Source organism: Bufo bufo, chromosome 2 (assembly GCF_905171765.1).
Source record: "Bufo bufo chromosome 2, aBufBuf1.1, whole genome shotgun sequence".
NCBI lineage: Eukaryota > Metazoa > Chordata > Amphibia > Anura > Bufonidae > Bufo > Bufo bufo.
In genome coordinates, this window is record NC_053390.1 from 418,549,845 (window position 1) to 418,615,182 (window position 65,338).

At 45.4% G+C, this 65,338-nt stretch overlaps 1 protein-coding gene across 1 annotated transcript; it reads left to right on the plus strand.

Annotated features, from left to right (window-relative positions):
* Positions 1-20,338: 20,338 nt before the first annotated feature.
* LOC120989312 lies at positions 20,339-48,809 on the plus strand. The gene is made up of 5 exons (XM_040417336.1): positions 20,339-20,467; positions 33,688-33,864; positions 36,509-36,608; positions 41,229-41,359; positions 47,778-48,809. Exons 1-5 carry the CDS (start codon positions 20,417-20,419, stop codon positions 48,051-48,053), a joined length of 735 nt encoding a protein of 244 aa, XP_040273270.1. The 5' UTR covers positions 20,339-20,416; the 3' UTR covers positions 48,054-48,809.
* The last annotated feature ends 16,529 nt before the right edge of the window (positions 48,810-65,338 follow it).

Below are 65,338 nucleotides of genomic sequence, written 5' to 3' on the forward strand. Positions count from 1 at the left end.
TCTCTCCCCTAGCAGCCGTGAGGCCTGTCACTGCCTCACAATACTTATTTTGTTTTTTTCAGTAGTATGATTAAGTGGTGAAAATTATTAGTGCCCCCCCATTTTTGACTGAGGTATCTTATGTGCCCCCCCTATATATTGTTCCTAGAGTCGCCACTGCTGGTAGAAGAGGAGGAGGAGTTGGAGGAGCAGGAGGATGATGATGACGATGGCACTGGCCACGACAACGGATCATCTCAGTGGGTGGTGGAGCCGGAAAGAACTGGCTGCTCTGGCACGCTGGCTAGAATGGTGACCTCTATGCTAGCTTGCTTATGCACTGACAGGCATATCATTGACATCAAGCAGTCTAATGATTGCTGGAAAACCATGTTTTTAGACCCTCACTATCAAAGCATAATGGGGTAATGTTTTCCTCCCGAAATCACAAGATAGAGTCCTAGCTTCCAGATCCACTGTCTTTTGTGGGTTAGTGGTCACCGCCATCATAGCTGCATTAATCAACATCTATATAAAGTAATGATGTTTGTCAAATATTTGCCAAATTATGAGTAATACTGCACATAAGGTTTTATTTTCCTATTGCTCCCAATTCACCCGCTTTCAGCACTCAAAGCTGTGTTGAAATATATAGTCAGGAGTGCTGTGCTGTACTAACATAATGGAGAGGACTCCTGTGCGCATGCAGAGCATTCCCAACAATGTATTTCAGTGCAGCTTTGAGCAGTGGGGGGACGGGGCCAGTAGCAAAATAAAAAATACTGATCTGGGCTCCTTATCTGCAGTACTACTCATATATTACTGCAGTTAATATTCCAAAATGAGGATGACAGATTCCCTTTGAAGGACAACATCTAAGTTCTGCAGGTGTGTTATATTCAAAATGCCCACTTGGTGGCAGTATTGCCTCAGAAAACAAAATAACTAAATGTGTCTTGTTATTATAGTTGGCAAATGGTTGCTTTTAACCCCCCAGGTTCCAAAGGGCTAGAAACAGTATGATAAGTAGCTGACCCAGGTCCAAATAATTCAAAATAAAATTCTCCCCACTGTAAATGGCAGAGTAGTCGGTCCAAAACAGGGGGCAAGACTCTGTTGTGGATCAGTTGCAGAGTTGTGGGGCAACAAGGAACCCCAATGTTGGTAGTGACCACAGGCCCTTCCACAGGAGCAGGATCCAGGGGCCTAAGCTGAAGAGAGCTAAGGCTCCAATCACAGGCAGCAACTCCCCACTAGACAGCCTTGTTACCAGAAGCCTGCTGTGCACCAAAGTCCCCAGTCATGCAGACCTGTCAAGGATGTATACAGGTAACAAGCCATAGACTTTCCCCACCTAGATCCCTGAAAGCAGTCGCAGGAAGGTCTTTGACTCTGCATCACAGAACTAAGCATAAGGCTCCATTCACACATCCGCAATTCCATTCCGCATTTTGGGGAACGGAATTGCGGACCCATACATTTCTATGGGGCCGCACGTCGACCTGGAATTGCGGACCCGCACTTCCGGGTCCGCAATTCCGATCCTGAAAAAAATAGAACATGTCCTATTCTTGTCCGCAATAGCGGACAAGAATAGGCATATTCTCTTAGTGCCGGCAATGTGCGGTCCGCAAAAGGCGGAACGCACATTGCCGCTGTCCGTGTTTTGCGGATCCGCGGATCCGTGGATCTGCAAAACACACAAGGATGTGTGAATGGACCCTAAGGGAGGAGGAAGGGATCAGGAGGGGGTCCAAGCAAGGCAGGTAGGCCTTCAGATCCACAGCAGTTACAGTACCAGCAGTACTAAAACAGCAGCCCCTGGAGCAGACAAAGGTATGGCTCCCAAAGATTTGCAGAAATGGCAATGTTGAGTAGATCACAGATAGCAGGGATTTTGAGTGGATTTCTCCTTAGCTCAGCAGGAGCCCACCACCAGAAGCCCAGTTTTTGTTTATTTTTGTTTTCATTGGTACATAGGGCAGCATTAGTGGAGAAGGATCTTCTACAGTATGGGGGCACAATTATTATTACTGTATGGGGGCAACAATTTGGTACTATTACTGTGTGGGGCACTTAGAGAAACACTGTTAGTGGGGCTAAAGGGGGCCCATCTATTGTTTAAGAGTGTACTATAACTGTGTGGCGCACCAAGTGGAGGGAGGCATTATTTGTTCTATGGATAGTGACTTTGCATAAAGGTCGAGAAAAGGTAGGGAGGGTGCTAAAAAATCAAAATGTCTGGCAATTAAATTCTATACAGTTGAGCCTTTGTTGGGATATATCATCATGATTGTCTGGCCCAGATGGTGAAGAAAAGGGAAAGAGAAAATTTACAGTCGGGAAAATAAATATTTGATACAATGGCAATTTTGCAAGTTTTCCCACCTACAAAGAATGGAGAGGTCTGTAATTTTTATTGTAGTTACACTTCAACTGTGAGAGACAGAATCTAAAATAAATTCCAGAAAATCACAAAATATATGATTTTTAAATAATTAACCAACCAGTAAGAATTCTGGCTCTCACCGACCTGTTAGATTTTCTTTAAGAAGCCCTCCTACTCTGCACTCATAAGGCTACTTTCACACCAGTGTTTTTGCTGGATCCGTTATGGATCAGCAAAAATGCTTCCGTTCTGATAATACAACTGCCTGCATCTGTTATGAACGGATCCGGTTGTATTATCTTTTTTTTCATAAATCTCTTTTTATTGTTCAGATAGACAATAAACAATATGCAAATGCAAAATCATCAGACCGAGAGTATTGATCACAAGAGCTCCGCACGCAGGCGGTTTAAATATCAACATAGGATACAGTATATAGTCTATATCTCTGAAAGCACATATATAGCCCAAATATGCAATTCCATGCCCAATTTAGTGTCCTGATTATTTGGATAAATCGGACAGGAAGAAAACCAACGACTCTGATTCGGAGGTGGCATTTAACCTAGAAGGACTGAAGCTTTGTTACCATATTTATACTCCGACCCAATAAAGGGTTAGATGACTTAAAAGTGACCAGAAAGAGACATTAAACATAAAAAGACGTAAAACATAAATGTAGAAAATAATAATAATAATAATAATAATAATGGAGGTGCAGTGTACTCAAGTTGTGCGTAGTAGGTGTTTCTGGGTGTAGTAGTGCAATATACACTAACCTGGTACAGCTGACTCTCTGCAAGGGCAGGTATAGGTAGGAATAGTTCGTGACGCCAGTGCCAAGTAAACGGTGGCACGCCGTTTGCGGATGCAGGAATAATTTGAGGAAACGTGGTGTTAAAACAGAACTTCAACTTTAGTAGTTTGCAGGCAGAGACAATATTGGAAACGCAGTTCCTCAGCATACAGTCGATTTTGCAATTCGGTCGATGCAGGCAATTCAGTACAGCAGGGTAATTACAGAGTGTTAAACACAGGATTTGCAGCAAAGGAGATTGCACTCTAACTCTGTCTGATCCTGGAATGTAGCAATTCTTCACCAAGGCCCATTAACCCAAGTCTGGCTTTATATCCTTGATTATGGCTTAAATAAGTACCTCCTCTGTTTCTCTCAGTACCTCTGGCTTCTCTGATCTTTGCCTCTGTCTCTCTCAGCTTCCTCAGGCTCTAGAAACTTCTGAGCTCTGGTCTAGACTGACTTCTGCACTCCACACTAGATCAGGTTACACTGCCTTTCCCTTCCTTGACTGGGCCTTTTATAAACTAGGGCTCTCTAGCTCCCTCTAATGCCTAAGAGCTGGAATGACACCCCTAGCCGGCCTGTACTTGCAAGTTTCATAGCAACAGGGAAATACATGCATTACATTACATGACATTTTATAAAACTGACATATACCAACTTCTCCATAATTAAGGAGGGACGACAGCACACCAAGTGACACTTTGGTAGTGACGGGTATTACAACTCCCGTACACTACATACCCCACTGCTTTAAGCTGAGTACGACCTCGTACTCCATCCTGGGTCTCCCAACTGGAATCTCTACCTGAAATAGAAAAAGAGACATGCAGGCATACATACATGTAATTCATCTGCATTTATATTGACATCAGGTCCAATTGGCAAAAATGAAGTGTGGTGACAAGGGGCGTCGTTCTCTTCTCTCAGGATAGTGAATGGAACGGGGGCGCTGACCTGGCACAGCGTAACATCAGAACCAGGATAGTCCATGACAATGAATAAGTCCATGATAAAACAGTAGAAAACGGTATAAAAGTTCTTGGAGGCTCAAATAACAAACATGAGTCCGTACCCAGGTTATTTCTTATTAAATCACAGAGGCTCTCATGCGGTGGAGTCCATCTCTGGGCACAATACTTTTGTATGAAGTTGCACAATAAAATGACAGAATAACAACGGAACTACCCAGGGGTTTCCTGTGGGTGTAGCACAGGCAAGGGCTCACGTGGGGGAGTCCATTCTTGCGCACAAATGTCCAACAAGGTATTCCCAGTAACAACGGTTTGGGAGGAGACGCCACCAGAATAGTCAAAGTCTCCTAAACGGACTGGCGGGCGTCCCCTGGTCATCCGGGTAGACCTTCTCAGTACAGGGGTCTCCTCTTCCCTTAGCAACGAAGTAGAAGGGACAGGAGCAACAGGAGGGTCTCCATCAGCGAGACCCTGGTCAGGAACAACTGGAACAACTGGAACAACTGGAACAACAGGAACAACTGGAACAACAATATCCACAAGAGGGGAAACTGGATCCGGGGCATCTTGAACGGGCTCTTCTGGAGGTGAAGAAACAGCAGGGGCCGGAGCAGGCACCAGCAAATTCAACCACGGTGTCAGAAGCCAATGCATGGGATCAGCGTCATACCTTAGATTATTGACAGCCTGCATAGGATCCTCGGGCTGTATTGCTGACTCTGATACAGGATATTCGGATCCAGAACTCTCGGCACTAGGTTCTGGTGTCAGACAGAGCTTCAACCGGTTTCGATGTACAATTTGGGATCCCTTGTCTTCCCGGGTGATCTCATAAGTGTGAGTTCCAACATTTGGGATTGCAGTGACAACATAAGGACTTCGCTCCCATTTACTGTCCAATTTACTGGTACGACGGTTATTCTTTAACCATACCACGGCCCCTATGGTCAAGGGTTCTGCCTGGGCTGCCTGATCATAGTCTTTCTGCTGCCGGTCTCTAGCAAAGTCCATACGTTCCTGAACAATGGCCTTGGCTGCATCCAATCGCCTTTGATGTTCAGCAACCCAGTCGGTGTTAGGTAATGGGTTAATGCAGTCAGGCACATGTACATCCAATGAATGATCAGCAGGCAATGTCCCTTGGCGCCCAAACATCAGGTAAAAAGGGGTATACCCGGTGGAACAATGTATGGTATGATTGTACGTGAACATGAGCTGTGGCAACAGACTGGGCCAATCTCCTCTGTTTTCAGGAGGCACGGCCCTCAGCATCTCTATCAAGGTCTGATTCATTTTTTCACATAATCCGTTACCTTGAGGATGGTAGGCCGTTGTCCGGATCTTCTTACAGTTGTGTAAGCGGCACAGTTCATGGAACAGATGAGACTCAAAAGCAGGTCCTTGGTCGGTGAGGATCTTTTCTGGACATCCATAGGGCAGGAGGAAGTGCTTCCAGAACATTTCGGCTGTAGTCTTGGCTGTCTGGTCTCTCACAGGCACTGCTACAACAAACTTTGTGAAATGGTCAATAATAGTCATGGCATAAGCATACCCTGAGCGACTAGGCTCCAGTTTTACATGGTCGATGGCGACAAGTTCAAGAGGACGGGTACTTACAATGGGTCTCAGTGGTGCCCTCTGATCATGGTGCTCACTTCGTTTCAAGGCACAGGCTACACACTCTCGACACCACTTCTCCATGTCTTCTCTCATGCCCACCCAGTAAAACCGCTGGCGGATAGTAGCCTCAGTCTTTTGGACCCCAAAGTGACCAGATTGATTGTGGTACATCTCCAACACCATACCTGCATCTCGTCGGGGTATGAGAATCTGGTGTACTCTTTCGTTGGACACTGGGTCTAGGCTCCTCCGTAGCAACAGGCCCTTTTGTATGAAGAGTTGGTGGCGCTGTCTCCATAGTTTGATGAGCTCAGGATCTGCACTCTTACGCCGAATCCTCTCAGGGGCTCTGCCACTAGTAATGAAGTCCAACAGCTCACCCAGCACTCTACTTTCAGACTGCAGTCTCACCCACCTTTCTTCTTTAGGTTCAGGCCTATTGGAGGATGAAGGAACTGCAGCTCTGTTATTGGTAGCTCGAGCCTGATCCTGTTGAGCAAATTTGTTATAGAAAGCCGGCATCTCTACATCTTCCCAAGCATCTCGCACATCATCAGGAGCTGTCTCTGTGGGAAGCCTGGATAAAGCATCAGCGTTATCATTAGTACGTCCAGCACGATACTTTACAGAGAAATTATAGTTGGCAAGGCGAGAGGCCCATCTCTGCTCCAAGGCCCCCAATCTAGCTGTATTTAGATGTGCCAGAGGGTTATTGTCAGTGAATGCAATGAACGGGGTGGCGGCTAGATAATCCTTGAATTTTTCTGTCACCGCCCACACTAATGCCAGGAACTCTAGTTTAAAGGAACTATAATTCTGGTCATTTTTCTCAGCTCCTTTCAGGGAGCGGCTTGCATATGCTATCACTCTCTCTTTTCCCTCTTGGATTTGGGCTAACACAGCTCCCAGGCCTTGCTTGCTAGCGTCAGTATAGAGATGGAAGGGCTTGCTATAATCTGGATAACCTAACACTGGAGGCTCGGTCAGTTTCTTTTTTAGCAATTGGAACGCTATCTCCCTTTCCTCATTCCACTCGATGGGCACAGGAGTTCTAGGACTCTTTTTGGGTTGCCCCCTCAAGAGCTCCTGGATAGGATCAGCTATTTGAGCAAAATGGGGGATAAAACGTCTATAGTAGCCGGCAAAACCCAGGAAACTCCTCACCTCTTTGACAGTAGTAGGAACCGGCCAATTACGGACAGCTGCCAATTTATCAGGGTCAGGTTGCACTCCCTCTCCGCTTACTATATGCCCCAGGTATCTTACTGCAGGTTTGAGCAGGTGACACTTGGATGGCTTTACCTTCAAGCCATATTTGATAAGGATTTCAAATACTTCTGCCAAATGTTTCAGATGGTCCTCATATGTTTTTGAGTACACAATGACGTCATCTAGATACAGCAGCACTGTTTCGAAATTTTTGTGACCCAAACACCGCTCCATTAGTCTCTGGAAAGTTCCTGGGGCATTACATAGCCCGAACGGCATACAATTGAACTCAAACAGGCCCATGGGAGTAGTGAAAGCAGTCTTTTCCCTATCTGCAGGGGCCATGGGTACCTGCCAGTAGCCACTGGTCAAGTCCAACGTGGAGAAATAGGCAGAGGAGCCCAGAGCAGTTAGTGACTCCTCAATGCGGGGCAATGGGTATGCATCTTTGTGGGTTATTTGATTGATTTTCCTATAATCCACACAGAAACGGATACCACCGTCCTTCTTCTTTACAAGGACTAGGGGTGCCGCCCACGGACTACGGCTGTCCCGGATTACATTAGAGTCTTTCATCTCCTGGATCATTTCCTTTACAGTCTGATATGAAGTAGGCGGTAAAGGTCTGTATCTCTCCTTGATAGGAGGATGAGAGCCAGTAGGTATAGTGTGTTGTATGGCACTCACCTCTCCATAATCAGTGGCATGCTTACTGAAGGCCTGGTGGTGCTTTTTGACAAGCTGTATAATCCCTTCTTGTTGCCGTTGGGGGGTATTCTCGTCCCCGACATGGAGCTCTTCCCACCAGGGCACTTGTGGCTGGGTCACCGGCGAACATCCGCTGTCTGCAGCTGGTGGCTTTTCTGTCACTGGAAGACGAATGATGTCTTGGAAGGACACCTGGGACAGCTGGGCAACAGGGCAATGATTAGTAAGCGCAACAGGATGATTACTCAGATTAATCAGACGGACAGGTACTTTACCTTGGGAGACGTTCACCAGGCACTTGGCAGCTCTCACATAAGGGTAATCCTCCATCTGGATTGGTTCCACCAGGGCTGGATAATCTCGGCCTTCGACTCCCAGGACAGCACGACACCACAAAAGAGTTTGAGAATTAGGAGGCAAAGTCACAGGCCTAATATCACGGATCCTGGCAGTACAAATTTCTCCTTTCTCATTAGCAAACCTCTGCTGGGCACTTAACACAGTAATAGTCTTTTGAATCACCCTCCTGGATGCAGAGGAAGCAGTGGGCAAAGTCTGATGTAATACAGCAAGTATTTCTGAATAACAGTTTTTGAAGACATTGGTGCCTAGAATGACAGGATGTCCTCCTCTGTCACCGGCTTGTACTACGATCACTCCCTGTTGAGGCAGGGTTACTTCTCCCACCTGCAGGGTGGGTTCCCAGTATCCATGAACCTTTACTGGTTTGCCATTGCTGGCGATAATCTCCACCCAGGATTCAGGCGGCTGGGTCAATTGGTTGGTGTCCCAGAACCTTTCAAAGGCGGGCAGCTGAATAGTAGTGACTTGAGACCCAGTATCTAATAAGGCTTCAAAGGGGACCCCGTTGATCTCTATATTGATTTTAGGATGGGATCCTACATACCGTGGCATCCAATTTGGATCTTCTGGACCTAGTGTTCTACCTCCCGAGGGGTGGTCCTCAGCCTCAGGGGTTGCCCGTTTAACAGCCAGCACGTGGATTCGGTGTGTCCCTGCTTTTTGCAATATGTACATACGGGCCGCTTACGGTTTTTATTGCGTCTCCCAGGATCCCTGGCGTGAGTCTCTTGGTAAGGAGGTGGGAACGGCCTAGGAGGTGACAGGAATTCTTCTTCTAGCATTATGGGTTTTTCCCATTCCTCTAATTTTCTGCACACCTTCTCTAGACTTTTAGTGAGGTGATTTACTTGCTCTGTCAGCATGGCAATAGTATCGGTAGCTGACACTTGAACAGCTTGGCCGGCCTCAGCTCGGTTAGTGACAAGCGGTTTTGGTCTGCAGGCTGATGACTCAGGTGGGGTGCTCAACTCAGGAGGTACTGCGGACCCCAGAATTTTTATAGCCAGTTCTTTAAAGTCCAGAAAGGCACTGTTAGGGTGCTGGGCGGACAGCATCTTTAATTGGGTCCTTATTTGTTCACTAAACACCCCGGTTATAAATTGTTCCCTTAGGGTCTGGTCCCGGTTATCAGCCTCTTTGGGATCTATCTGAATTACAGCCCCTAAAGCCTCCTGAAGTGATAGGGCATAGTCACGGAGGGACTCACCGGGTTTCTGTCTCTTGCCAAAGAAGTGCATCTTTATCTCTGAGGCAGTCCTAGTTTCAAAAGTGGCTCTGAGGCGGGTGAAGATCTGTCCTAGAGTACTCCGCTCAGTAGCAGGCCATGATAACACTTCCCTGCGGGCAGCCCCCTCCAGTTGCGCCAGCATGATTTCCATTTGCTGGTCGGCATTTATAGGGTATAATCGGAATAGTGCCAGCAACTTTTCTTCAAAGTCCCGTAGGGTATGGGTCTCTCCCCTGTAGCGGGGGAACCATGGGGCCCCGAAATAGTAGGGCATGGTAAAGGGCATCATGCTGGGGGCCGCCGGATGACCAGGAGCCGCAAGCTCTCCTGGGGCCGGCTGTTCAGGCACTCCTGGCTCTGACATGGTAGTCTATTGAGAGGTGGCCGCTGGCGACTAAAGAGGCCGGTACACTCCCCTTCCCTCCGGTTACAGGTGCTTACCGGTATCGTCGGGCCTGCGCAGGCCAAGTCTCGCGAGGTTCCGGACGTCCTGAGCACCCGATGACGCAGGAGAAGCAGGGCCGCGGCGGTGCGATGATCAAGAGGGGCGGGACTCTCTGTGTCTTTGCAGGGATCCGCCCACGAATGTCCTCAGCGGCGCGGGAAACTTTACTCCAGGCAGCCGGTGGCCATCTTTAGCAAAACGCTGTCCATTCACTGACAGCAAGCAGGATTGTAAAAAGTCTATAAATCCACACTCCAATGCGGCGATTTTCTTCCTCTGTATAGCGCAATACTGCACAGCGCTTTTTAGAAGTTTTTGGTATACTTTGGGTATAATTTTCAGTCCACAAAGTCCACTTGAAATAAACAGGCAAATTGTCACTTTGGTCACAGGGCAACTGTATAAGGCACAAAGTTCACGCTTCTTGCACTATAAAGCGTGCGTATCCTGTTCGTGACGCCAAAAGAGAGGTGCAGTGTACTCAAGTTGTGCGTAGTAGGTGTTTCTGGGTGTAGTAGTGCAATATACACTAACCTGGTACAGCTGACTCTCTGCAAGGGCAGGTATAGGTAGGAATAGTTCGTGACGCCAGTGCCAAGTAAACGGTGGCACGCCGTTTGCGGATGCAGGAATAATTTGAGGAAACGTGGTGTTAAAACAGAACTTCAACTTTAGTAGTTTGCAGGCAGAGACAATATTGGAAACTCAGTTCCTCAGCATACAGTCGATTTTGCAATTCGGTCGATGCAGGCAATTCAGTACAGCAGGGTAATTACAGAGTGTTAAACACAGGATTTGCAGCAAAGGAGATTGCACTCTAACTCTGTCTGATCCTGGAATGTAGCAATTCTTCACCAAGGCCCATTAACCCAAGTCTGGCTTTATATCCTTGATTATGGCTTAAATAAGTACCTCCTCTGTTTCTCTCAGTACCTCTGGCTTCTCTGATCTTTGCCTCTGTCTCTCTCAGCTTCCTCAGGCTCTAGAAACTTCTGAGCTCTGGTCTAGACTGACTTCTGCACTCCACACTAGATCAGGTTACACTGCCTTTCCCTTCCTTGACTGGGCCTTTTATAAACTAGGGCTCTCTAGCTCCCTCTAATGCCTAAGAGCTGGAATGACACCCCTAGCCGGCCTGTACTTGCAAGTTTCATAGTAACAGGGAAATACATGCATTACATTACATGACATTTTATAAAACTGACATATACCAACTTCTCCATAATTAAGGAGGGACGACAGCACACCAAGTGACACTTTGGTAGTGACGGGTATTACAACTCCCGTACACTACACATTAACATAAAATTGGATCGTCGTGAACCTAAATGTCCCTGATATTGAAATGAGAAATACTGATAATGTTACATAATCCCGAAGTGACATTTCCAGTTCGAAAATGTTACCAGAGATATTGTATAAGGCATTAAGACTATAAATCTACATGCTACAGGTGAGATCTCAAGTAGAACGGAAAACTTTCCATCTTAATAAATGTATCATGTCTACGTTCTAGCCATGAGGTAAGTTCTTCTAGACTACAGATTTGGTCCACCTTACTTATCCATTCCCTCTGGGAAGGCGGGGAGGAACTCTTCCAATGTAGTGGTATTAATAGTTTTGCTGCGAGTATAAGAAAGGAGGGCAATTCCTTCTTATCGGGCCTAAAAGGCAGGGAGTCTTGCCATATTAATATCAATTGTGGTGTTAAGGTCACAGGAATAGGGCTTATTTTACCACAGGACCACCAAATATGAGACAGCGTACCTGAACTGGACCCACATCTCCAACATACATCAGAGTCCACTACAAGACTGGTACTGGATAGTGTTTTGTACGAGTTCTCTTGCAAATGGACACATCTAGAAAAGCCATGCCATCTGGAGAGTATTTGTTGAACTTCCCTATCAGAGAGGGAAATCTGTAATTCATCCTCGCAATCTTTCAAGAAGGCTGGCTTTATGTTTTCCCCTATCCCGTATTAGTATCGTATAAATTTTGGACATTGCTTTCGGCCAAGGGCGGGTGGATAACAATGTGTTCTCAAATTCTGTATTTGGCCTGTTAAAGACAAATTGTCAATAGCTTTCTGACATATTTGACGGAAATGCGAGTACTGCAAAATGTGTAAAGGTGGGCCTGATAATTTTTGCGAGAGTGAGTCTTTCGACGGAAATATCCCTCCTAAAAGTAAGACTGATATAGGGAAGGAGTTTAGTTGTTTCCAGATGCTCCTTGCATGAGATGGAGGGGGGGGGGCTTCGAGGATAAATGGCAGGAAAGATGCTGGTGTTAAAGGTGAGGGGAAAGGAGCAATGTTTGGGTGATTTCTGTTACTATGCCATGAAAGTAATAGACCCTTGGTCAGAATGTTAATGTTCTGTAAAGAGGAGTGGAGTTTGTCATAAAGGGAAGAGTGAGCTGTGTATGCGGTATGCCAGACCTTGCAGGGGAATTATGTGTGAGGTCACGGTGTGAGCATTAGGTGGGCCGAGGTAAATACAGTTCTGGTTACTCACGGTTTTGTCGTCCCTGGGCAGGCTCGTATAAGTGAAAAGGAGAATGGCACAAGGATTCTCTGGGGCACACTCTGGTGTAAGGGACACTGGCCAGGTGGTGGTTTGAGGTACCCTTGGTGGTCTGTATTAATATGCCAGTGGCAAGGTCCCTTGTAGTCGCGACGCCAGTACCTTTTGTATGGAGGTACAACCATTTACTATAGTGTTAATAGAGGAATTGAGTCTGAAGCAAGCAGGGTGAAACTCCAAATGGCACTTTACTGATGATGACTCTTGATCACAATACATCCATAGGCATTAAACAGTCTTTTGATACAGTCCGGCATTAGGCACAATCTCCCATGCATATGGGGAAAGGGAAATGCAAATCCTCAATGAAGTACAGGCTCTTGTAATACATAAGAAAGCTACTGCTCAGACTAGGCTGGTAAAAATGAAAGTCTTACACTGGTAACAACTCCGGCCTGATCCTAATCCTTGAATAAAAAGGTGCTTTTCTGAATCCTGAAACTTCTATTCCAATGTTGTTCTGACAGTTGGCCTGACTATCCTCAGGATTTGAACTAGAGGTGTGGATGCTTCTTGCTATCTCCTACACCTACTACAAAGGTGCCTAATAAGTCTTCAGGTAATGACTATCTTGCTAATCCTTTGTCTTGCATAAACGTGATAATTACTCAAATACTCGGCTGCATGCAGTTTAGACATTGGTCACCCTGGAAGAGTGATCTATAGTAGTGGATTGCTCACCTCTAGGAAGAATACTTGCAGGCCTTAACCCTGGGCTATGGAACCGACGGGGACAGAGCAGAGAGGCTAAGAATATGCCTCCCTCCAGGTATTCAGCTACATTGCTGTTGCTTTCTTGAAGGCTCATGAGAGAACTGCATTCAACTGAACTCTCACTTGGATTGACCTGAGCTCATCTGGTCTGGTTTGGATTTACCTCAACCAGGAACTGAACTGCTCTGCACAGCACACAACTGCACAGGACTGCACACACGGCACCTGACTGCACAGCCTAACTTAGGTCTGAGCTAAGCTATTTATACTCACTGACACTGCTCCATCTAGTGGAGAAACAAGTGTAGTGCACCCTGACTAGGCCTGTATAAAGGATACTTGCATGTAAAATCACATTGTGACATGGAGAATATGACAGGAGATAAAATACAAAATACAGGCCTATCACATGACATTAATACATGGGAAGAACACGTTTGTGTGGCCTACGGTTACTTGAGTGGGACACTGCATGTAGACCATCTCTTTCCAGCAAGGCAGACAAGGAACCGCCCATATATTTATTCATATCTAACCAGCACTGAAGTTGAATGGCCGTGTAATATGTGTTAACATCTGGTAGTCCTATTCCCCCTAGCTGCCTTGGCAAAGAGAGAAGCCTATAACTCAATCTAGGGCGAGAGTTCTTCCATAAAAATTTGCGGTTGTATTATCTTTAACATAGTCAAGACGGATCCGTCATGAACACCATTGTGTCAGAGAAAACGGATCTGTCCCCATTGACTTACATTGTGTGTCAGGACGGATCCGTCTTGCTCCGCATCACATCAATTGGGATGCAACCAAATGAAACAGAATGCATTCTGGTGCATTCCGTTTCATTCAGTTCAGTTTTGTCCCCAGTTGGGACAAAACGGAAGCGTTTTACCCCCTATTTAGATCCTATCTCAATAGCGGAAAGGGAAAGCTCAAGTGTGAAAGTAGCCTTACCTGTATTACCATGTTTCTTCAAAAATAAGACAGGGTCATATTATTTTTTGCTCTGAAAAAAGGACTAGGGCTTATTTTCAGGGGATGTCTTTTTTTTTTCTCCATGAACAATCACACATTTATTCTTGAGGGGAAAAAATCAACATTTATTGAAATATAATCATGTCATTACTTCCGGGAACATCAGCATAACTCTCCAAACCCTGTATTCTATTATGAATTTCTTGAGATCCTATTTCCATGTACTGTACAACAGTCTACATTAACTGGAATTTATGAACACTCACTCCCCAGACCTCCTCAAACACCTCACTCACGTCAAAGGCGCATCACTGTTACATCACTTCCTGTTCCAGCTGCGTTCCACTGCAGCAGCTCCCCCTGGTGACCGGAAGCAGCCGGAGTGGAGTGATGTCAGTGGGACTAGCGCTTAGCTAGGACTACCAGTACCCGCTCTCTGTGTGCCAGCCTTAATGGGCTCGAGAATGGAGTGATGCGAGTGTGGCAACCGGTACCTGGCGCAGTGGCGGATCCAGAGCCTGGTCTCGGGAGGGGCACTTTCAGATTATTTTCTGTCCGCCGCCACAAAACAATGGTGCTTATAGAACAGACTACACAGTGTATGCTATATGTGTATAACAAACATATTTCACATGAAAACTTACAATTACTTGACTTGACCCTTGGGGATCTTGGACACCACTTCAACACTTTGGCCGGGGGCTCGGCGGAGCTGATGTGTTTTATCCTAATGAGAAAGATTTCATAATAAGGATTTGGAGAAGGGGCAGAGGAATAGCAGAGCAGGGAGAGGCTGGTGCTGCTACTAGGGGGTCATACCATGGGGGAGTAATAAAGCCCACCATAATGCCCCCCCAGTAGAAATAATTCTCCTTATAATGTGAAAGTGCAAAAAATACCCCCTTGTAATGCCCCCAGGTGAGCTAATGTCCCCATAGTGCCCCCATAATGTGCCAGTATAAAATACCCCTATATAGTGCCTCCAGTAAATGCCCCCATAGTGCTCCACACCTTCTTTCCTTCTAGTGCCCCCATAATGTACCAGTATAAAATGCTCCAGTAGATGCCCTCAGTGTCCCCCATAATTTTCAAGTATAAAATACCCCTTCTTAATGCCCCCGTAGATGACCCCATAGTATTCCTTTCCCCCTTCCCCATAGTACCCACCATAATGTGTCCCAGTATAAAATTGTACTGTACAGAGCGCCCCATATAAAATACCCCTTCTTTGTGGCCTCAGTAGATGCCCCTATAGTGCCCCCAATCATGTGCCAGTATTAACAGCTCCCCCATGTGCCAGTATTAATAACAGCCCCCCATGTGCCACTAATAACAGCCCCCCCTGTGCCAGTAATAACAGCCCCCCCTGTGCCAGTAATAACAGCCCCCCCTGTGCCAGTAATAACAGCCCCCCCTGTGCCAGTAATAACAGCCCCCCCTGTGCCAGCAATAACAGCCCCCCATGTGCCAGTAAAAGTATTGTATATATTTAAAAAAAAAAACACAAAAAAACCCACATACTTACCTCCATGTCAGCGATGCGATGCAGGCCTCTTCCGGCCTGTGTCCCGCGCTGTACGGCTCAGGCGGCGCGATGACATCAGAGGCTGCCTAGTGCCTGCAGCCTATCAGAGGAAGGGAAAGGGACACGCCTCTCCCTCCCCTGCCTCAGCACAGCCATCTGTATCGCTGTCCTGAGGACAGCGATACAGATGACTATGGAGATGAGTGCTTCCACAATGGAAGCGTTCATCTCCCTGTGCCCCGCCGCCACCAGCTTGGGGGAAGGGGGCAATTGCCCCGTTGCCCCCCCCCCCGGATCCGCCACTGACCTGGCGTTAGCCAACCCTTATCGTTGTGGGGTACAATTCTTTTTCTGGGTCTCTGCTTTCTTTCTAAGGGTCTTCTATCCTGCTGTATTCTATTTTTTGCATGTATAGCTGCTTGAACACTGTTTTTATTAAATTGTAACTAGGACTTATTTTTGGAGTAGGGCTTATATTTCAAGCCTAATCCAAAAACCCTCAAAAGGCTCCGTAAGAAGCATTTCAAGGTCCTGTAGTGGCCTAGCCAGTCTACAGACCTGAACGCAATCGGAAATCTTTAGAGGGAGCTGAAACTCAATGTAGCCCAGCGACAGCCCCGAAACCTGAAAGATCAAGAAAAGATCTGTATGGAGGAATGGGTCAAAATTCCTACTGCAGTGTGTGCAAACCTGGTCAAGAACTACAGGAAACGTCAGACCTGTAATTGCAAACAAATTTTTCAGTAACAAATATTAAGTTCGGTTTTTCTATTGTATCAAATACTTATTTTATGCAATAAAATGCAAATGAATTATTTAAAAATCTTACAATGTGATTTTCCAAATTTTTTTTAGGTTCTGCTTCTGACAGTTAAAGTGTACCTACAATAAAAATTACAGACCTCTCCATTCTGTGTAGGTGATAAAACCTGCAAAGTCACCAGTGTATCAAATACTTTCCCCCACTGTATATTCCTGTTAGTTACTAAATTTAACTGCACTATTTTTACTTACAAGGCCATGCATCCAGGCAACAGGCCAAAATTTGCCCTGGGGCCAATAAAACTAGTGATGCCCCTGATGCCAGATTGATACAGGTTCGCAGTTTTGCGTTGTCCAGGAAGACCAGTGATCTTGGAGCGCTGACCCCAAAAAAAGTTTCTACTTTCTCTTGGCCATGGGAACAAACGTTTTACCAGGAAGGTCTTTCAATTGGACAGGAGCCACCATCACTATCTTGGCAGGATCAATGATAATGGGGGGCATCAAAAGGGGCATAAATGCATGTAATGAAAACATAATCCTGCCACTTTACAAATCACTAGTCAGACCACACATGGAGTACTGTGTACAGTTCTGGGCTCCTGTGAACAAGACAGACATAGCAGAGCTGGAGAGGGGTCAGAGGAGGGCAACTAAAGTAATAACTGGAATGGGTGGACTACCATACCCAGAAAGATTATCAAAATTAGGGTTATTCACGACTAAGGGGAGATCTGATAACTATGTATAAATATATCAGGGGGCAGTACAGAGATCTATCCCATCATCTATTTATCCCCAAGACTGTGACGAGGGGACCTCCTCTGCGTCTGAAGGAAAGAAGGTTTGTACACAAACATAGAAAAGGATTCTTTACGGTAAGAGCAGTGAGACTGTGGAGCTCTCTGCCTGAGGAGGTGGTGATGGTGAGTACAATAAAGGAATTCAAGAGGGGCCTGGATGTATTTCTGGAGTGTAATAATATTACAGGCTATAGCTACTAGAGAGGGGTCGTTGATCAAGGGAGTTATTCCGATTGCCTGATTGGAGTCGGGAAGGAATTTTTCCCCCTAAAATGAGCGAAATTGGCTTCTACCTCACAGGGTTTTTTGCCTTGCTCTGGATCAACTTGCAGGATAACAGGCCGAACTGGATGGACAGATGTCTTTTTTCAGCCTTACAAACTATGGGGGTTATTTATTAAAAAAGATATGCCACTTTTTGGTGTATTTAAGGCGCAGATGTTTCCCTGTGCAGCTTTTTCCCCGTGTACACCACTTACTCCATTTCCGAGAAAAGGGGCGTGGCGTGGGCGATGAAGGGGGTGGGCCCAGAGGCCTGTCTGATTCATCATTTCTGTTTTTGGCATAGAAAATTACTCGAAACTACGCCAGCAATGGAGCTTCCCTAGATTTAGGCAAGTCTCACGGCTGCCAGTAAAGCACCAAAGTTATGTATAGGCGAGCGCCTCTACATAACAGACGCATCAAACAGCAACTGCTCTGTTTACCTGCTCGCCGCAGCAATAGTGAGCAGGTGTAATTACAAGTGTGGTGTCCCCATTCACTTTTATGGGACGGCTCTGTAGTATTCACTTGAACAGAGAGAGCCATCCCATAGAAGTGAATGGGGAGGCTGGGATTGGAACCCCGCCAATAGGTCATCAATAGTAAAAAGCTTTGCAAAACATGAAAGGATCGGGCAATACTTGTAGTTAGGAAACAGGCCGAAGCCAGGGTGGGCAGAGAACGTGTCCTGACTAGTCTGAGGTCAGGACAGGCATCAAAGGGTCAATACTGTAAATGGGCTAAGGTGAGGTCAGGCAGCAGAGGGTCAGAATCGATAGATAGGCAGAAGTCAGTTCACAGGCAGACAAACAGAACAGCACACCTATACTTTGTACCAGCATACCTAAAACTCAGGCAACCCACGCTCTCATGACCTCTGCATGCAACCTTGGCTGAACATAAATGTATCCTGAGTGTTGAGAAAACCACTGCCAAATGCCTCTAATCTTATCTTACGGAGAAAAAAAGGATCAGCAGTTGAAATCCAACAGCCTGACCTTTATCACCCCAACATCTGCTGTCGGCAGGGGCGTCGTTAGATCAAAACATTTGGGGCAGGAGCCCCGGATCTTTTGTCCAGTGTCCCAAATGCAGGGCCGGCGGGGCGCCGCTCTGGGCGCAATAGAAGTCACAGCACTCTCTGCTCCCTGCGCTACTCTACACCGGCCCCGCCGCTCACAGGAATATACATTTATTTATAAACTGTAATCCGTATCCTGCAGTAACTTTAAATCAGCGCTTATCTGTTTACTATCTTACACTTAGCTCCGGTAACAGGCAGTGCGGGTGGCGCTCACTCACTGACGTCACGCGCCTGCTCCCCCCACTAGGCGGCATAGAAGCGTGACGTCAGTGAGTGAGCGCTGCCGCCCGCACTGCCTGTTACTGTCTGGAGCTGAGTGTAAGGTAGTAAACAGATGAGCGCTGATTTAAAGTTAAAGTTACTGATTACGGATACAGATTATAAATGTATACTCCTGTGAGCGGCGGGGAGGGGGATCTGTGGATGGCACTGTTATGGATGATCTGTGGGGATGCCTAGACGGCTAGGCCCTTCACTGTAGTTATTAACCCCATTCAGCAGTCCCCCATTCACTGAAGGGGGGACTGCTGAAAGGTGTTAATAACTACTGTGAAGGCCCCCCCCCCCGTGGTGACCAGGGCGTGGCTTTATGGGGTAGGGGGGGTGGCTTCACATGGGCTCGTACCCCGGATGTCTTCAGACCCTAGCAACGTCCCTGGCTGTCCGGGAACATTTTCAAGGGCAGCACACACATTAGATGGTCATCTGTTCCCGCCAATATCTGAAGGTTCAGCCAACATCTATCTTGTATATGGCCAGCTTTTAACTGGTGTCAAGCATAAGCAGCACTGTCATCTATGGGCATCCTTTATACCAGCGTATTTGCAATCCGCATATCCGCTGCTAAAGTACGGAGCTATTCACATGGGTGTATATTTCCCGTCAGTATAGGCTCATGCACATGGCCATAGCCATTTTTGCCGCACGCAAATTGCGGATCCGCAAAACACGGATATCGGCTGTGTGCCTTCCGCATTTTGCGGAACAGAATGTTTGGCCCATAATAGAACATAATTCGGACAAGAATAAGATACGTTCTATATTTTTGTGGGTGTAATGGAACTGACAAACGGATGCGGACAGGATATGGTGTGCTGTCCGCATCTTTTGCAGCGCCATTGAAGTGAATGAGTCTGCACAAAATGTGGATAGGATGTGGACGAAAACAACTGTCGTGTGTGTGCATTAGCCCTATTAGAAAAATACTAAAGTTTATTGCTTCCAAATAAGTAACACTATAGTCTATGGGAGTGCATCAAAAATGCAGGAAGGAATAATGCACATGTAAATCCAGATGATTACTGAAGCAATACTGATGGCAATACAGTGGCATCCGTTCACCATAGAGTTCTATTGTAAAAAATAAATAAAGATATATATATATATAGTAAAGCAAAGACTCCAGCATATAATGTAGTAAGATGGTTATTTTATTGTTTTGAGGTTACTGCGGCTTTGAGTGTAACTTTTTTTTTAAACGTTACACTCAAAGCCGCAGTAACCTCAAAACAGTAAAATAACCATCTTACTACATTATATGCTGGAGTCTTTGCTTTACTGACAATTGGGATGGGAACCCTACTCCAAGCAAGAACAACAGAGTGCGACAAGGTTCAAACAGGATATATATATATATATATATATGTGTACACGTTGTTTTTTTTACCGGACTGTTCAGGATACAAGAACGTGGTGTGCTACATTTTTGCATCCTTTTTTTTCTAACGTATACATCAAATAGAAAATAAAACGTGATTTGAACCCACACTTAGTTGTAGCGGTGTGGTATGATTTTTGACAGTTTATACACAGCGTGAGTCTCGGTTGCACTCAGGACTGAAGCACAGACAGGAGAGCAGCTTGTATGGGCGTGCAGCAGAGAGGAGGGCTCATTATATGGGGTGGGGGGCGTGGGCTCGCCTGACCCTGAACCAGGAAACACTAGCTGTGCAGCCTGTGTGTGAGAGGTGACAGGAGCAGCTGGATTATCATGAGGCTCCTCACTAGTCTATGGAAGATTAGCAGAATCCCCCTCCAGACTGTGAGTAACCTGCCACACGACACCCATGTAATGCATGCTCCCAGCACCATGAAAGGCCCTAGAGACTGTGCTTACCAGGATCTTACAGCATGAGATGTTTGTGAGGCCACAGTAGTATTCCAGTACAGAACATGTAAGTAGTGTTCAGTGAACTTGTGTTTTCAAGTTCGGCGTACAAGGTTCGGGTTATCTAAGAATTCCGTTATGGATTCCGCTACCATGGACCATAACTTATGGTCTGTGGTAGCAGAATCCATAATGAAATTCTTAGAAAACCCGAACCTTGGACGCCAAACTTGAAAATAGAAGTTCGCTCATCCCTAGGAGTGTGCTATCCCATTCATACAAGGGCTTACTGTGGAGTGGCACTTTATGATGTACTGATTAAACAAGTTCAGTAAAATTCCTTTAGGCCTCGTTCACACATCAGTGGAGCACGTTTACTAAGGTACTTGGTACTATTTTAGGTGTAAAATAGCCACAAGTCTCCTTTTTTAACAGGCTGTTCGACAATATTTTGTGTGGCGGGATGGGGCCATGTCAGGGATGTAAACAAGCGTCAATGTTAGAAAGAAACGATGCCAGCCCCTGTTTTTACAATAAGCGCAAGGATTGCCACAGATGCACCTAATTTATGACGAGGTGCATGCCTTGTCATTAGGCCTCCTGCACACGAACGTGTGCGCTCCGGGGCCGTATTGCAGACCGCATTTGCGGATCCGCAATACACGGGCACCGTTCCCTGTGCATTCTGCATCACAGATGCGGACTCCTTCACTTCAATGGATCCACAAATCCGGAGATGCGGAACGGAAGCACGGAACGGAACCCTACAGGAGCACTACGGAGTGCTTCCGTGGAGTTTCGTCCCGTATTTCCGTTCCACAAAAAGATAGAACATGTCCTATCTTTTTGCGGAACGGCCGGATCGCAGACCCATTAAAGTGAATTGGTCCGCAATCCGCTGTGGCTGCCCCACAGATGGTGTTGCAGCACGACCACGGGGCGCACACGTTGGTGTGCTCGAGGCCTAAATTAGATGAATCTAAGGCCTCTTTCACACGAGCGATCTGTTCAGGAAAAAACTGATGGTTTTGCATGCAAGTTCAGTCAGTTTTGTTGGCAATTGCATATAGTGTTTTTTTTTTCTGCGAGGGTGCATTCAGTTTTTTATGTGTTTTTACGTTCATGAAAAAAATCTAAGAACTACAAACTACATCTCCTAGCAACCATCGGTGAAAAACGCATTGGGGAAGATTTGTCAAAATTGGCGTAAATAAAAAGCTTAGTTGCCTATAGCAACCAATCAGATCACACCTTTCATTTTCCAACAGAGCTCTGAAAAATGTAACGTGGAATCTGATTGGTTGCTTTGGGTAACTAAACCAGATTTCCTTTCCACCAGTTTTGATAAATCTCCCCCATTGCATCCCAATGCAATACGTTTTTCATGCAAGCCCCATTCAGTTCTATGGAACCAGAGCTGCGTGAAAAAGTCAGTGCGGGTGCTATGCGTTCACTTCAGGCATGGCACCCGGACGGAAATCTCGATTGTGTAAAAGAGGCGTAAGGGCAGTGCAAGGGGGAAACTAAGACTGGCGTAAAAAGCTGGTCTTAGTAATGTGCCCCAGTGCGTTGTCAGTGATTTTCCATCAGTGATTTTGAGCCAAAACCAGTTGCGGCTCTAAACACAGAACAGGTGCTGATCTCTCCCTTAGGCCTCATGCACACGACCGTTTTTTTGGTCCGCATACGAGCCGCAGTTTTTGCGGCTTGGATGTGGACCCATTCAATTCAACGGGCCGCAAAAGATGCGGACAGCACTCCGTGTGCTGTCCGCATCCGTTGCTCCGTTCCGTGGTCCACAAAAAAAATATAACTTGTCCTATTCTTGTCCGTTTTGCGGACAAGAATAGGCAGTTATATCCATGGCTGTCCGTGCCGTTCCGCATATTGCAGAACACACACGGACGCCATCCGTGTTTTGCGGATCCGCAATTTGCGGACTGCAAAACACACAACAGTCGTGTGCATGAGGCCTTACCGATAGAAAACACTGACGTGTGAATAAGGCTTAATACAATACCAGCAAAGTGAATGAGATTTGACAGATCTCACGTACACTTAGATTTTTTTTCTTCCGTGGAGAAATTGACCACCTGTGCGTATTTTGAAATCCATAGCATGTCAATTGTGTGTGCGATTCCTCACCTTATAAATAGTGGTTTTTCCCATAGGCTTCAATGGTGTTGTTTAGGCTTCAGCAAATAGAGCTTCGGATCAGAGATCTGAAGTCGTTTGGTTCAAACACCGGTTGTAATGCTGTCAGAGACCGGTTTCCGTCCATCATTAAAATGTATTGCATACAGGTAGGCAAACGTCGTTTCAGACGAAGTCGCACAAGACCTTGGTGAATTAATTCGGTATTCATTTTTGCATCTTTAAAAACATTTAAAATTAGGAATCTGATGTCGGCTTTGGTACCGAGGTAACAGCCAGTACCAAACCAGACTTCATATACCTAATTTGAAATGTTTTTAAAGTTAGACAAATGAATGCCGAATTAATTCACCAGTCTCACGTGACTTTGGGTGAAACAACGTTTGCCTACATGTAGTCAATACATTTTAAGGCCTCTTGCACACGACCGTATGGCTTTTTCAGTGTTTTGCGGTCCGTTTTAAACTGATAAATTTTTCAGTTTTTTGTTTCAGTAGTGTTTCCGTTCCGCTTCCGTTCTGTTTTGCCTTTGCGTTTGTCTGTTTGATTTCCGTTTTTTGCGGATTGCAAACGGAAACAGAAGCATGGCATATACAGTATACAGTAATTACATAGAAAAATTGGGCTGGGCATAACATTTTCAATAGATGTTTCTGCAAAAATGGAACGGATAAGGAAGACATACGGATGCATTGCATATTCGTTCCGTTTTTTTTTTACAGCCCCATTGACTTGAATGGAGCCATGGAACGTGATTTGCAGGCAATAATAGGACATGTTCTATCTTTGAACGAAAAAATGGAAATACGCAAACGGAATGCATACGGAGTACATTTGTTTGTTTTTTTGCGGACCCATTGAAATGAATGGTTCCGTATACGTGTGCATGAGGCCTTAATTTGAAAAAAATTAAATTTAAATAAGATGTGTCAAATTTATTAAGAGGCATAGAGCTCTTATATTTAGCACATCTTTTTGGCAACCCCTTGCGCAATTAAAGCCGAACTGTGAGCTGGAGTAACTGTCTGCTAGGTCTGGCCCAAAGACTCCGCAGTCTCCTCCCTGATGGCAGCAGTCTGAAAAAGCTACAGTATGCAGCAGATGAGTAGAATCACTAGCCATAGCGATGACTTTCCTAGTGAGACGAGTACTATATATCTCTTGAAGCTAGGGGAAAGAGATGCTGGCAGTCTTCTCAGCCGCTCTCACAATGCGCTGGAGAGTCTTACGGCAAGATGTTGTATAGGCGCCGTACTTCAACTGGGGTTGGGGGCTCTAGCATTTTGTTAGCTTGTGGAAAAAATAGAGGCACTCGTGGGTCTTCTTGGCCAGTGACACTGTGGTTTTTCCTCCAGGACTGGTGCCCTGAAACGTGCACTCCCAGGAACTTGGTAATCGGGGTAAAGGTGACCAAAAACCCAATGGTCACTGGCTGAGCTCCAAAGATTCTGTGTGCAGATTGGAGAACTTTCCAGAAGGTCAACAATCACTACAGCACTCCACCAATCTGGGCTTTGTGGCAGAATGGCCAGAAAAAAAGTTCTCCTCAGTAAAAGATACATAAAAGTTCACCTGGAGTTTGCAAAAAAGTACACGGGTGCAGGTTTTAAAAACAGAAAACCCATGCGTTTTTTGTGTAGATTTCTGTGCGTTTCTGCATAAAAAAAACGGCATGTATTATTTGTAGTTTTTGGTACAGTTTTTATGCGGATTTTCTGCAGATCTCACCCTTGCATTGAAAAGGGCAAAATCTGCACAGCAGGTCAATTTCCACATGTAAAAAAGCTAAATGTACATGAGATTTGTGTAAATTTCATTCACTTTGCTGGTACTATATTATATCGCGTTTTTTCTGCACAAGCATCTGAAATGTGTGCAGGTAGCCTTAAAGGGTTTCTATCACTTCATATGACATAATTAGCTGTCAGACACTAGCGATCTGCTAGTGTCTGCTCTGGCCAACCATCCTACTATAATCACTTGTGGGGCAGCGGTTTTGCTAAAAAACTAACTTTTATAAATATGCTAATGAGCCTCTAGGTGCTATGTGGGCGTCATTAGCACCTAGAGGCTCCGTCTACCTTCATACACAGCGGCCGCCCAGCACGTCCCTCCAGCCCGCCCATGTCCTCCTCCGTGTGACGCAGCGGCCGAATTCTCGCGCATGCGCCGTGCGCGGCTGTATTCGGCGCATTAGAGATGTCTGAGCTCGGAGCGGTCAGACATTCAATGCGCATGCGCGGCTGTATTCGGCGCATGCGCATTGAATGTCTGACCGCTCCGAGCTCAGACATCTCTAATGCGCCGAATACAGCCGCGCACGGCGCATGCGCGAGAATTCGGCCGCTGCGTCACACGGAGGAGGACATGGGCGGGCTGGAGGGACGTGCTGGGCGGCCGCTGTGTATGAAGGTAGACGGAGCCTCTAGGTGCTAATGACGCCCACATAGCACCTAGAGGCTCATTAGCATATTTATAAAAGTTAGTTTTTTAGCAAAACCGCTGCCCCACAAGTGATTATAGTAGGATGGTTGGCCAGAGCAGACACTAGCAGATCACTAGTGTCTGCCAGCTAATTATGTCATATGAAGTGATAGAAACCCTTTAAAGGGTTTCTGTCACCCCATTAAACCGTTTTTTTTTTTTTTTTTCTTTAATAATAATCCCTATAGTGCGATCTCATGATACATAATCAAATTAATAATTTTGGTTCAGTAGATTTTGCTAAAAAACGATTTTTAAAATATGCTAATTACCTTGCTACCAGCAAGTAGGGCGGCTACTTGCTGGTAGCAGCCGCATCCTCCGATGGTAATGACGCCCCCTCGGCATGCTGATTGACAGGGCCAGGGAAGGTAATCCTTCTCTGCTGGCACTGTTAGAATTTGAAATGTCGCGCCTGCGCCGTACCTGGCTTCAAATCGGCGCAGGCGCACTGAGAGGCGGCCGCTCTGCTCGACCGCTCCATCCTCAATGCGCCTGCGTCGATGACGTCATCGCATACACCCGGAAGAGAAGACGCCGGCGTCTTCTCTTCCGGGTGTATGCGATGACGTCATCGACGCAGGCGCATTGAGGATGGAGCGGTCGAGCAGAGCGGCCGCCTCTCAGTGCGCCTGCGCCGATTTGAAGCCAGGTACGGCGCAGGCGCGACATTTCAAATTCTAACAGCGCCAGCAGAGAAGGATTACCTTCCCTGGCCCTGTCAATCAGCATGCCGAGGGGGCGTCATTACCATCGGAGGATGCGGCTGCTACCAGCAAGTAGCCGCCCTACTTGCTGGTAGCAAGGTAATTAGCATATTTTAAAAATCGTTTTTTAGCAAAATCTACTGAACCAAAATTATTAATTTGATTATGTATCATGAGATCGCACTATAGGGATTATTATTAAAGAAAAAAAAAAAAAAACGTTTTAATGGGGTGACAGAAACCCTTTAACCACCTCCGGACCGCTGTACGCACAGACGCGTCCTGGAGGTGGTTGATTCATTCCTCCTGGACGCGCCGGCGCGTCCTCTCGCGAGACGCGAGATTTCCTGTGAACGCACGCACACAGGAACGGAAGGTAAGAGAGTTGTTCTTCAGCCTGCCAGCGGCGATCGTTCGCTGGCAGGCTGGAGATGTGTTTTTTTTAACCCCTAACAGGTATATTAGACGCTGTTTTGATAACAGCGTCTAATATACCTGCTACCTGGTCCTCTGGTGGTCCCCTTTGTTTGGATCGACCACCAGAGGACACAGGTAGCTCAGTAAAGTAGCACCAAGCACCACTACACTACACTACACCCCACCCCCGTCACTTATTAACCCCTTATTAGCCCCTGATCACCCCATATAGACTCCCTGATCACCCCCCTGTCATTGATTACCCCCCTGTCATTGATCAACCCCCTGTAAAGCTCCATTCAGACGTCCGCATGATTTTTACGGATCCACTGATAGATGGATCGGATCCGCAAAACGCATCCGGACGTCTGAATGAAGCCTTACAGGGGCGTGATCAATGACTGTGGTGATCACCCCATATAGACTCCCTGATCACCCCCCTGTCATTGATTATACCCCTGTCATTGATCACCCCCCTGTAAAGCTCCATTCAGATGTCCGCATGATTTTTACGGATGCACTGATAGATGGATCGGATCCGCAAAACGCATCCGGACGTCTGAATGAAGCCTTACAGGGGCATGATTAATGACTGTGGTGATCACCCCATATAGACTCCCTGATCACCCCCCTGTAAAGCTCCATTCAGATGTCCGCATGATTTTTACGGATGCACTGATGGATGGATCGGATCCGCAAAACGCATCCGGACGTCTGAATGAAGCCTTACAGGGGCATGATCAATGACTGTGGTGATCACCCCATATAGACTCCCTGATCACCCCCCCTGTCATTGATCACCCCCCCTGTCATTGATCACCCCCCCTGTCATTGATCACCCCCCCTGTCATTGATCACCCCCCCTGTCATTGATCACCCCCCCTGTCATTGATCACCCCCCCCCTGTCATTGATCACCCCCCCTGTCATTGATCACCCCCCCTGTCATTGATCACCCCCCTGTCATTGATCACCCCTCTGTAAGGCTCCATTCAGACATTTTTTTGGCCCAAGTTAGCGGAATTATTATTTTTTTTTCTTACAAAGTCTCATATTCCACTAACTTGTGTCAAAAAATTAAATCTCACATGAACTCCCCATACCCCTCACGGAATCCAAATGCGTAAAAATTTTTAGACATTTATATTCCAGACTTCTTCTCACGCTTTAGGGCCCCTAGAATGCCAGGGCAGTATAAATACCCCACATGTGACCCCATTTCGGAAAGAAGACACCCCCAGGTATTCCGTGAGGGGCATATTGAGTCCATGAAAGATTTAAATTTTTGTCCCAAGTTAGCGGAACGGGAGACTTTGTGAGAAAAAAATTTAAAATATCAATTTCCGCTAAATTCTATGAACTCGCCATGCCCCTCATTGAATACCTTGGGGTGTCTTCTTTCCAAAATGGGGTCACATGTGGGGTATTTATACTGCCCTGGCATTCTAGGGGCCCCAAAGTGTGAGAAGAAGTCTGGTATCCAAATGTCTAAAAATGCCCTCCTAAATGGAATTTGGGCACCTTTGCGCATCTAGGCTGCAAAAAAGTGTTACACATCTGGTATCGCCGTACTCAGGAGAAGTTGGGGAATGTGTTTTGGGGTGTCATTTTACATATACCCAAGCTGGGTGAGAGAAATATCTTGGTCAAATGCCAACTTTGTATAAAAAAATGGGAAAAGTTGTCTTTTGCCAAGATATTTCTCTCACCCAGCAAGGGTATATGTAAAATGACACCCCAAAACACATTCCCCAACTTCTCCTGAATACGGCGATACCACATGTGTGACACTTTTTTGCAGCCTAGGTGGGCAAAGGAGCCCATATTCCAAAGAGCACCTTTAGGATTTCACAGGTCATTTACCTACTTACCACACATTAGGGCCCCTGGAAAATGCCAGGGCAGTATAACTACCCCACAAGTGACCCCATTTTGGAAAGAAGACACCCCAAGGTATTCCGTGAGGGGCATGGCGAGTTCCTAGAATTTTTTATTTTTTGTCACAAGTTAGTGGAAAATGCTGATATTTTTTTTTTTTTTTTTTCATACAAAGTCTCATATTCCACTAACTTGTGACAAAAAATAAAAAATTCTAGGAACTTGCCATGCCCCTCACGGAATACCTTGGGGTGTCTTCTTTCCAAAATGGGGTCACTTGTGGGGTAGTTATACTGCCCTGGCATTCTAGGTGCCCAAATGTGTGGTAAGGAGTTTGAAATCAAATTCTGTAAAAAATGACCTGTGAAATCCGAAAGGTGCTCTTTGGAATATGGGCCCCTTTGCCCACCTAGGCTGCAAAAAAGTGTCACACATCTGGTATCTCCGTACTCAGGAGAAGTTGGGGAATGTGTTTTGGGGTGTCATTTTACATATACCCATGCTGGGTGAGAGAAATATCTTGGCAAAAGACAACTTTTCCCATTTTTTTTATACAAAGTTGGCATTTGACCAAGATATTTATCTCACCCAGCATGGGTATATGTAAAAAGACACCCCAAAACACATTCCTCAACTTCTCCTGAATACAGAGATACCAGATGTGTGACACTTTTTTGCAGCCTAGGTGGGCAAAGGGGCCCATATTCCAAAGAGCACCTTTCGGATTTCACAGGTCATTTTTTACAGAATTAGATTTCAAACTCCTTACCACACATTTGGGCCCCTAGAATGCCAGGGCAGTATAACCACCCCACAAGTGACCCCATTTTGGAAAGAAGAGACCCCAAGGTATTTCGTGATGGGCATAGTGAGTTCATAGAAGTTTTTATTTTTTGTCACAAGTTAGTGGAATATGAGACTTTGTAAGAAAAAAAAAAAAAAAAATAAATCATCATTTTCCGCTAACTTGTGACAAAAAATAAAAAGTTCTATGAACTCACTATGCCCATCAGCGAATACCTTAGGGTGTGTACTTTCCGAAATGGGGTCATTTGTGGGGTGTTTGTACTGTCTGGGCATTGTAGAACCTCAGGAAACATGACAGGTGCTCAGAAAGTCAGAGCTGCTTCAAAAAGCGGAAATTCACATTTTTGTACCATAGTTTGTAAACGCTATAACTTTTACCCAAACCATTTTTTTTTTACCCAAACATTTTTTTTTTATCAAAGACATGTAGAACAATAAATTTAGAGCAAAATTTATATATGGATGTCGTTTTTTTTTGCAAAATTTTACAACTGAAAGTGAAAAATGTCATTTTTTTGCAAAAAAAATCGTTAAATTTCGATTAATAACAAAAAAAGTAAAAATGTCAGCAGCAATGAAATACCACCAAATGAAAGCTCTATTAGTGAGAAGAAAAGGAGGTAAAATTCATTTGGGTGGTAAGTTGCATGACCGAGCAATAAACGGTGAAAGTAGTGTAGGTCAGAAGTGTAAAAAGTGGCCTGGTCTTTCAGGGTGTTTAAGCACTGGGGGCTGAGGTGGTTAAGGATCCTCAGACTGTGAGAAACAAGAATCTCTGGTCTGATGAAACCAGATTTCTGATTGAACTTTTTGGCCTCAATTCTAAGGGTCATGTCTGGAAGAACTGCTCATCACCTGTCCAATACCACCCCTTCACTGTAGGGGTGGTATTGGACAGGTAATGAGCAGTTCTTCCAGACATGACACGGATTGAGGAAAAGCTAAATGAAGCAAAGTACAGAAATATTCTTAATGGAAACATGATCCAGATTCCTCTGGACCGATTGTTTACCCTCCAACAAGAAAATAACCCTAGGCACACAGCCAAGACAGCACAGGAGTGGCTTAAAGACAACTCTGTCAATGTTCTTGAGTGACCCAGCCAGAGCCCTAAATTGAACCCAATCAAACATCTTTGGAGAGACCTAAAAATGGCTGTCCACCAATGGTCCCCATCCAACCTGACAGACCTTGGAGCAGATCTGTAGGGAAGAATGGCAGAAAATCCCCAAGTTTAGATGTGCAAACCTTGTGGCATTATACCCAAGAAGACTGGAGGCTGTAATTGACTGCGAAAGGTGCTTTACATAAGTACTGAGTGCACACTGGTGCAGGTTTACAAATGGAAAATCTGCACAGGTTTTTGTGCATTTCTGCACCAAAAATCGTACATATTTTTGGTGGGGATTTGATGCAGTTTTCATTCCAAAGGGTGAAATCCTCACAAAGAATTGACATTTGGATTTCAAAATCTGCACGACAGGTCAATTTCAACAATATTTTAGTTTTTACTTTTTAACAAATTAGCAAACATTTCAAATATTCTGTTTTCACTTTCTTATTTTGGGGTATTGGGTGCAGCCTGATGGGGGGGGAAATAATTTTTTCAAATACAATGACATAAATTTTAATTTTAGCAAAGGCTGCAGCATAACAAAATGTGAAACAAGTGAAAGGGTCTGACCAGGGGCGTAGCTAGAAATGCATGGGCCCCATAGCAAAAAAAAATTATGGCCCCCCCCCCCCCCCCATAACAGTGTCCCTGACAGTGTCTGACCCCCAACAGGTGGGTGGAGGCCGGCAACTATTGTAAGACCGCCCCCGCGTTCCTTATGTAAGTGAGCTTAAAGGGAACCTGTCACCAAAAAATCACTTATTAAGCTGTTAATAGTACCTTATAGTGCTGCATAGTAGTTTCCTAATGCACTTTTTCTTCGTTTAGCCGTATCTAGCCTCCTTGAGAAATCAATGTTTTATTCAGTCGCTGCCCCGTGCTTCAAGTCAGGTTTGAAGTCAAGGGGGCAGCGGCCTAGGCGTCTCCAATCCTGCTCTCCCCGCCGCCTTTATTGACACGCCGGATCTCAGTGCCGGGACCGCGCTCCCAGCCCGCATGCGCAGTAAAGGGCTGCTGTAGCGCGATCCCGGCTCCGGCTCGTACACTCAGCCGGCTTCAGTTTCGCTACTGCGCATGCGCCCGCCAGCCTTACATACTAGCACAGTTACAGAAGATGCTGGACGCATGCACTGTAGAGAAACTGAAGCCGGCTGAGTGTACGAGCCGGAGCCGGGATCGCGCTACAGCAGCCCTTTACTGCGCATGCGGGCTGGGAGCGCGGTCCCGGCACTGAGATCCGGCGTGTCAATAAAGGCGGCGGGGAGAGCAGGATTGGAGACGCCTAGGCCGCTGCCCCCTTGACTTCAAGCCTGACTTGAAGCACGGGGCAGCGACTGAATAAAACATTGATTTCTCAAGGAGGCTAAATGCGGCTAAACTAAGAAAAAGTGCATTAGGAAACTACTATGCAGCACTATAAGGTACTACATACTAGTACATACTTTGCACAAGTTTATTATTTACAACTTAAAGGGATCCTGTCACCAAAAAAAATCGCTTATTAAGCTGTTAATAGTATTAACAGCTTAATAAGCGATTTTTTTGGTGATGGGTTCCCTTTAAGTTGTAAATAATAAACGTGTGCAAAGTATGTACTAGTATGTATACTACTATCTAATAATCCTTATCTATCACTTGACACTTCACTAACTTACTGGGGACAGTCAGGACTCCTCTCCACTCCAGACTTTTTATTTTTACTGTGGCAGACTGCTGGCAGTGCACAAAAGAAGATCAGAATCCATTCACTTCTGGCCTACTGGGCATGGGCAGTTAGGCACACTGGGCACGGGCGGGCAGGCAGGCTCCCGCTCTTCACATTCAAAATAGGCAGCCGGCGGCAGCGTAACGTGACGTCATTCACTTTAGAAGCAGGCGCGTGACGTCGGACGTCGGAGTGAGTGACGTTACGACGCCGGCCGCCGGGAGACTGAGACAAGGAGGCGGAGCAGTGGGGGTGGAGTCTGGACTGGATGGATTACACTACAGATGAGACCAGCATCCAGCAGTATGTAGTATGTCACACTGACATGATGAAGCAGCTGTGCGGTCGGACACCAGTGCGGGGCGCCTGGCAGTGAAGGAGGCGGAGCACAGGGGTGTGATTAGGGTGTGCCCAGGCACTCCCCATGTGCACGCCCCCATTCCGGCCCTCTCCACCGCCTACCTCATCTTCTGCTCATGCGGCAGTGCGCCCAGGGCCCGCCTGCTCCAGTCCTGAGTCCTGACTTGACATGGCTTCCCCCCAGCCAGGCCCGAGCCGCGGACCGCCCACTACACTGGGTGGGCGGTCGGGCCTGGCTGCCAGTGCCTGTGTGTGTTAATAAAAAAAATAAAAAAATTATGCGGTCCGGACGGGCCCCCAGTGGCGTAGGGCCCCATAGCCACTGCTATGGTTGCTATGGCGATCCCTACGCCACTGGGTCTGACGACTTTCCAAATGCACTGTATATTCCCCCTATATGTGAAACCACCCTAAGGGCTCCTACACAGACCAATTTGAACTGTAGTTTTGTTTTTTTATTTTTTTTATTAGCAAAAATTGCAATATTAGAAAATGTCAATAAATACACAAAAGTGCTGAAAAATGCCACAAAATAGCTGTGTGTAGTTTCAACCTCAGGAATAAGGTTCTATTCACACATCAGTAATGAAAAATTGGCCATTAAAAATGGTAAAACTATCCATTTTTTACATCTGCCTTTCTGACAAATGGCTGTTCAAACTACTCCCTTGACTTGTATGGGGACTGGTGGACAGTGAAAACAGACAAAATAGGATATGTCCTGGGTCCTTGTCCTTGTCACTGCCCGTCACATGGTTTAATCACATGACTGCTTTATTACCAATCCACGGCAGTATACTCTTCTGAGCACCCGTTGGATCAAACTACTGATTTGTACTTCATTCAATTATATTCTTGCCCATTCTGGGCTTTGAAGTCAAGGAGGCGGTCCTATCAGTGATTGACAGCTATATGTGGATGCACAGTCATAGATGGTGGGTTGTCGGTAAACGGCTTGACTTCAAAGCCCAGAATGAGCAGGAGATTAAATGAATAAAGTACAGTTATACTGCATCTTTTCCCATAAACCTATATAACAGTCTGCTCAGCTCCTCCTGCTCTATAACAGCTGTCTGTAGCTTACAATGCATTTTCATGGTGACAGGTTCCTTTTTAAAGGGAGTCTGGGAAAAGGAAATTCACTGTTAAACCAGGAGCAGCTCTCCCCCTCTCATTCCTGATTGACAGGGCCATGTTCCTGCATAGTCCTTTCTAATGGCCCTGTCAATCAAGAAGGAGACCAAGAAGAGGAGCAGATGGATTGATCGGGTCCCACCGTTGGGTGATAGGCAGGCAGGCACAAAACCTCGACTGGCCATCCATTGTTGCAATGAAGAAGGAGATGGAGGGGCTGCCAGAGGAAGGCAGAGGCGCAAGGGTGCTCAGAGTGGCTTGGGCCTGCCCTCTGTGCACTTAACAGCTCATTTGCATATAGATTGAATGTACTTTTGCTCCAGAATGAAGCATCGGATTGCTAAGTGAAAGGTATCAATATCAATACAATTAGAAAATATGCTTTGTGTTTTCAGAACTTGCCGGGAAATGTTTCCTATGGAATATGGAGGTCATCTGGACTTATTTCAGGAGGACGCTATAGATATGGAACACAGTCTGACGGACCTAGATCTGTCAGTCGCTATCCTGTACCATACAAAAAAGACTTGCCCTATGATATGGTGGAAATAATGGAAGAGGTAGAGAGAAAGGTAATTATACTTAGAAGCAATGTGTATTTACAGGAAGGAACCTGTCTCTTATTAAAGAAGTACTTTATCATATACCGTGCAAGGGAATTCTGAATTCATAGACATGAGCCTTATCTCTTGGTCGGTACAAAGAACATCTCTCACTCTAGAGTACCCGTCCTCATTGACTTGACTGGGGACTGTGGTATGTTCACTGGTCTGTGATGGGGCTGCAGAGAACGTGAACACATGTTGCCAGGGTTTCTCCACATATAACTACTGACTGCTGGTGACCCCAGCAGGGGGATAATTTGTGACCAGCTTATTCTGAAGAGGCTCTCCTCACAATAATCTGTCTTCCACACTTTTAACAGAACAAAGTACAACTTAAATACTGTATTGAATTCTGTCCCCTTTCCACGAGTCGTTTCAATATAGGGGGACACATGGGTTAGTCACCAGAGGCTGGACAAGAATTTGCGGTGTAGCATGTGGTGGTGTGTTTTTTTTTTTTTTTTACACTTTATGCCCTCCCCTTTCCGCATTAGGTCATACATAATCTTTGGGGGGCATTTATACCACTTTTTTTTATTGCTGTTTTCTCTTGTAACTGAGGCTGACAATATTAGCGCCAGGAATACAGTTTCTACAGCCTTTACCAAGGCTGTTGAGCCTTACTGCATAGCTGATCTGAGTCTGCTAAGACTCAGCAGCTCATGCAGACTCTCAACCCCCTGTAATCACATGACCAATATAAATGGAGCAGGAAGCGACATTGTGTATAGCGCAATGGAGAAGACAGTTACGGTAAGAAATCGTCCCTGCCTTCTCTATGGGAAGCCTGGCTGTGACTGACAGCAGGATCCCTGCTCCGATGGCTGCATGATTACCATGCACTTGCTAATTCTGCATGGATGATCAGGAATGTTCTTGTAGAATTAGGCTGGGTTCACACGAGCGTGTCCGGATGCGTCCCGATGTGTTGCGGCAAACCCACGCGAGTAGGAATGCAATTGCAGTCAGTTTTGACTGCGATTGCATTCCGATGTTCAGTTTTTATCGCGCGGGTGCAATGTTTTTTGCATGCGCGTGATAAAAAACCGACTGTGGTACCCAGACCCGAACCCGGACTTCTTCACAGAAGTTCGGGCTTGGGATCGGTGTTCTGTAGATTGTATTATTTCCCCTTATAACATGGTTATAAGGGAAAATAATAGCATTCTGAATACAGAATGCATAGTAGGTGATCAATTGAGGGTTAAAAAAACCCTAAAAAATTAACTCGCCTCCTCCGCGTAGTTCCCGGTCTCTTCTTTAATGATGAGCTGTCGGCTAAAGGACCTTTGGTGACGTCAGATCACATGCTCCAATCACATGGTACATCACCACGGTGATGGACCATGTGATTGGAGCATGTGATCTGACGTCACCAAAGGTCCTTTAGCCGACAGCTCATCAGAAGAGACCGGGAACTACGCGATCAAGAGGAGAAGGTGAGTTAATTTGTTTATTTTTTTTTAACCCCTCCAGCGCTAGTTTACTATGCATTCTGTATTCAGAATGCTATTATTTTCCCTTATAACCATGTTATAAGGGAAAATAATATAGTGAATAGACTGTCACCTAGCAACCATGCGTGAAAATCGCACCGCATCCGCACTTGCTTGCGGATGCTTGCGATTTTCACGCAACCCCATTCACTTCTATGGGGCCTGCGTTGCGTGAAAAACGCAGAATATAGAGCATGCTGCAAATTTTCACGCAACGCACAAGTGATGCGTGAAAATCATCGCTCATCTGAACAGCCCCATTGAAATGAATGGGTCCGGATTCAGTGCGGGTGCAATGCGTTCACCTACCGAATTGCACCCGCGCGGAAATCTCGCCCGTGTGAACGCAGCCTTACGCTGAGCGCATAGATGTTTCAAGTCTATGGGTGGTTGGCAAGTGGTTAATAATGAACCATAAAATCAATACAAGGTAAGTACAGGGTAGCCCTCGAAAAAGTACCCCGCCTCCTGTGATAGTATAAACAAGCAACTGGATTATTTAAAAAAATAAATGTATTACCCAGAAGTCACAAAAGATGCTGAAAGTGGTCCCCGTTCACGTCCATGCATCTTTGGGCAGGTCGGATTATGTTGGCTGAAACTACTTGTGATGCTGCAGATAGTGTTTGTGATGTTCTCCTTGAGTTCCTTCAGGGGATTTGGATTGTTAGGGGACACTTTCTGTTTTACATTTCCCCACAGATAAAAATCTCATGTGGACAGTTCTGGAGAACGTGGTGGCCATTACCCCTTACTCACAGTTCGCTCCTCCGTAAACAGTTCATGAACCTGCGCAAGTGATATCTGTGAAGTGTGGCATGTTACCCCATCTTGTTGAAAAAGGCAGGGCATTTTATCTTTTGCAGCATCGCTGTTGAAGAGCTGCAAACAGTATCAGCCAACATAATCCGACATGCCCAAAGATGCATAGACCTGAACGGGGACCACTTTCAGCATCTTTTATGCCTTGTGGGTAATTTAAAAAAAAAATAGTCCACTTGCTCGTTCATCTTGTCATAAAGTGCTGCGGAATATGTTGGCCCTTTATAAATAAAGATTATTCTTATTATACTATCGCTTATATGGATTATTTACACATCTGTTCTTCTCTTCAGGGTGGCTTTTTACCAAATATTTTCAAAGTTATGGCACACCGGCCCAATGAGTTCAGAGCATTTTTTGCTTATTATGACATCATCATGAACAAGGAAAGTGGTAAATACATTTTTACTGTCCTTCTATGTCAGGGCATATACACGGAAATATTTACTGTAAACTAGCTGAAAATAAGTGAGTTTACTGAATGGTGCTGTGTGTGAGCAGGCATAGGAATTGGACTGAGTGAACATTTCTGTGAAGCACACAGAATACAGTGTAGCTTCCTTATTTGTTTCTTTTATTTGACTATTTTATATAAAAAAATAAAGGGAACATAATAACACATCCTAGATCTGAATTAATTAAATATTCTTCTGAAATACTTTGTTCTTTACATAGTTGAGTGTGCTGACAACAAAATCACACAAAAATTAAAAATGGAAATCAAATTTTTCAACCCATGGAGGTCTGGATTTGGAGTCACACTCAAAATGAAAGTGGAAAAACACACTACAGGCTGATCCAACTTTGATGTAATGTCCTTAAAACAAGTCAAAATGAGGCTCAGTAGTGTGTGTGGCCTCCACGTGCCTGTATGACCTCCCTACAACGCCTGTGCATGCTCCTGATGAGGTGGCGGAAGGTTTCCTGAGGGATCTCCTCCCAGACCTGGACTAAAGCATCTGCCAACTCCTGGACAGTCTGTGGTGCAACGTGACGTTGGTGGATAGAGCGAGACATGATGTCCCAGATGTGCTCAATTGGATTCAGGTCTGGGGAACGGGCTGGCCAGTCCATAGCATCAATGCCTTCGTCTTGCAGGAACTGCTGACACACTCCAGCCACATGAGGTCTAGCATTGTCTTGCATTAGGAGGAACCCAGGGCCAACCGCACCAGCATATGGTCTCACAAGGGGTCTGAGGATCTCATCTCGGTACCTAATGGCAGTCAGGCTACCTCTGGCGAGCACATGGAGGGCTGTGCGGCCCTCCAAAGAAATGCCACCCCACACCATTACTGACCCAATGCCAAACCGGTCATGCTGGAGGATGTTGCAGGCAGCAGAACGTTCTCCACGGCGTCTCCAGACTCTGTCACATGTGCTCAGTGTGAACCTGCTTTCATCTGTGAAGAGCACAGGGCGCCAGTGGCGAATTTGCCAATCTTGGTGTTCTCTGGCAAATGCCAAACGTCCTGCACGGTGTTGGGCTGTAAGCACAACCCCCACCTGTGGATGTCGGGCCCTCATATCACCCTCATGGAGTCTGTTTCTGACCGTTTGAGCAGACACATGCACATTTGTGGCCTGCTGGAGGTCATTTTGCAGGGCTCTGTCAGTGCTCCTCCTGTTCCTCCTTGCACAAAGGCGGAGGTAGCGGTCCTGCTGCTGGGTTGTTGGCCTCCTCCATGTCTCCTGATGTACTGGCCTGTCTCCTGGTAGCGCCTCCATGCTCTGGACACTACGCTGACAGACACAGCAAACCTTCTTGCCACAGCTCGCATTGATGTGCCATCCTGGATAAGCTGCACTGCCTGAGCCACATGTGTGGGTTGTAGACTCAGTCTCATGCTACCACTAGAGTGAAAGCACCGCCAGCATTCAAAAGTGACCAAAACATCAGCCAGGAAGCATAGGAACTGAGAAGTGATCTGTGGTCACCACCTGCAGAACCACTCCTTTATTGGGGGTGTCTTGCTAATTGCCTATAATTTCCCCCTGTTGTCTATCCCATTTGCACAACAGCATGTGAAATTGATTGTCACTCAGTGTTGCTTCCTAAGTGGACAGTTTGATTTCCCAGAAGTGTGATTGACTTGGAGTTACATTGTGTTGTTTAAGTGTTCCCTTTATTTTTTTGAGCAGTGTGTGTGTGTATAATATATATATATAATATATATATATATATATATATATATATATATATAAACATATTATACCTGTACTAATATGTATTTAATCATATAGTCCCTCAATAGATATTACACTTTTATCATATCAGAAGCAGGGGGGTATGCACCCACTATTGCTGCCACTGTTCCCTTGAAGCTGTGTTCTCTAGAATTCAAAAAGTTAAAACAAATTCCAAATAGTGCAGCAGATAAAGCTGTTGTACTGCTTGTTAATCCTGGTTAGTCTGTTTTAGCCTTGTCCTTTCCACAGCACACAGCTTAAATGGGTTATCCAGGAAAATATATTTATCCTCAGGATAGGTCATCAGTATCAGATCTGCGGGGATGCAGCACCTGGGACTCCTGTTAGAGCTGTTAGAAGAGGCATTGAGCACTGCGGCCTATTCCTAGGTCAGTGACATGACTGTACATCAGTCACATGGCCTAGTTGCAGCTCAAATCAATAGGGCTGAGTTGCAATACCAAGCACTGCCACTACACAATGTACGGGCTGTCCTTGTAAAGCTGCTGGGAGCCAGCATCGCTCACTAGAGCTCCGGTGACCGCAGCGGACCCTGAAACAGCTGATCATCAGGAATACTGGGACTTGGACCCCCGCTGATGTGATAATGATGACCTATCCTGAGGATAACTCATCATTATCTTTTCCAGGATAACCCCTTTAAAGGGAATACTGATTTCTAGTTGTTTTTATGTCGCAGGAAAATGTAAAATAAATTGTCAGATGTTAAAGAGAATCTGTCACCAGCGACCTCCCTATTGAACTGTGCACGAACACACAGATCTAGTTCACCTGATTAAAACACTGTTTTTCTTTTAAATAGCAATACAATGTCAGCTCTCAAGACATGCAAATATGTCATAATGGAAATGGATAAAATACAATAAAATATATACATAGAAAATGAATGATATCCCCCAATAAGTCCACTGATACAGGCAATAATGGGTACTCCACTGATACATTGCATTTAGATGAAAAACAGTCTTAATAGTGACTTCAATAGAGTACATCCTCCATACATCCAATATGAGCCTTTGACTTGTGCGCAATTTTTATGGTAAAAATAGATCTGCACTGTCCCCTTATTACTGCTCGCTTATCATTAAAAACCTGTGCTCACATAGATATATTATGATTACTTGTTAAATAACGTAATGTAAGTAACACTCACTTACTGTACCACTTACTTTCTACCATCTCCTTAATGCAGCGCTTCCTGGCATCCCGTAATTGCTTCTAATAATGCGCGCATCGCACATGTATAGTAGAGCCGCGGTTTTTCCTTTTTTTTTTCTAACATTGTTTATTTTGTTTCTCTTTTGAAGCTCTGTTCCCAAGTTATGATATTTTTTTTATATGCAAATTAGGCCTTTGGTGCAATGAGGGCATCATCATTGCTCTTGTTGCACCCAATCTCTGCTCCTTTCTGTGACCAGCCCCTTCCCCACTGCTTTGTCACAACCTGGCCCTGTCAATCAAAGCAGCCAGGGAGGTGCTGGCCACAGAAATGAATGGAGATTGGGTGCAACAAGAGCAATGATGATGCCCTCATTGCACCAAAGGCAATCATCAGGTGAACCACAGCTATGGGTCTATGCAAACAGTTTCATAGGAGGTCGCTGGTGACAGATTCCCTTTAAAGGGTTTCTGTTACCAGAATTAACCCTCTTAAACCGTCTGACATCCAACTCTGCTATTTTTATGTTTATTGATGGCCCCGTTGCTGCACAATTCTTACTTTTGTAATATGCAAATTAGCCTCTAGGAGCGGGTGGGGCGCGTTGCTCCTGCCCCTAGAGGCTCTGTTCTCCCACCTCATTCCACGCCCTTCTATCCTTGATTGACAGGCCAGGCTTCGTCTCCTCCTGCTGGCCCTGTGTGCTGGGAAAGTCTTGCACTTGCGCAGTGCCGTTTAACCAGCACACAGGGCCGACAGGAGAATACAAACGCTGGCCTGTCAATCAAGGATGGCAGGGCGTGGAATCAGGTGGGAGAACAGAGAAACTGGCTGACCTGTTGCATGTGCACTTGGCAGCTGAAGGCATCTATATTGGTCCCATGTTCATATGGCCTGCATTGCTGAGAAAAATGATGTTTTAATATATGCAAATGAGTCTCTAGGAGCAATGTGTGTGTGTGTGTGTGTGTGGGGCTGCCATTACACCTAGAGGCTCAGCTCTCTCTGCAACTGCCTCACCCCCTGCACTTTAAATAACAGGTCCAAGCAGTGTAAAAATCATCATGTTTGGTCCTGTCAATCAAAGTGGAGAGGTAACAGCAGTTACACAGAGAGCAGAGTATCTAGGTGTAACGGCAACACCCCCGTTGCTCCTAGATCCTCATTTGCATATATTAAAACCTCATTTTTCTCAATAATCCGGGCACATATGAACATGGGACCAACACAGATGCCTTCAGCTGCCAAGCGCACATGCAACAGGTTAACCAGTTTCATAGGTATAAAATTGCGGACAGATGCCCTTTTAATTAATAGGATTGTAAATTTGTCAAATTTGTCAGAAATACAGAGTGTTGCGCTTTGGCTTCCACATTTTCTGGAAGTGATTGACGCACATATACTGGGAAGTTGGTGGTACAGGGCATATAAAGTCTGATTGCCATAGTAAAGCCACCCCTTTTAATAGTGTGTATCCTCACGGGTGCTTTATCTGTAAATGATTTGTCATCTTTAATATATTCTCCACAATAAATTCTAAATGTAATTTGTTATATGTGATAATCAACAATTAAATCCAATCATGGTCCCATGCTTACATACGGAGGCTGTAAAATTAAAAATATACTGTATTTTTTTTGTAGGAAATCTTTCCAAATCTGACAAGGAACTAATCATTGTAGCCACCAGTGCAAACAACAAGTGTCCTTATTGTGTAACTGCTCATAGTGCATTACACAGAATCTATTCCAAGAAAAGAACATTAGCCGACCAGGTAAATCTCAGCTTCATATTATCTCACCAATGGTGGTCAAAACACTGGAGTCATGACTTGATGGAATTCATCTTCAACGTTACAGCTCAGTCTTAGGATCAGCCTTCCACCATACAAAAACTTACTGTGTAGGGTCCCACCATGTAGAGGTCTCAGTGGTACTCCTGGCCGGCTTTCTCCAGATCCTGATAACCAAGAAGCCTACATGAAGTAGTATGACCACCAGTCTAAATAGGAACTAGCAATGAAAATATGTAATATTATATTGAGGATGGGACTCACCGCCACACTGTAAACCCTTTAAAGGAAGGGGCATTTATTAAAGTATTTATGCCATGATTGTGGTGTCAAAAAGTCCCAAATTATGGTGAACACTGTATGTGTGCCATACTTTATGACTTTTTGAGCTTCTGGTGAGAAAAGGGGTGTCAGTTAGTGGGAGAGGCCTATTGTGGCCTTCCAGATTTACTACAACTGACGCCAGAAACTAACATAAGCTATAGCTCAAATCTATGCCAACCCCTACCTGACGTAGTTTCTGGCACATGGAGTTCCAGCGATGCATCTAATTTATTAAGAGGAATCAATATTCATAGAAAACAATTCTTGTAGTTAATGTCAGCAATACTATGCGGCAGTGGTTGCAATTAAAACCATAGACCATACTCCTGCCCTCCCCGTCAACATGTTTGCCGTGTTCTGGCGTCCTCAGGATTCTATGGGGCACTGGCAAAAGAAGTTGCAAAAAGAGGTTTTAAAATTTCTCATGATCGCATCTACTAGGCGCTGGTCCCACAAGCCTGATCAAAGATTGCATGTCAATAGGTGCCAATCATCAGTATAGCAATAACCAATTATAAAGGTCCCAGTGCATAGTTCAGACTTTATACACCAAGCAGACAGATGCCAATGCCTAGGGCTTAGAATCGAGAGTGGTAGGTAAATGGGGAATGAGCCATATAACAAGTTGTGCAAGAGTAGGATATCTTGCTTATATTTAAAGGGAACCTGTCACCAGTTTTATGGTGTCCTAACTAAGGGCAACATAAATAAGTGATTGATTCTCTTAGCACAATGCTGGGTCACTTTCTTTAATTGACCCAGTCAATCTGCCAACATCTTGTATTGAAAAGCTCCAGCTGATAATGATGAGTCCTGAATATTTATGAGCTCCTGACTCTCCCCGCCCACCTGCTGCTGAATGACAGTTTGTTTCCATATGAATCACGCTTGACTCAAATCAGCTCATTAGCATGCGGCATCTTTGTGTGTATATTACGAGGTAACCATCTGTCACACCAGTAAGTGAATACATCTAAGGTACTTTTTAGTAGTTAATGATTGTATATAATTAGTTAGATTATAATCAAATATCCACATGACAGGTTCCCGTTAATATCATTTATTAGGGTACTTTCACACTAGCATTTTTCTTTTCCGGTGTTGAGTTCCGTCACAGGAGCTCAATACCGAAAAAAAACTGATTAGTTTTATCTTAAGATATTCTGAATGGAGAGCATTTCATTCAGGATGCATCAGTTCAGTTGCTCTTACTTTTTTGGGACGGAGAAAATACCGCAGCATGCTGCAGTTTTATCTCCGGACAAAAATCCTGAACACTTGCCGGAATGCCGGATCCGGCATTAGTTTACATTGAAGTGTATTAGTGTCGGATCCAGCATAAAGTGTTCTGGCAAAACGGAACCGGTTTTCCGGTCTGCGCATGCGGACCCATTCACTATGCAGTGCTTCTTTGGGGTTTCTCTCTGTGCCTCTGCACCACAAAAAAAAGTGTTTTAGTATATATAGAGGGTCATTTATCAAACTGGTGTAAAGTAGAACTGTCTTAGTTGCCCATAGCAGCCAATCGGATTCCACCTTTTATTTTGGACCGCTGCTTTGGAAAATGAAAGGTGGAATCTGATTGGTTGCTATGGGCAACTAAGCCAGTTCTACTTTACACCAGTTTGATAAATAACCCCCATAGTGTTAAACAATATCCCAGCAGTATAGGCTGAATACGTAAAACATTTGTTAGGGTTTCGCCAAACTTATGTATAGGCGCCAGCCTCTCTAACTTCTGTGCATCCAGCTCCAGTTCTAAATGTAAGGCTACTTTCACACTTGCGGCAGAGAGATCCGGCAAGCAGTTCCGTCGCCGGAACTGCCTGCCGGATCAGGCAAAATGTATGCTAACTGATGGCATTAGTAAGACTGATCAGGATCCTGATCAGTCTTAAAAATGCCTGATCAGTCGAAAAAATGCATTGAAATGCCGGATCCGTCTTTCCGGTGACATCCGGCAAAAACGGATCCGGCATTTATTTTTTCACTTTTTTTCAGTCTGCGCATGCGCATACCGGAAGGACGGATCCGGCATTCCGGTATTCTGAATGCCGGATCCGGCACTAATACATTCCTATGGGAAAAAATGCCTGATCCGGCATTCAGGCAAGTCTTCAGTTTTTTTAGCCGGAGATAAAACCGTAGCATGCTACGGTTTTCTCTTTTGCCTGATCAGTCAAAACGACTGAACTGAAGACATCCTGATGCAAACTGAACGGATTACTCTCCATTTAGAATGCATGGGGACATACCTGATCAGTTCTTTTCCGGTATAGAGCCCCTGTGACGGAACTCTATGCCGGAAAAGAACAACGCAAGTGTGAAAGTAGCCTAAGACAGCTTCCGAGCTGTCTTACATTTAGACCATTTTCTACGCCTAAAACGTGGTGTATATTGACACATCTAGGGTTTCTAAAAAAAATTCTTGACTTGCTTAACAAGGGGCAGGGCTTGGCGTAAAAGGGGGCACAGCCTAACATGTGTCGGTTGTTCCAATAGTTTGCCACAATTCTGACACAAAAATCTGGTTCAAAGTAACCAATGAATAGCTGGCATTGAGTCAAAGAAAAATGTCTATCACTGCACCAGATTTCTCATCCAGCCGGATTCCCTATGATAAATGTAGTGCATAACTAGGCAGTGTATGTAAGCTTATGCCATCATTAGAATTTGTAAATCTAAGCGAGCATGTGCAAAAAACACCAGAAACTTACCAGAAAAAAGTGGCAAAACCGATGGTGGCAAAGAAAATCAATGGGCTAATTCTGATGTTCTTTTTTTTTTTCTGAAACCAAAGCCAACTTCATGTATTTGGGAACCTAAAAGGGGTATTGCAGGACCCAGTGTGCTCTGCAAACCACCTTAATTACACATAACTCACCTGTAGAAAAAAGTTTGTAATATACTTACAGTTGAAGTTGCATGGATCAGCTGCTGGGTAACCCGGTCAAGTGATGCTCCTCTTCTGAAAATCCTGCTTCTGCCAACATCACATTCTTTACCAAGTTTCTGCTGCTGGGTATGGATAGGATGTCACTTCCACAGCCCAGGATGGGGGAGGTACTGTGAAAGGGATCAAAACTATGTCTCTCCTTGTCAAATGTGCAAGCTCCCGAATCGTTGCCATCGGTGCATGTGCCATGGAGAGGAGTAGTTCTGGTACTGTCCACAGGCCCTCTCCTGTCTTGGGCTGTGGAAGGGACCTGCTGTCCATGGCTCAGAAACCTGGTAACAGACATGACATCGTCTGAAGCAGGAGTATTAGAAGGGTAGTGTCATGTGAGTGGCCAATCCATGCAACTTCGATATGATAAGTATATTACATACTATCTTCTACAGGTGAGTTTATTTATAGAGTTTCTTCCTGCAGATGTTTTTGTTAAGGTTGCCACATCTGTGTCCCAATTTGAAGTGACATATGCCCCAGACTTAACGGGGCTGTCCAACTTTTACTAAGTGAGGGCCTTAAATGATTGATGGGGGTCTGATGTCCCACACCCCACTGATCGGGTATATTGGCATAGTTCTGTTGGCAGACGTCAATGGGAGTAGTGCTGTAGGAACAAGCTCCCTCCACTACAAGGTTGATTGTGCTATGAAGTTCCAGCACCTAAACAGCTGATTGGCAGGGGTGCAAGTTGTGAAAGAACATCCGATAAGCCAGAAACCCCTTTAAGGCATTGTACGTCTCCAATGTGTACCTATCTCTATTACATGATACCTGTGTATCCGCCTCTGTATTCACCAAACATGCAATTTAGGGCAGGAATATGCATTGACATATGGTATAAACTTTATCAACTGGATTAGTGGTATGAGCTATGCAGACTCCTCAGTGGTCATGTTATGGAAAAGAAGTCTAGAAAGAACCTTTTAAAATCTCTACATCATGGGACCCTAAGTGAGTAAGACTATGCTGTAGTTGCCGACTGTCCTGATTTTTAGAAACAGTCCTGGCAAATTCATGCTGTCCCTGGCTGAAAATGGAAAGGGTTAATGTAAAATTCGCCCATAAGTGGATGTTCCCAAGGCAGGGGTTAGATACCCTGATTTTACAACTAAAACGTTGGTAAGTATGCTATGGTGAAAGTAGTACGGTAGATCAACTATAAATTGCTCTCATTCCTGGACATTATTTTTTCATACTTTTTCCAGTACCACATTGCATCAAAATTTATATAAACATGTAAAAGTTCTTTGATCCAGCCCCAGTTAGATTTGGATTGGGTTGAAGATCTTCCTTAGACAGTTTTAGGCCCCTTTCACACGGGCGAGTATTCCGTGCGGATGCGATGCGTGAATTGAACGCATTGCACCCGCACTGAATACCGACCCATTAATTTCTATGGGGCTGTTCACATGAGCGGTGATTTTCACGCATCACTTGTGCGTTGCGTGAAAATCGCAGCATGCTCTATATTCAGCGTTTTTCACGCAACGCAGGCCCCATAGAAGTGAATGGGGTTGCGTGAAAATCGCAAGCATCCGCAAGCAAGTGCTCGTCTGTCTCCTTCTCGTCTGTCTCCTTCTTTGCTGAACAGAACCTGTAGTGAGCATTCATTCCAGGACCTGTGGTGACGTCACTCCGGTCATCACATGATCTTTTACCATGGTGATGGATCATGTGATGACCGGAGCGACGTCACCACAGGTCCTGGAATGAATGCTCACCACAGGTCCTGTTCAGCAAAGAAGGAGACAGACGAGATGCCGGCAGCGCCAGCAAGTGGATTAAGGTGAGTTAAAATTATTTATTTTTTTAACCCCTCCAGCGCTATTTTACTATGCATTCTGTATTCAGAATGCTATTATTTTCCCTTATAACCATGTTATAAAGGAAAATAATACAATCTACAGAACACCGATCCCAAGCCCGAACTTCTGTGAAGAAGTTCGTGGTTGGGTACCAAACATGTGCGATTTTTCTCACGCGAGTGCAAAACGCATTACAATGTTTTGCACTCGCGTGGAAAAATCGCCGGTGTTCCCGTAACGCACCCGCACATTTTCCCGCAACGCCCGTCTGAAAGAGGCCTTAGACTTTTATGTATCTAAGGCCCCTTTCAGACGGGCGTTGCGGGAAAATGTGCGGGTGCATTACGGGAACACCCACAATTTTTCCGCGCGAGTGCAAAACATTGTAATGCGTTTTGCACTCGCTTGAGAAAAATCACGCGTGTTTGGTACCCGAACTTCTTCACAGAAGTTCAGGCTTGGGATCGGCGTTCTGTAGATTGTATTATTTTCCCTTATAACATGGTTATAAGGGAAAATAATAGCATTCTGAATACAGAATGCATAGTAAAACATCGCTGGAGGGGTTAAAAAAATAATAATAATAATTTAACTCCCCTTAGTCCACTTGATCGCGTAGCCCGGCATCTCCTTCTGTCTTCATCTTAGCTCTGTGGAGCAACAGGACCTGTGGTGACGTCATTCCAGTCATCATATGATCCATCACCATGGTAAAAGATCATGTGATGACCGGAGTGACGTCACCACAGGTCCTATTGCTGCACAGAGATCAGATGAAGACAGAAGGAGATGCCGGGCTACGCGATCAAGTGGACTAAGGTGAGTTAAATTATTTTTATTTGTTTTTAACCCCTCCAGCGATGTTTTACTATGCATTCAGAATGCTATTATTTTCCCTTATAACCATGTTATAAGGGAAAAAAATAATGATCGGGTCTCCATCCTGATCGTCTCCTAGCAACCGTGAGTGAAAATCGCACCGCATCCGCACTTGCTTGCGGATGCTTGCGATTTTCACGCAACCCCATTCATTTCTATGGGGCCTGCGTTACTTGAAAAACGCACAAAGAGGAGCATGCTGCGATTTTCACGCAACGCACAAGTGATGCGTGAAAATCACCGCTCATGTGAACAGCCCCATAGAAATGAATGGGTCGGTATTCAGTGCGGGTGCAATGCGTTCACCTCCCGCATCGCATCCGCGCGGAATACTCGCCCGTGTGAAAGGGGCCTTAGAGATGTTATGTTTTAACTGGTGTGTAATACTATAGTATTACTGTGTTTTACTGCTCTGATTAAACTGTGTTCCTTTCTCTAGGTCATTGTCAATCCTGAGCTTGCAGATCTCAGCCCTCGAGAACGGGCCATTCTGGAGTTTGCTTTGGCAGTTGCCAAGCCAGAAAATATAACTGAAGAGCATTTTAGCAAACTTGAGGAACATGGTTTTGATCGTGAAGATGCATGGGATATAGCTATGGTCACTGCATTTTTTGCCATGGCTAACCGAATTGCTCACTTTACTGACTTGCGACCAAATGAAGAATTCTATACAATGGGGAGACTTCCCAAGGAAACCTCTGAGGAATCGAAATAAGAGTTCTGTTACAAAACAGCTTCAAATTATCAGGGCAAGTGGCCTTGTGTGAATTCACTGATAAACTGTTACTACTCAGGTATTGGCTAATCTAAAAAAAAAAACAACTATATATAAATTTGTGTTTGTACATTTTTGCACTAGAACACTAATATCAATAGTCTGTGTGTGAAAATGTACATGAAAATGTGTATCTTACAAAAATTACATAATATTTTTATTTTTTTTGTAATTATATAATTTCATTAGACATCTGTAGCAATCTAGATACATCTAGTCCAAATTCATATAAATTAGTTATGTTTTTTTCAGAGATTATTATGTTACAACGCTACACATAACTTTGCGAACTACATGGATGAACCAGGTCTACCAGAATGGGAGTCCGGAGGAGGGACCCCACTCTATGATGTCCTTTTTCCCTCACAGGGCATATATAATTATACTGTATTCATCAGACAACCCATTTATGGAAAACCTTGTTCATATGCTCATAAGTAACAGCCATTTGAAAGGATATTTCCACCCAAAATCTGAAAACTCAGTAATTTTATTTTCCATTGCTGCTGCCATTTTTGCAAAAATGACAACTAGATCAGCCTCCATAATGATTGTCATTTTTGAACCATTGTCACACAGGGTAGATTTACTTTAAAAAGGGGTTGTCTGCTTTTTACTACTGATGACCTATCCTAAGGATAGGTCATCAATGTCATATCAGCGGAGGTCCGACTCCCAGCACCCCTACCAATCAGCTGTTTGAAGAGCTGTGAGCGCTGCCTTCTCTGCTCTGTTTACCTGCTCACTGCATCTATTGCAATGGATAGCAGGTGTAATTACAAGTGAGGGCTTCCCATTCACTTCTATAGGACTGCTCTGTCTGTTCAAGTGAATGGGGACGCCATACTTGTAATTACACCTGCTCACCACCACAATTGCTGCGCCGAGCAGGTAAACAGAGCAGAGAAGGCAGCGCCTGTACGAGAGCAGCTGATCGGCGGGGTTGCCGGGAGTCGGAGCCTCGCCGATCTGATATCGATGACCTATCCTGCGGATAGGTCATCAATAGTAAAAAACTGACAATCTCTTTAAGGCCTCACGCACGTGACTGTATATGTTTTGCGGTCTGCAAATCACAGATCCGCACAGCATGGATACCAGCTGCATGCATCCCGCATTTTCCCATTCCATGGGTCCGGCACTATGTTACAAATGCCTATCCTTTTTTTGTGGAGCCACATAATGGACATACAGATGCAGACAGCACATGGTGTGCTGTCCACATCTTTTGCAATGAATGGGACTGCATCCGATCCGCAAAAAATGTGTATCGAATACAGACCGAAAATACGGTTGTGTGCATGGGGCCTAATTTTTGGGTGGGAGTGCGGTGGGCATTTGTTTTTGGAAATAATGCCTTTTGCTTGCCCCCAATAGATAAAAAAAAAAAAAGCTACTGAAGCCCAATACTGCAGAGTGAAAATACTACATTTTGGATATCTGACAAAACACTCCAGTAAAGCTGGGTAGATAAGTGAATGGCACTAGTGGAATATATGAATAAATCAAGCTAGGCACACATGAGCTCCAACAACCATTCCAATATGTATCAATTTTGGATGTAGGAGGGGAAAGGATACTGCATGCAAGTATTTTAGCAAAAAAACTAAAGAAACTGTTCTCATGTAGCAAATTATTTCAATGGGAAATAGATGTTTTGAGCAGTGGTTTGATAAACACCACTAACAACTGTGAAAATTAATTCTAAATAAATTGTACTATAAGGCAGTTACAGAAATGTCTGGTGAAACTGTGTTTCCTGCTACATTGGTGCTCTATTAATGACACCAGTACAATCTAAAGTGGAGTCTACATGATGGAGGGAGCTATAGAGGAGCCACGCTTCACCTACAAAATATCTTGTTACAAGAATGATCATATTTTATAAGTTTACAATAATAAAATGTATTTTGCACAGAGTGAATGCATACACCTCTAATATAAAGATTCCTTATGCCATATCCTTTAATTTTTTCTGCAATATAACTGTAGAAAAATATAATAAATACTTATGTCTTGTATTGACTTTTGTATTCATCTCATTTAGACTATAGCATGCAAGGCCTGTCAAAACTTACAAATTTACAAAAAAATAAAATATCAGTTAGTTTTGAGACTATTATTAAAGATCATCTGTCAGCATGATCTACCCTATTAAACCAGGAATACAGCCAGATAGTGTTGATCATGCCGATAAAAACAATACCCTGATTATGACAGTATGTTGTCCCATTGATGAGAAATCAGATTTTTATTCCTATGCAAATAAGCTTACTTGAGCACCAAAAGGTTGGCCAGAGCCCTCTGAGCACCAGATTGTTATACCCCTTCAGTTTTAGTCCCTTCCCTTGGAATGACAGGGTGAAAGGACCTGGTGCTTGCTAAGTGGGAATCTTTGCTGTTTGATGAGCAGTAGAAGACACACCGCGCAAGTGGCTCGGACACACGGGGCAGGCATAAGAAGACTGGGCTCGACCAGAAATCTAGTGTGGTCAATCCAGGGGAAGGGGGGAGAGAGTAAAGCTAAAGGGGAGTACCCTTCCCTTAAATTGACAGGGCAATAGGTCTCGGTGCTTGCTAAGTGTGAATCTGGGCTGCTTGGCGAGCAGCAAAAGATGCACTGTGCAAGGGGCGAGACTGAGACACATTGAGCAGGCATAAGAAGACTGGGATGGACCAGAAATCCAGCGCTTTCAATCCAGTGAAGGAGAAGGGAATAAAGCTCAAGGGGAGTAACCATTTGGTGCTCTAAAGGCTCTGTCCAGCCCCTTGGTGCTCCAATAATCTTATTTACATATGAATAGAAATCCAGTTTTCTCATCAATGGGCTAACGTATGTTATAACCAGGGTATCCTTTTTATCAGCATGATCAACCCTACCAGGTTGTATGCCTGGTTTAAAAGGGTTGATCATGCTGACATATGCTCTTTAAACTTTCCATTATCCTATTTCTCTGTAGGTTCCACTGGTTTTGGCTTACAAATACTGATTTTTTTGAAAGTAACCTGTCTTGGTCATGTCATGGTTTTTATGAGTTTAGAAAAATACAGCAATAATCAAAAAATTTGGCAAACTTTGCGGAACTGTACTTTGATGAACTTCCGTTCAGTAGAACTGTGGAGGTCGAGGCCACCTAAAACCAGCCTTGCATTTTGTTAATGCAATGCATCAACCCCATTTCTCTGCTTGGAAGAAGGCATATTCCAGAACCTACACTTCCTAAAGATGTTCATGTATGAGATAAAACACATTTGAAAAATTTGCAGTGGCCAGTAACTTCTGTCTGCAAAAATGTGATCAGCCAGGTTGAAAAATGTCAGCTTTTTTTCCGTTGAAACTGCATGGCATGATTGAAATTCAGCCAATCATTTGCCATCATACTCAAGTCTTGGAGACTTGAGTATGTTTAGTAAGTTTCCATGACAGTGAACTTTAGGAATCAAACATCTTTATTAATTTACATGATCCGTTCTTTTTTTAAATGTAATTTGGGGGTTTTGACTGGGAGCTGTAGGAGGCTGTTTTGGCATATCTGGAGAAATCATCTTTTCAGTGGTCTGTGTTATAGAGGGGTTGTGGTTATGTATATAGGAAGGCTGGAGTAGACATGTAGGTGAGACAAGCAATAGTGTAAACTGCTGACAGGTTTGAGGTCTATATGCAGGGTAGGTCATTTCTGGGGTCAGTGTACAGGGAGAGGACAGATCTGTTTTAAGAGTGGTGGTCTCTGTTTTGCATTACAGGTTTCCTGAGATCTGAAGTTTTAGGGGGTCTGTATGTATTTAGGAGTGTCTGGAGTCTGAGACCCCTAGCATTTTTTTAAATAAAAAAAAGTGTGGGGTCCCCCCTATTTGCATAACCAGCCAGATACAACAAAACAGCAGCAGGCTAGCATTATCAGGATGGGAAGCCCCATGGTTATTGGCCCTTGCCAGCCTAAATGTAGGGCCTGGCTTCACTTCAGATGGTCAGGTACTGTATTGTACCCAGCAGAGATGAGCGAGCCAGTTTGTAATGAGCCAGGTTCATTACGAACTTTCCAAAATTTCATCCGCCAGCCAAACCTGAAACTTCAGTGTTTTTTATTTCAGACGAATCCAGTAAAATGGCGCATAGCAGTGTCTGAAAGAAAATGATCTTATGGAAAGTGTACAATCACAATCAAGCTGCTGTTCTACTGTGAGGTACATTGACGGGAAAGGCTAGAACGAAGAATAATTGTGTAGAACAGGGGAAGGCAGGGTCAGCCAGGGAGTGAGAAGTGAGGAGCTGAGGCTGGAGAACATCAAAAGCATATTTCTTTTAAGTTTTTTTTTGGTCATTTTAACAGAATGTGTGGGTGGGGGTTGTAAGCTCAAAACTGTAAACACGTGTTTTATGTTTTACCATCGAGACTAGATAGCAAATGTATTATTTTTTTGGGGGGGTTTACATCTCTAACTAATAACAAGAAATCCTAGGCCAAAATCTGTGTATGTGCATCTTCAGGCACTTCAAGTGTTGGTAGGGTGGGGGGGGGGGGAATAATTGCATTTAAAAAATCCAATAAATTAAAAAATATTTGCATAGTAGGTTGACAACTTGTGTTTTACACTACCGAAAGCTTTTTTCTGAATCTGCATATTTTAACGCACAGAAAACATTAGGCCCAAATGTGTTAGTGGTGCCGATACTACATTATTTCCAAAGTCAACTGTCAGTAGCAATGTCTTCAGTTTGTGGAAAGGGAAGGGTATCCTACTTCCTATCCGCCCAGAAGTAATAGTAGTAGTATGTCACAATTGTCCCAGCTGACTTTGAAAAGGCGCAACATTATCATTGAGAAGAAAGAGGATGATATTGTGGATTGGCAGTGCAGTGGCAGCACATCCAAGACACCTGTCGATTGTTAAAGCCCTTCGAAGAGGCCACAAAGTTTGTCAGTGTAAGGACAACTGTGGCATGAACAATCTAATTCCTCTCCTATTTATCTTAGAACAGATGCTGAAGCTCATACAGCAGGGGATGGCAGAAGAAAAGTGAATGCATTTTGCTGCCTGCCCTGTAGCTGTTGGGGATCCACAAGGAGAAACTGCCATGGAGGAGGAGAAGGATGAGTAGCTGCCACTGGAAGAGGAGGAGGTGGAGGAGCAAGGGAATGATTACGGCATTGGCCATCCTGCTCTATAACTACAAACCGGATTCCCAAAAAGTTGGGACACTAAACAAATTGTGAATAAAAACTGAATGCAATGATGTGGAGATGGCAAATGTCAATATTTTATTTGTAATAGAACGTAGATGACAGATCAAACGTTTAATCCGAGTAAATGTATCATTTTAAAGGAAAAATACGTTGATTCAAAATTTCACGGTGTCAACAAATCCCCAAAAAGTTGGGACAAGTAGCAATAAGAGTCTGGAAAAAGTAAATTTGAGCATAACGAAGAGCTGGAAGACCAATTAACACTAATTAGGTCAATTGGCAACATGATTGGGTATAAAAAGAGCTTCTCAGAGTGGCAGTGTCTCTCAGAAGCCAAGATGGGTAGAGGATCACCAATTCCCACAATGTTGCGCAGAAAGATAGTGGAGCAATATCAGAAAGGTGTTACCCAGCGAAAAATTGCAAAGACTTTGCATCTATCATCGTCAACTGTGCATAACATCATCCGAAGATTCAGAGAATCTGGAACAATCTCTGTGCGTAAGGGTCAAGGCCGTAAAACCATACTGGATGCCCGTGATCTCCGGGCCCTTAAACGACACTGCACCACAAACAGGAATGCTACTGTAAAGGAAATCACAGAATGGGCTCAGGAATACTTCCAGAAACCATTGTCAGTGAACACAATCCACCGTGCCATCTGCCGTTGCCAGCTGAAACTCTACAGTGCAAAGAAGAAGCCATTTCTAAGCAAGATCCACAAGCTCAGGCGTTTTCACTGGGCCAGGGATCATTTAAAATGGAGTGTGGCAAAATGGAAGACTGTTCTGTGGTCAGACGAGTCACGATTCGAAGTTCTTTTTGGAAATCTGGGACGCCATGACATCCGGACCAAAGAGGACAAGGACAACCCAAGTTGTTATCAACGCTCAGTTCAGAAGCCTGCATCTCTGATGGTATGGGGTTGCATGAGTGCGTGTGGCATGGGCAGCTTGCATGTCTGGAAAGGCACCATCAATGCAGAAAAATATATTCAGGTTCTAGAACAACATATGCTCCCATCCAGACGTCATCTCTTTCAGGGAAGACCCTGCATTTTTCAACAAGATAATGCCAGACCACATTCTGCATCAATCACAACATCATGGCTGCGTAGGAGAAGGATCCGGGTACTGAAATGGCCAATCTGCAGTCCAGATCTTTCACCTATAGAGAACATTTGGCGCATCATAAAGAGGAAGGTGCAACAAAGAAGGCCCAAGACGATTGAACAGTTAGAGGCCTGTATTAGACAAGAATGGGAGAGCATTCCTATTTCTAAACTTGAGAAACTGGTCTCCTCGGTCCCCAGACGTCTGTTGAATGTTGTAAGAAGAAGGGGAGATGCCACACAGTGGTGAAAATGGCCTTGTCCCAACTTTTTGGGGATTTGTTGACACCATGAAATTCTGATTCAACATATTTTTCCCTTTAGAATGGTACATTTTCTCAGTTTAAACTTTTGTTCCGTGATTTATGTTCTATTCTGAATAAAATATTAGAAGTTGGCACCTCCACATCATTGCATTCAGTTTTTATTCACGATTTGTATAGTGTCCCAACTTTTTGGGAATCCGGTTTGTATAATGGGGACCAGAGGAGATTCGGCCAGAGAGGAGTTTCAGATCCCACAATCTGGCCTATTTAGATACTTCCAACTCAGGCACGCATGTAAAACACAATTTGGCAAGGATCCGATTCAGCTTGAATATAGCTCTATTGAAAAGATTGCAAGACAAAAAGAGGTGTGTAAACCAGTGTCTTCTTTTTACATGGAGCTTACGTTGCAGGCCCTATCACCGTTATCCAAATCTTTGACCAGATGGAAGGTAGACATTCCGCAACTAGAGGATAGACATGAAAAAGAACTAACATATAATTGGAGAAATACGGTAATTTTACCGTATATACGGTATGGAGGTTTGCAGCAGCAGCATCAGGACGAGGCCACAGGGTGGCACAATGACAGTGTGGAGATGGCAGCATCAGGAGGAGGCCACAGAGTGGCACAATGACAGTGTGGAGATGGCAGCAGCAGCATCAGGAGACCTGAGTGGTGAGGCAGCAGCAGCATCAGGAGACCTGAGTGGTGAGGTGGCAGCAGCATCAGGAGACCAAAGAGCGACCCGTTGACAGACTGGAGAGGTGGGTGGCAATACAAGTACCAGCCTAAGATGGTGGGTTAAAGGAGCACTTGGCATCAGATGTGTGGCATCAGGCGGGTGGCAGCATCAGAATCGTAGCTGAGGCAGGTAGCCGAAGAAACCGGTCTCTTTTGTCAAAGTGTTGGTGTGGCACCATGGATGATCTAGTCTGATGCATCAGACATTGGTGGGTGGAAATCCTGGCTGATCCATCTTGACAAAGGTCAGTCTCTCCACATTTTGGGTGGACGGGCGAGTTCTTCTTGGGGTAACTATGGCCCCTGCCACATTAAACACCCGCTGATACCACACTACTGGCCGGGCAGGACAGCTTTTCCAGGGCAAACTCTGCCAGTTGCGGCCACAAATCCAGTTTGGCTGCCCAGTAGTCCAGCGGATCTTCAATGTGTGGTGGCAGGGTGCTGTCCAATTATGCCACCACCTGCTGGTTCAAGTCCTGCTCCAGGTCTAGCTGCTGCTGGTGTTTCTTAGTTTCTTCACTAGGCGGGTGAAGAAAGCTGGTCATCAGCGACTCTAGACTCAAGTTGCTGCTGATGGAGCTGGAACTGTTCCTACCCCCCCAATCCTACCATGGCAGAGGAACGGTCAGACCGATGAGAGGATGGACGATGGTGCAGATAGGCAGCAGCCAACTGACTACATAGGATGTCTCTATAATAGTTCAGTTTGTCCTCCCTCTCAGCGGCTGTATAAAAAAAAGGCCCCCTTTTTCAACCGGTAGCGAGGGTCAAACAATGTGGAGAGCCAGAAGTCATCCCTCTGCCGAATGGTGACAATTCGGCTGTCACTACGCAAGCGAGCATGCATGGGGTAATTTGTGTAAGTGACTTGGAGGGACTCCCTGCCTCCATCTCCACTGCATACTGCCACGGTGTGTCTAGGTCGTCTGCCTCGTCTTCCTCATTGCCCTGTAGCTCCTCTGGCTGCTCCTCCTCACCTGTCACCGGTGTATAAAAACCACCCACTTGGCTACACATTGCTTGTGCTCCAATGTCCTCCTGTTCAGCCCCCACAGGGCTCATGTGGCCATCTAGGCACCACGTCTCCAGTCCCCTGACCAGATTTACCAGCATCTGTTCCAGGACATGAAGCAGTGGAATGACGTTGTTCATCCCGTAGTCATGGCGACTGACAAATAACGTGGCCTCCTCAAAGGGCCTGAGCAAACGGCAGTTGTCATGCATGAGCTGCCACTGGCTGATATCAAAGTTACATAGGGGAGTACTCCTGTCCGCTTGGATCATCAAGAAATCGTTTATGGCCTTTCTCTGTTTGTATAGTCGGTCCAACATATGGAGGGTGGAAACATCGCATATCAGCCTATGTTGGGGGATGCCGTTCTGCCGCTGCAGCTCAAGGAGGGTGAGCTTTGCGGTCTACGAGAGGCTGAAGTGCATGCAAAGTTCCCTGGCCATTTTTAGGATGTCTTGCAGATGGGTGGAAGACTTCAGGAACTGCTTGACGCAGCACCGACACCATGTTCTTCCCGTTGTTGGTCACCATGGTTCAGATTTTGAGTTTATGCGGAGAAAGCCAGGATTCGATTTCTTGATGAAGGACACGGAGCAGTTCTTCCCCTGTGTGACTCCGTTCATCCAGGCAAACGAGGTGCAGAACAGTGTCACACCGCCGTGCCCTGCACATGTGGTATGCTGGAGGGGCACTGTGAATTGTCCCTGCAGTGGAGTCTGAGGCGGACATTGTCACAGGACCAACGGTGTGAGAATGTGGAGGCAGAAGCAGCGTCACCTGGCCAAGTTGCTCGTGTGACTGTGCAGGAACCATATTCACCCAGTGGGCCGTAAAGGACATGTATTGTCCCTGACCATGCACTTTGGCAGTCACCGACAGGCTCAAGGACTGGCCCACCTTCTGTTCTACATACGTGTCCAGGGCTGATACTGCCTTTTTGGCAAATAAATCACGGCTTGCGACTCTCCACCTCAGCTCGGCACAAGCCATCAGTTTTCTGAAAAGTGCACCACTTGGAAAGGGAGGGACTGCAGCACCAGCAACTTGGCCAGGAGCACATTCAGCTTCTGCGCCGTTGGATGAGTGCACACATACTGTTGTCTCTTGCTAATCGCTTCAGTGTAGGAGGAGGAGCATCAGATGATGGGAAGGACAGACAGCTCCCTTTGGCTGAGGAGTCTTGACTGCCTGAAATCGGGTGCGTGGCACTGGGCGATGCAGCGGTTGCTGCGGCAGGCTGGACCACCACATCGGAGCCACGGTTCTCCCAGGCCACTTCATGGAGACGCTGCATATGTTGACGCTGGGCCGCCCACAGATTCTACAAATGGCCATGTTCACCTCCTCCAGAGGCTTAACAAAAAACTGCCACACCGCAAAGTAGGTGATTTTACCCCTAACACTCCGCACTGACTGCTACCGCCACTGCTTCAGTGAACACCTGCACCACTACTTTCCGGGGAGGCTCCTGCGAAGCGGGTGGTCTACCCCAGGCACATTTGGCTCCCGACCTCCCACTACTGCTACACCGCCACTGCCTCATGGGCAAGCTACCACCCTCTTCTCCCGATGATGATGATGAAGCCCCTAATTCACCACATTATCATCATCGAGTACTGTCCGCACGTTACTGATGTCCTCCTTAACGGTCTCTGGGTCAGGAGCCTGACCGCTCACAACACCAGCTCCCACGCCACTCTCCTCATCACTACTTGCCTGCCTACCGGAGGAAGCAGCGGATGTCTCCTCCACATCTTTGATGGACAGTAGCTGCTGACTGTCCTCTACTAGCTCATCCTCACTGTATAGTGGAGCTGAGCCTACAGCATATATTACTTGTCTGGCTGAGGGAAGAGAAAAGGACAGAGGCAGGTTAAGGACAGTTGAGGGCACAGGGCCTGCTCCCAGGCCATGCCAACTAAGGGTTGTGTTTGACGAACCCACCGACTCTTGGCTGGGGGTGTCTGTCACTTGGGATGAAGTGGATGACTGAGTCAACCATTCAAGAACCGCTGGGTTGCTGGTCAAGACACGACCACTAGATGACACCGGGAGCTCAGGCCTCTCGCTGCGACTCCTGCTTCCATGCCCCCTTACTCTGCAACCTGTGCCTGCGCCAGAAACATTTAGGCCTCTGCCCTGTGCAGGGCCTGGAACTTCTCTGTCTGACATACTGTTAGATCAAATAAATAAATAAATAAAAAGGAAATTAAAACACCCCAAAAAAGTCTCTAATTTTCTCACTTCACCACACAATGGCTAATAAGCCCTTTTTTGCCACTAATACACGCCAAAAAGGGCTTTAGAACATATAACTGCACCAACGGCAAATATATATTTTTTCGCCACTAATACACGCCAAAAAGGGCTATAATTTTCTGACTTCACCACACAACAGAAAATACATTTTTTTGTGCCACTTTCACACTTGCGTTGTCCGGATCCGGCGTGTACTCCACTTGCCGGAATTACACGCCGGATCCGGAAAAACGCAAGTGTACTGAAAGCATTTGAAGACGGATCCATCTTCAAAATGCTTTCAGTGTTACTATGGCAGCCAGGACGCTATTAAAGTCCTGGTTGCCATAGTAGGAGCAGGGAGCGGTATACTTACAGTCCGCGCGGCTCCCGGGGCGCTCCAGAATGACGTCAGAGCGCCACATGCGCATGAATGACGTGCCATGCGATCACGTGATCCATGCGCTTGGGGCGCCCTGATGTCACTCTGGAGCGCCCCGGGAGCCGCACGGACGGTAAGTATTCTGCTCCCCGCTACACTTTACCATGGCTGCCAGGACTTTAGCGTCCCGGCAGCCATGGTAACCATTCAGAAAAAGCTAAACATCGGATCCGGCAATGCGCCGAAACGACGTTTAGCTTAAGGCCTTTCAATGGCCATTAATTCCGGATCCGGCCTTGCGGCAAGTCTTCAGGATTTTTGGCCGGAGCAAAAAGCGCAGCATGCTGCGGTATTTTCTCCGGCCAAAAAACGTTCCGTTCCGGAACTGAAGACATCCTGAATGGATTTCACTCCATTCAGAATGCATTAGGATAAAACTGATCAGGATTCTTCCGGCATAGAGCCCTGACGACGGAACTCTATGCCGGAAGAAAAGAACGCAGGTGTGAAAGAGCCCTAATACACGCAAAAGGGCTTTAGAACATATAACTGCACCGCTGAACAGCAAATATATATTTTTTGCCACTAATACACGCCAAAAAGGGTTGTAATTTTCTCACTTCACCACACAACGGCTAATACTTCTTTTGTGCCTCTAATACATGCCAAAAAGAGCTTTAGAACATATAACTGCACCGCTGAACGGCAAATAATATATATATATATTTTTTGCCACTAATACAGGCCAAAAAGGGCTACCACACAACTAGGGCTGCAGTAAACGATTATTTCAGTAATCGAGTATTCTGCCGATTATTTTTACGATTAATCGAGTACTGTAATAAGAAAAAAATGAATTAATAGACGGTTTTCCCTTTATTAAAACACATCAGACCCCCTGCAATCAGTCTCCAACACACTTCGATCCCCCCTGTGTGATCAGCCCAAGTGCATCAGTTCCCCCCAGTGCTATCAGCTCCACTATCCCCCAGTACCTTTAGCTCCCCCCCCCCCCCAGTGTATTCAGCTCTCCCCACCCAGTGCCATCAGCTCTCCTCCACCCCAGTGCCATTAAGACGACATTATACTGCATCCGGCCACAAGGTGACATTATACCTCATGGGGCCACAAGGTGACATACTGTATGAGGCGGTTGGGAACAAGGTGACATTATACTGCATGGGGTGGCTGAGGCCAAGGAGACATACTGCATGGGGTGGGCCAAATGGTGACATTATACTGCAAGGGGCAACAATCCCCCCCACCTTCCAAAAACAATATTTATTAAGTGTCTGCATGGCATAAATAGCTGAGGACTTGCTGGGCTTTGTAGTGCACTTAAGGCCACAGGTTGCTTCTTTAACATTAGCTTATTGTATGATGCAAACACAAAGCATCACCTACCTCAGGCAGTAACAGTGACAACCCCATGACAGCAGCTAGGGCCCACACAGGGTGATGCAATGCAGTAAGCCACACTAACCTGAAACCACTACACTTCCCAGCTGCGCTAAGCATTTGTCTTACTACTAACCAATCAGCGGCCCTGTTATTGCTGCTCTTACATGAGGTGTATATGAGAGAAGCACTGGGATTGGCTGGGAGCAGCTGCCTCAGGGATTGTCATACTGGAATGGAGAGTGCCGGCTCCTGCAATCGCTTCACTCCTGCTCCGTGGTCACGTGACACAAACGAATCCTTGATGCCAAAAATTTGCATTGAGGATTTTTTTGTGTTGAATTACTCGATTTATTTGAGTACTCGTTCAGCCCTACACACAACGGCAAATACTTTTTTTGTGCCACTAATACACGTCAAAAAGGGCTGAACTTCTATACAGCAAAATAAAAGTTTTAAAAGTATTTTCTACCACTGTCCCTAGCGCCTGCTGACAAAGTACACTGGAAAATGGTTGAATCCAAGATGGCTAAGGCTATTTATAGGGCTGTGACATCACAGGGCTGGCTTCTGATTGGCTGCATGCATGGCACTGTGGGCGATCCCTCGTTCCTTGCTCCATGTCCTAACACGTGCAGCAGCCATTTTAGGAAAAAATTTGATTTATTACCACGAATCGTGAGGAAATTCAGATTCGGTGCGAATCAAAGTTTTCCTGAAATTCAGATCGAATTCCACTTCCTCAACTTCGATTCGCTCATCTCTATTCATGACTGATCCGTCTTGGGTATGTTAAAGATAATACAACTGGATCCGTTCATAACGGATGCAGATGGTTGTATTATCAGTAACCAAAGCATTTTTTTTAAACGCTAGTGTGAAAGTAGCCTAAGACTAATTCCGTTTTTTTATTTAAAAAAAGAAAAATAAGGAAATTCATAATTCTAGTAAAATAGTTTGCTGAATTAAGAATGCAAATAATTTAATAAGTAACATCAAGAACAGGAGGACCTCCTCCTAACAATTCCATTGTAGCTGATTCTATAGTGAACAGGCTAGATCACTGACTCCAGGAGGAGGACCTGCTTCTAACAACTTTGCAGCTTACATTACTGAGTATACAGGAGGACCTCTTCCTAACACCACTATAGCCTGCTTTATAGTAAACCGGCTAGATTACTGACTCCAGGAGGAGGACCTGCTTCTAACAACTTTGCAGCTTACATTACTGAGTATACAGGAGGACCTCCTTCTAACACCACTGTAGCCTGCTTTATAGTAAACCGGCTAGATTACTGACTCCAGGAGGAGGACCTCCTTCTAACAACTTTGCAGCTTACATTACTGAGTATACAGGAGGACCTCCTCCTAACACCACTATAGCCTGCTTTATAGTAAACCGGCTAGATCACTGACTCCAGGAGGAGGACCTGCTTCTAACAACTTTGCAGCTTACATTACTGAGTATACAGGAGGACCTCCTTCTAACACCACTGTAGCCTGCTTTATAGTAAACCGGCTAGATTACTGACTCCAGGAGGAGGACCTCCTTCTAACAACTTTGCAGCTTACATTACTGAGTATACAGGAGGACCTCCTTCTAACACCACTGTAGCCTGCTTTATAGTAAACCGGCTAGATTACTGACTCCAGGAGGAGGACCTCCTTCTAACAACTTTGCAGCTTACATTACTGAGTATACAGGAGGACCTCCTTCTAACACCACTATAGCCTGCTTTATAGTAAACCGGCTAGATTACTGACTCCAGGAGGAGGACCTGCTTCTAACAAATTTGCAGCTTATACACTGCTCAAAAAAAAATAAAGGGAACACAAAAATAACACATCCTAGATCTGAATTAATTAAATATTCTTCTGAAATACTTTGTTCTTTACATAGTTGAATGTGCTGACAACAAAATCACACAAAAAAAAAAAAAAATGGAAATCAAATTTTTTAACCCATGGAGGTCTGGATTTGGAGTCACCCTCAAAATGAAAGTGGAAAAACACACTACAGGCTGATCCAACTTTGATGTAATGTCCTTAAAACAAGTCAAAATGAGGCTCAGTAGTGTGTATGACCTCCCTACAACGCCTGTGCATGCTCCTGATGAGGTGGCAGACGGTCTCCTGAGGGATCGCCTCCCAGACCTGGACTAAAGCATCTGCCAACTCCTGGACAGTCTGTGGTGCAACGTAACGTTGGTGGATAGAGCAAGACGTGATGTCCCAGATGTGCTCAATTGGATTCAGGTCTGGGGAACGGGCGGGCCAGTCCATAGCATCAATGCCTTCGTCTTGCAGGAACTGCTGACACACTCCAGCCACATGAGGTCTAGCATTGTCTTGCATTAGGAGGAACCCAGGGCCAACCGCACCAGCATATGGTCTCACAAGGGGTCTGAGGATCTCATCTCGGTACCTAATGGCAGTCAGGCTACCTCTGGCGAGCACATGGAGGGCTGTGCGGCCCTCCAAAGAAATGCCACCCCACACCATTACTGACCCAATGCCAAATCGGTCATGCAGGAGGATGTTGCAGGCAGCAGAACGTTCTCCACGGCGTCTCCAGACTCTGTCACATGTGCTCAGTGTGAACCTGCTTTCATCTGTGAAGAGCACAGGGCACCAGTGGCGAATTTGCCAATCTTGGTGTTTTCTGGCAAATGCCAAACGTCCTGCATGGTGTTGGGCTGTAAGCACAACCCCCACCTGTGGACGTCGGGCCCTCATATCACCCTCATGGAGTCTGTTTCTGACCGTTTGAGCAGACACATGCACATTTGTGGCCTGCTGGAGGTCATTTTGCAGGGCTCTGGCAGTGCTCCTCCTTGCACAAAGGCGGAGGTAGCGGTCCTGCTGCTGGGTTGTTGCCCTCCTACGGCCTCCTCCATGTCTCCTGATGTACTGGCCTGTCTCCTGGTAGCGCCTCCATGCTCTAGACACTACGCTGACAGACACAGCAAACCTTCTTGCCACAGCTCGCATTGATGTGTCATCCTGGATAAGTTGCACTACCTGAGCCACTTGTGTGGGTTGTAGACTCCATATCATGCTACCACTAGAGTGAAAGCACCGGCAGCATTCAAAAGTGACCAAAACATCAGCCAGGAAGCATAGGAACTGAGAAGTGGTCTGTGTCACCACCTGCAGAACCACTCCTTTATTGGGGGTGTCTTGCTAATTGCCTATAATTTCCACCTGTCGTCTATCCCATTTGCACAACATCATGTGAGATTGATTGTCACTCAGTGTTGCTTCCTAAGTGGACAGTTTGATTTCACAGAAGTGTGATTGACTTGGAGTTACATTGTGTTGTTTAAGTGTCCCCCTTATTTTTTTGAGCAATGTATTACCCGTATATTCCGGCGTATAAGACGACTTTCTAACTAGAAATTCTTTTCAAAAGTCGGGGGTCGTCTTATACGCCGGGTATACTCAGATCCGATGGTATATTCTAACCCCCAGGCGTTCCCATGGTGACGGGGACGCTTGCATATAAAGAGCTAATTATGCTCAGAAGGCCTGTCAGTGTCCCTTTAACTTTAATTATCACTCATCTCTTTACTAGGATACCTTACTCTCAGCTCCGATAACAGCAGGCAGTGCGGGCGGCGCTCACTCACTGTCACATGTCTGCTCCTCCCACTAGGCGGCGCAGGCACATGACGTCAGTGAGTGAGCGCTGCCCGCACTGCCTGCTGTTACCGGAGCTGAGAGTAAGGTATCCTAGTAAAGAGATGAGCGATAATTAAAGTTAAAGGGACACTGACAGGCCTTCTGAGCATAATTAGCTCTTTATATGCCCCCCTAGGTCTTATAATAAGTTCCCAATTCATATAAGTATTATCCCTGTGCGCATTATAAAACGTTAAAAATAATCTTTATAATCACCTGTCGTTTCTGCCCAAGGGGCGTTCTTTGTGCCGCATTTGTGCCCAGCCGCGTCCCAACTGCCGGATCCTTAGACACGCCCATCTCATTAGTATTCACTTCGCTGGGCGGTATTTTCCAGTCCCCGACATTTGGAGATCCTGCGCATGCGCCCGACACCCTCGCTCGCTGGGATCACATTGCGCCAAGTGAATACTAATGAGATGGGCGTGTCTAAGGATCCGGCAGTTGGGACGCGGCTGGACACAAATGCAGCACAAAGAACGCCCCTTGGGCAGAAAGGACAGGTGATTATAAAGATTATCTTTAACGTTTTATAATGCGCACAGGGATAATACTTATATGAATTGGGAACTTATTATAAGACCTAGGGGGGCATATAAAGAGCTAATTATGCTCAGAAGGCCTGTCAGTGTCCCTAAAGTTACGGATTGCAGTTTATAAATGTACTCCTGTGAGCGCCGGGGAGGGGGATCTGTGGATGGCACTGTTTAGGGGGGGGATCTGTGGATGGCACCGTTTAGGGGAGCGGGATCTGTGGATGGCACTGTTTAGGGGGGGATCTGTGGATGGCACTGTTTGGGGGGGATCTGTGCATGGCACTGTTTGGGGGGGGGGATCTGTGGATGGCATTGTTATGGGGAGGGGGATCTGTGGATGACACTGCCATGGGGTCAGTGGCGTACCAAGGGGGGGGCGGGGCGGCCCGCCCCGGGTGCCACTCACAAGGGGGTGCCAGCCGCGACTGAGGATATAAAAAAATATATAAAAAAAAAAAAAAATGTGGCGAGTGGGCCAGGCGTGGCGCTGTGATAGGGACAGGGCTCCAGATGGTCTCTCCCTCCCCCTGTGCTGCTGCCGCCGCGGCCAATAAGAAGAGGGACAGGGCCGGGGCTGTGGCCACTGCGCCACCAATGAAGATAACTGAGCTGTTAATACAAATGCAGGAGGCGGGTGCCGGAATCAAATAGCGGCACCCGACCTCTA

Bases quoted from the DNA above. Each gene is read 5' to 3' on its own strand.
- LOC120989312 (XM_040417336.1), top strand. From the start codon at position 20,417: ATGAGGCTCCTCACTAGTCTATGGAAGATTAGCAGAATCCCCCTCCAG. The intron at 33,865-36,508 runs GTAATTATACTT...TCTTCTCTTCAG, and splicing joins TGGAAGAGGTAGAGAGAAAG to GGTGGCTTTTTACCAAATAT. The intron at 36,609-41,228 runs GTAAATACATTT...TTTTTTTTGTAG, and splicing joins CATCATGAACAAGGAAAGTG to GAAATCTTTCCAAATCTGAC.